A 72,089-nucleotide genomic window follows, 5' to 3' on the forward strand; every position below is an offset into this window, starting at 1 on the left:
CTACGGTTCACGACCTAGGTAGCTCTTTAGCCATCTTACCTACGGTTCACGACCGAGGTAGCTTTTTAGCCATCTTACCTACGGTTCACGACCGAGGTAGTTTTTTAGCCATCTTACCTACGGTTCACGACCGAGGTAGCTCTTTAGCCATCTTACCTACGGTTCACGACCGAGGTAGCTCTTTAGCCATCTTACCTACGGTTCACGACCGAGGTAGCTTTTTAGCCATCTTACCTACGGTTCACGACCGAGGTAGCTCTTTAGCCATCTTACCTACGGTTCACGACCGAGGTAGCTCTTTAGCCATCTTACCTACGGTTCACGACCGAGGTAGCTTTTTAGCCATCTTACCTACGGTTCACGACCGAGGTAGCTTTTTAGCCATCTTACCTACGGTTCACGACCGAGGTAGCTGTTTAGCCATCTTACCTACGGTTCACGACCGAGGTAGCTTTTTAGCCATCTTACCTACGGTTCACGACCGAGGTAGCTCTTTAGCCATCTTACCTACGGTTCACGACCGAGGTAGCTCTTTAGCCATCTTACCTACGGTTCACGACCGAGGTAGCTTTTTAGCCATTTTACCTACGGTTCACGACCGAGGTAGCTTTTTAGCCATCGTACCTACGGTTCACGACCGAGGTAGCTTTTTAGCCATCCTACCTACGGTTCACGATCGAGGTAGCTTTTTAGCCATCTTACCTACGGTCCACGACCGAGGTTGCTTTTGAGCCATTCTTACCCATAGTCAACGTACGCTAGATTCCGAGAGAAAAACATCCACCGACGGCCGATTCAGAGGCAAGGCTGGAAAGAATCGACAAACAACACCGGAGCGCGCAGCGCGAAGGTCAGGTATTCTCCCTCCTACTCTTTACGTGTCTTTTACTTTTTATATGTTTTACATTGCATGTGTGCGTTAGCAAAAAAACGTTTTCAAAACACACACATCACTGTCAAAATAGCAAAGTAAGGGCAACTGTAGACACCGAGTCGGAGGACCTGTGACGAAAACCTGAAAACAAGACGGTGGAAGCGATTGATTCCGGAAGTTTCGAAAAAAAATAATAAAATAAATAAGTTACGGTGGGTCGCTGTTGTTGATTGGATGGCTCGCGAATGCTTAGCGGCATGGTGCGAGTACTTAGCGGCGGCCGGCGCGCGTTCGACGATAGTCGGACACCCGCTCGACGACGCAAAGCGCGCGCTCGACGCCCGTCGGAAACACGCATCCAACCAGGAATAGCACGCGCTCGACGTCCGAGCAATGCACGAGCTTGGCAGCGCGAGGCGCGCGCTTGTTGGCCACGGGGCGTGTGCGCCCGGCAGCGCGGAACACACATTCGGCGGTCACGACGCGTGGACGCCCGACGGCGCGGAACGTGAGCTCGACGGCCGCAGGGGGCGTGCACGCCCGGCGGCGCGAGGCGCGCCCCGGCGGCCGTTGGACGAGCGCCCAACCGCGTCGGGCGGACGCCCAACGGCAGTTGGGCGCTCGCCCAACGCTGTTGGGCGACCGCCCAACAATGTTGGGCGGTAGCCCAACGCAAGGTTGGGCAGCCGCCCAACATGCTTTGGGCGGCCGCCCAACCCCCTTGGGCGACGCCCGATTTTACTCGGGCGTCGCCCATTTGTCCGGGGACCCGTTTGCCTATAAAAGGCACGGATCCCCATGCATTTGAGAAAAAAGAGAGGATTCTTTTGGAGCTTTCTCACTCTAAACATTTTTAGAGAGAGAGAGTCAATTTTTTGGTGAAAATATTTTTTTTCCCCAAAAAATCCAAAATTTTTCAAAGTTAAATTTTTACTAAAAAACACAAAAAAACGGAAAATCACGACTCGTGGAATCAATCGGCTTCAACTGTTAGATACCGAACTTGAGGTATTATCCGAGGACTAGACTCGCTTTATTTTATTTAATTTATTTCTTTCCTTTATTTATTTTTATGTTATAGTTTTTATTTATTTAGTTATTCATTTATTTTAACACGTTTTATTTAATTTTGCCTATTTATTTAATTTTCGTCTCTTGTTGAATAAAATTTGGTTTTGTTTTAAAATAAAAAACCTTGTTTTGATATCCCAATACGAACCGTGATCCGATAAAAAGGTAGTTCGGGTATTAAAAACGTTGTAATTATAAGTTTTAATTTAAAGAAATTTCCAAATAATGTTTTAAAATAAAAACGTCGTTTTAGGAATTTCCGTTATTGACTATGATCCATTTTTGGTAGTTCGGAAATCCAAAACGATTGAATTAGACTTAATTTAAAGCTTTTGAATAAATCTGAAAACAGTTGGAGTAGTTCTGTAATTTTCCGTTTCTGTCAGTAATTGCTGTTTACCGACGGATTTTCCGCCGGTAAATCTGCTGGAATGTAAAAAATGCTGTTTTGGTCCCTCTTTCTCAACTTTTAAGCTTTTAATCCTTGGTACATACATGTATTATTATGTAATATTTGCTTTCAAGTTATTTTTAAATGCTTTATACATATAGTTATTTAATGTGTTTATAAATTATTTTCAATTAATTAGACTTAATAAAGTATATACATATATATATATAGATTTTTCTTCTCATTTCTTTTAAGTTATATTGTGTTTTATTTTAAAATGTTATTTACTTGGATATTTTGAGGTAATTAATTAGTAGATATTTAGAGGATAAATAGATACTATTTTAATGTTTAATGTATATTTGGGGAAAGTCATTTTCTATATATTACAATAGTCATTTGGGGATATAAAGTTTATTTTCTTATTAACAATAAATTTTGTTTATTATTTTACTTGTTTTTAAGTTGGGTAAAAGTATATTATCTTTGGTATCTTTTATTTTCATTATTATATTTATACTTAGCTATATTAGGTGATATTCTTTATTTGGTTTCCTAAATTATGTTTATACCATTATTTTCAAATATATGTATATAATTATGTATATGCTTCTTCCTTATTTTTTTTTGTGACATTTGGGGGACATGATTTTAAATTGGTTTCCAATTGAGAAATTTTGTGTTACTTGGTTTAGGGTTGTAATCGTATTCAAGTAAGGTTCAATCAAGTGAAAAAGGGGAAAATAAATCACAAAAAGAGAGTTTAATTGGTTGGTTTTAAATTAAAGCTTTTCTAGAGGTTCTCAAAGTGTAAATAACGTCTTCCTGACATCTTTAAATCATTTCCAAAACATCACGTTTTAAAACCTTAGTCCGTTCCAACGACGGATTAAGCGAACCTTGTAATTAAAATCGTTTTAATTGTGAATAATTGAGTTTTGAATCGTTTTCTTAAATGATTTGTACAAAATAAAATTGACTTGTATGTTTAACCACATTTTCTTATCAAAGGCTGTTACCTCAACGTTTTCAAACGCTTGAGTCGTTCCAACGACGGTTCGGGTGAATATCATCAAACGGGGTTTTGAAACGTACCTAAATCGTTCCAACGGCGATTAAGGTGCGAACCATGTAAATAAACTCGTTTTTGGGAGTGAGTGTAGCTTAAAGTTAATGTATAAATACGAAGCATAAATCACGTTGTAAACAAATCAATTCTTCCTTCTCCCCCTCTCTCTCTTATATATATTGAACTGATGTAAATGGGTGATTCTTTACTAAAGTGGCTTTTCAATAATATATGCTCAAAACGGTTTTCAAAACGAGAAAGAAAAGGTTTCAAATGAATTTTAAACTTAAAGAAATATACGATTAGTCCGTTATCGCCTAACATGCTGAGTAGGAGGCCGGTGGTTCATAACCGGGCGATGTCGGGGTGCCTAGTAGCCTTTCTCCGGAAAGGAGCTAGCCTTCTCGGCTCGTACCTAAGTTTTCCAAACCCACACCGGTCTCCCGCAAGGGATCGGTGTTCATTTTCCCATTCGTGGGTGGCGACTCTTCCATATCTCCGAGCTCCGGTCCTGCCGAGCAGCTTGATTCCACGATTGGTTGCTTTCGGCGCCAATCACCGCTTACGTCGCCATGAGGTGTCCACCCCCCGGTCCGCCCGGGAGATTAGGCCGCGGCACCTCGTCTAACAGAAATTATAAATATGAAATGTATATAAATGGAATACAACCAAGCCTAGTACATAGGAAGAGTACAATCTAATTAGCACGTAAAAGGGGAGAATCCGCCCTTGAAACTAGCTAACCGGATTCAAAGCCGTCTCCTAGGTCGTGGAGGTGGAACTCTCGAGCTTGGTGATGAATGGTGGAGCGGAACTTCGATGGAATGCCGAAACAACCGAACAAGCTCTCGAGGTGGAGAGTTTAGCTACAAAAACTGAATCTATACTACAACAATAATCAAAACAAGTATAGTTTGCTCTCTAGTATGTAATTATTTCTTGGTTGGTTCAAATGAAGTTCAAGAGCTTCCTATTTATAGACATCAAGCAAGGGCAATGTTGTAATTTCACAAAGTACAAGTATGGAGCAACATTATTTGGTGCAGAAATCCCATGATACGCCCCGCGTAAGGTGGTCTACGCCCCGCGTAAATGCCCATTCCGTCAGAAATCTCCTGCATGTGGACCAATTCCGTGTTTTGTTGTCTCAAGCACGCCCTGCGTAGCTAAGGTACGCCCCGCGTGTTTGAGTCTCTGGAGTTTTATTGCTTGAATTGGAACTTTTACGCCGTGCGTAACTGAAGTACGCCCCGCGTAAAAGAGTCTCTGAGTTTTATCATTGAAGAATCGCCTGGTACGCCTCGCGTGTATGGTTATACGCCCCGCGTATGCTGAGTCAATTCCACATGGTGCCTGCGGATAAGGCAATTATTACTGACAACATGTTTCACGCCCCGCGTAAAGGATGATACGCCCCGCGTATTTGAGTGGATTTTTGCTCCTAGCTCGTACCTGAAATACAAATCTTGCGAGCCGAGTTAGCTTGGCGTTTTTATTTCCTAAACTAATCAAAAGCACGAAAAATTAACTGAAAGTACGAGATTTATTTTTATTTCTTTATTTTATCAAAACACTTTATTTTTGTAATTAAACTTATTTATTTTATCCAAAATCAACCCGTAAATCACGCTAAAAGATAGGGGTAAAATACCCCTATCAGGTATCACTTTTTTCTTTTTTCTGATAAAAAAAATATTATAATATATTAATTTTAATTATATTATTATATTTATCTATAAAAAGATCCCTAAATTCTCTCTAATTCTCCGCATATCTATATATAATATAAAACAGTAGAGTTGAAATGTCACTTTCTCATTTTTTATTAATAAAATATACTCCCTCCATTACATTATATAAGTCATTCTAGGGTATTTCACACAAATTAAGAAATATATTGGTTAACTAAAAAAAATTCTCTCTCATATTACTATTGGGCAATAAGCATTGGAATATTAAAAAACGCATGTACCAATACAAAAAATAATTCTCTCTCATGTTACTATTGGGCAATAAGCATTGGAATCCTAGAATGACTTATATTTAGAGAAAAAACTAATTTGCTAGATGACCTATATAATGGAATGGAGGGAGTAATATATTAATTTTAATTAGATTACTATATTTATCTATAAAAAATATTATTTAAAATAAATATAAAAATAAAATTTAATTTAGATAACACCTTTATGTTATTAATTTTAATTATTAAATTATAACTTCTTTTAATATTTATACATGTCAAGATGAATTCGTATATCGCATGAGCCAAAAACTAGTTATATAGGGTATTACTATATACCGCCCCCAAATTCCGATTCACCGCACCCTTTTGACCATATTGCCCTTGTCATTTTTTTTCTTCCAAAACCTTAAAAACTCTCTCTCCCGAGCATAAATCCCGGATTTTCCAAAAATGGATCCAAGCATTCCCGAAGATAATGATTTCAAACACGAGGTAATATTACGATTATTAAAAACGTAATTTTTTAATTTTGAATTTTTTTTTCGTTGTTTTTTGCCTGAACGGGTGGCGCATACTGCCTGTTCCTTAGGCCGAACGGATGAACTACCCGTTCGGCCTAAGGAACGGGTAGTATGCGCCACACGTTCCACCCATGGAACGGGTGGTATGCGCCACCCGTTCCACCTATGGAACGGGTGGTACGCGCTGCCCGTTCCACCTACGGAACGGGCAGTACGCGATGCCCGTTTCCGCCTATGGTGAAACGGGCAGCCTGCCCGTTCAGGCAAAATTGGGCAGAAATTGCCCCGGACTATTTTTGCAGGGGAGAAATTGCCCCGAAGTATTTTTTTAATTTTAATGTCAATTATGCTAACATATTATGCATTTTTTGTATATTCAAGTACCGATAGAAGATTGGAAATCCAATAACATTGATTATAGTTCGCGTTTCATAACGGACACCATTTTCCCTTCGTGTCAGGATGCTATTGATTGGGCAAAAAAGATAGCTATTCAGAATGGATTTGAGATTGTAATATCTTCGCACAAACATGGGGGAAAACAGAAGCTATTGCGATGTTCACGGGGTGAACGATATAGAGGTGTTGTGAAAATTGATGAAGATCCTACAATTAGAAAAAGTAAAACTAAAACGTGCCGCTGTAAATTTCAGATTAAAGCCTATCAACATGCAGACCTTTCTGGATGGGGGATACAGGCTAAGGTTGGGTTAACTGGAATGCATAACCATACAATGCGTATGTATCCAGAGGGAAGTCGGCAAATGAGCGGACTCAGTATCGCATCTAAACAAATTGTGCGTGATATGACTTCAGCTCAAGCAAAGCCATGTGCTATTTTAGCAGCAGTTAAAGAAAAACACCTAGAGGAAAACTCAGTAATTAAACACATATATAATTACAGGGACAAAATGAGGAGGGACGGGTTTGAAGGTAGAGACCTGGCTAGTCAATTCTACCATATTCCTGTGGAGAACAAATATGTCAATTACACACAAGCTGATTCAGGTGTGATAACGCATGTGTTCATGGCACATCCAGAGTCAGTTGATATGTTCAGGACTTACCACTGGTACATCGGCATTGATTCAACGTACAAAACAAACAAGTACAAAATGCCGTTTGTTGTGATTGTGGGGATGACGCCATGCAATAACAACTTCAAGATAGCTTTAGTTGACGAGAAAAGGATGGAAGCCCTTTACCATGTACAGTTATACCAGAGAAGAATGGCTCGGGCTTTCAATAAAAAAGTCAAGACCAGCCCTATCAAAGAAGGAGATTTGGTGCTGAAACAGATCCGTGTGACGCACACCGACCCAAGGGGGAAGTTTAGGCCTAACTGGGAAGGGTCATTCATCGTGAAGAAGATACTAAGCAAAGGAGCGGTGAAGTTAACTACAATGGACGGCATGGAATTCTCCGAACCTACCAACCTGGATAGGCTTAAGAAATACTTTTCGTAAAAAAAAAAGAAAAAGAAAGAAAAATTCCCGATAGGTTGAAAACCCGCAAAGGGCGACCTATGCAACAATAAGGGAAATCCCAATGGGTGAAAACCCGAAAGGGCACTCATTTAAAAATTCCGGGATAGTAAAAGGAGAGGAGAAAAATCGCCGGGATCCGAAAACCGAAAGGCGGGTCCTGGTAACAATAGTTATGACTTGAGCAATTACAAAAACAATGTATAAGAGACTAAGTATTTCTGTTGTTTGTAAATAAATAAAGGCATGAATATATTTGACGAGAATGATTGGAATCATCATAATCTACTGAATGCATGGTAATATGAATCACGAGTTATACATTTCCTATCCTACTTTTCACAAAAAGCCTACCTACTATCCACCCCACTCCCTATACATCAGCTATACAGCGGGGAAACTCCAATAAAAGCTACAAAGCAATACATAACGAGCCTAATACGGAGGGAAATCCCAATAGTCCTCAAAATCTCTCAAGTGTGATGCCCGCTCCGCAGATAGTGCCTCCTCGGCAGCTCGCGCTCGCTCATCAGCAACTCGTGCTCTCTCATCGGCGACCCGTGCTCTCTCCTCGGTAGCGAGGCGTCCGATCGACTCATCGCGCGCCCTCTCCTCAACAGCAAGGCGACCCTCAGTCTCCCGTCGCATCATCCCTGACCAGTGGTCATTTCTCTCCTGATACACTTGACCGACCCGGGCGTCGGCCTCCCGCACCAACTAGCTCTGCCTCCGCTCGTGGGCATGAAGATCGCTCTAAAGCAAAAGAAAGGAAAAACAGATAAAAATAAGAAGCAGTGTAGGCACGAACATAAATCATACATACATGCATACATTTCACTACACTAAAGTAAAATAATGATACATACCAGGTGATCGGTGCAGCGCAAGCTGAGGCGATCTCGGAGATAACCAGACAGCCCCACGTAATCCGTGCAGGTCTCTCTCGTAGTCAGAGAAGCATCTGAGGGATCAAAGGGGACCCTCGAGGTGAAGATAGGAGGAGCTGTCTCAAATCCCGCATAAGCTGCCCCGGACTCGTCATAACAAATCGTGGCAAAATCTCGCCCATAGTCTGGTAGGGGCACACCTAGGGATGAGCTCTCTAGTCGAGCAGCGCTGGAGGACTCACCGACATAGTAAGGCTGCTCGCACACGGGTGTCTGAGCTCGAGTGCCGTCAAAGAAATCAGATAAATGGGCACTCCTCCAGGATCCCTCCTGCAAAAAAAAAACACACAATAAATACCGCTAACCATCTCATGAATAAAGGGTAAAAAAGCGGAACCACTCACCGGGACCTCCTCCTGACCAAAGACTACCGCAACAGCCTCCCTCGAAAATACATCTGCCACCGGATCCACCTCCATCGCTGCCGCCGGGGCATCCTTCACGCTCAGCAGAGTAGACAAGTAAAGCTCACGGCCCCCGGCGTGAACCCACACCGCTCTACCAACGAACCGACGAGACCAGTCCCGACGAACGATCGATAGGGGCATGGTCTGCACCGCAAACATAGAGACGGGGATCTCACCCGGTGTCCAATGTGCGTCACTAACTCCGGTGATGCCTCAGTCCCCCAAATACCACGCCCGCACGCAGGGGCCGGTGAGCACACACTGCTGCTCCTGGATCATAGATACATACGTATAATCGGGACCGAAGTCGAGGTCGTCCCACCTGAACTTAATCTAAAAAATGCACAAAGAGAAAGTCAGGAAGACTCAAACAAAAATCTAGCACGACTAGGCAAAATCTACCTGTCTGAGGGTCAGCGAGTCTATCCAATCTAGAAGTCGCGGCACCGTCCGTGTCCTCTCGGCACCCAAGTCGAAATCTCTCCACCGGGTCATGAGAGGCGGCCTCGGTACTCTCGGTCGAGGTCGAGACCGGCTGGGAAGGATGTGCCTCTCATACGCACACACCTGCGGTAAAAACAAGGATTAGGAGTGTGAAAGACACAAAGAAGATAAGACAGGCAAGTCAAAAAGGCGTCGCGTACCAGCAAAGCGAAGGTGTAACCACCGAAATCCTTGCGCTTCCGGCAAGTCAGATCCAAAAACTTGTAGAGAAAGGCTAAGCCTGCCCCCGCCCAATCATAGGAAGCCGCCGCATCCAGATCGTTGAGTGCCTGAATGAGACCCGCGTATACCTTCCCGCCTTTCGTGCGGAAAATCGTCTCACTCAGAGTATATACCAAGAAACTACGAACTGCCAAGTCGGTATCGTCAGTCTCGCAAAAATCTCGCCGACTCAAAAGGCTCGCGGTGGAAATAAACTTCGCCGAAGTAGATTTGGCGCATGGGCGAACTCCCGGTCCAATCAAAGCAGCGAGCCTAGCAAGGTCGACCCGCGGTCGCATCATGTCGAAATGAAGGGGAACGGGAGTGCTGCTCCCTCGCAATCCTGTCAACAGTGAAAAATCTCTGGGCGAGATGGTCATCTCCCCGAAAGAAAGGTGGAAAGTGTGGGTCGAGTCAACCCACCGCTCACATAAGGCGCGTAGGCCAAAACGGTCACATACCCCGTTGGTATGGGGCAACACTGCAATGAAAGGCTCAAAGCCCAACTCGCGCACGTGGGCTCTCGCCGCGGCACCCAGCCTAGCATATCACGAGTGAATCTCGGCGGTGGTCCCAGAAATCTCAATAAACTAGAAAGAACAAGACAAGAAAATTTAAATACAGTTCCTAAAGCATGCAATTAATGAGGACGCGTTAAGACTAGGCATTCTTTCATTATTTAACCTAGAGACATCCGGTCAGTTAGGACCAACTTTCTGTAAAAATCTCTCCTTTAGGGTCGTCCATGTAAGGTTTAGTCAATTCTTTAACCCACTCTCGTCTGCATAGACGAGGGGCATAGATTAGGTTTACACTCACATGCATTAGTTAAGTTTGCACTATTCACGTTTTTTTTACTACTCACGTGCATTAGTGAAGTTTTTGCTATTCACGTTTTTACTATTCACGTGCATTAGTTAAGTTTTTACTATTCACGTTTTTTTACTATTTACGTGTATTAGTTAAGTCTTTACTATCCACGTTTTTACTATTCACGTTTTTACTATTCACGCGCACTATTCACGTTTTACTATTCACGTGCATTAGTTAAGTTTTACTATCCACGCTCATGGGTTAAGTTTTCACTATTCACGTGCATTAGTTAAGTTTTTACTATTCACGTACACTATTCACGTTTTTACTATTCACGTGCACTATTCACGTTTTTACTATCCACGTTGTTTTTACTGTTAGCATGCATAAATTCGTAGTGTCGTTATTCACATGCATATAGCGCGCATTCTCACACAGAAATAAACAAGTGTTACTTGTAAGTGAAGAAATTCATGTTTTCTAGCTAAAGTCCTCTAAGGCAATCTAAAGGTTAGCATGCAAATCATGTTCGGATAGGAATGCTAAAGCCTAGAGTTTGAATCAAATAAAAGTGAGAAATTACTTACCTCGTTGCAGCGTGTCCGGCTCAGACGCGTTGTAGGGTCGTGGAAGGGATCCACTCTATCTAGGTTTACGTAAACCTCGTCCATGCCTCTAGTGCCATCCCATTCATCTAAATCCATCCCGAGAATAATCCAAAATCAAAGTCTAGAGAGAGAAAGAAGAGAGAGAAGGTGTGGGGTTTAAATGAAACTCCACCACCTTATATAGTAAGAGGGAATGACATTCCCGTAAATAGTGAAAAAGGTACGATTTGACATAAAGGTAAAAAGTAAATAATTAATTACTAGGTGCACAGACCTCCGATCTGCAGTCCGTTTCAGTCCGCATTTCTCCCAGACAGCAACCAATACTGTCAAGATATGAACTCCAGACGACAGCCAATTTTTACAGAATAGTGACACCAGTCAAAATACAGACAACAGTCAACAGAAAAATAATCATTAGTCTATATCATTCCAGACCAAAACACGTTCCCATTAAACCTCCGAGACACTAGCTCCAGACAATGGTGTTTTAAAAGAATTCAGAACCGTTAGAAAGAACTTTTCTGCCCTTGAGCCATCTTACCTACGGTTCACGACCGAGGTAGCTTTTTAGCCATCTTACCTACGATTCACGACCGAGGTAGCTCTTTAGCCATCTTACCTACGGTTCACGACCGAGGTAGCTCTTTAGCCATCTTACCTACGATTCATGACCGAGGTAGCTCTTTAGCCATCTTACCTACGGTTCACGACCGAGGTAGCTTTTTAGCCATCTTACCTACGGTTCACGACCGAGGTAGCTCTTTAGCCATCTTACCTACGGTTCACGACCGAGGTAGCTTTTTAGCCATCTTACCTATGGTTCACGATCGAGGTAGCTTTTTAGCCATCTTACCTACGGTTCACGACCGAGGTAGCTTTTTAGCCATCTTACCTACGGTTCACGACCGAGGTAGCTTTTTAGCCATCTTACCTACGGTTCACGACCGAGGTAGCTTTTTAGCCATTTTACCTACGGTTCACGACCGAGGTAGCTTTTTAGCCATCTTACCTATGGTCCATGACTGAGGTTGCTTTTGAGCCATTCTTACCCATAGTCAATGTACGCTAGATTCCGAGAAAAGAACATTCATCGACGGCCACTCCAAAGGTGACGATGGAAGGAATCAGAGAACGACACCGGAGCGCGCAGCGCGAAGGTCAGGTATGCTCCCTCCTACTCTTTACGTGTCTTTTACTTTTATATGTTTTACATTGCATGTGTTATGTTAGCAAAAAACGTTTTCAAAACACACACATCACTGTCAAAATAGAAAAGTAGGGGCAACTGTAGACACCGAGTCGGAGGACTTGTGACGAAAACCTGAAAACAAGACGGTTGAAGCGATTGATTCCGAAAGTTTCAAAAATAATAAAATAAATAAGTTACATTCGGTCGCTGTTGTCGATCGGATAGCTCGCGAATGCTTAACGGCACGGTGCGAGTGCTTAGCGGCGGCCGGCGCGCGTTCGACGACAGTCGGACGCCCGCTCGACGACGCAAAGCGCGCACTCGACGTTTGTCGAACGCACGCATCCAACCATGAATGGTCCGCGCTCGGTGTCCGAGCAAGACACGAGCTTGGCGACACGGGACGCGCGCTCGTCGGCCACGAGGCGTGTGCGCCCGGCAGCGCAGAACACGCGTTCGGCGATCACGACGCGTGAACGCCCGACGACGCGGTGCGCGAGCTCGACGGCCGCGGGGCGTGCACGCCCGACGACGTGAGACGCGCCCCAGCGGCCGTTGAGCGAGTGCCCGAAAGTGAATTTTTAGAGAGAGAAAGCTCCAAACATTGTGATTTTCGAAAATAAAAAGTACAGTTCCATAGTAAATGTCGTTCTGAACAACTTTAATTCTTGAATATTTTCATTTTGAGGTCGTTAACGATCGTTAACTGTCATTTTTAGAAGTTAGTTAAAATTGAGTGACCATTGGTGTTAAAAAGTGTAAAATTCAGTGGCCATACCAGGAAGAAATGAAGTTCAGTGGCCATAATGTGAAAATGGATAAAGTTCAGTGGCCATTGGTGTAATTTACCCAACATTTGACATGTTTAAGTTGTTCATAGTTGAAATAGAAAATCAATACAATAGGAAAGTCAATAGACTTCGTAGCAATAGAGGCACAGAATATGGTTCTAGCCTGTTTATTGATTTCTATAAAACACATGGCATTATACATGAAACCACAACACCTTATTCACCAGAAATGAACGGAAAGGTTGAAAGGAAAAATAGGACACTTTCAGAATCTGTAGTAGCTATTATGCTTAGTTCAGGTGCTGCCTCACATTGGTGGGGAGAAATCCTTTTGACTGTTTGCTATGTGCTAAATAGGGTCCCTAAATCCAGGAGCAAAATCTCTCCTTATGAGATCTTGAAAAATAAAACACCTAGTCTATCATATTTTAGAACTTGGGGTTGTTTGGCTTATGTTAGGATTCCTGACCCTAAGAGAGTCAAACTTGCTAGTAGGGCTTATGAATGTGTGTTTATTGGATATGCTGTGAATAGCAAAGCATATAGGTTCTATGATTTGAATGCAAAAGTCATCTTGGAGTCAAATGATGCTGACTTTTATGAAGATAGGTTTCCTTTTAAATTAAGAAATAGTGGGGGTGCATCATCGAGTAGCATACCTGCTACTAGACCTATAGTACAAAAAGAGATTGAGGAATCTGAACCTAGGAGAAGTAAGAGACCTAGACTATCTAAAGACTTTGGTTCTGACTTTTACGCTTTCACAGTAGAAGAGGATCCACTTACTATACAAGAAGCTTTAACCTCATTAGACGCTGATTTATGGCAAGAAGCCATTAATGATGAAATGGACTCACTTGAGTCAAACCAAACTTAGCACTTAGTAGACTTACCACCAGGTTGTAAACCAATAGGTTGTAAATGGATCCTTAAGAAGAAACTGAAACCTGATGGTTCAGTAGATAAGTTTAAGGCCCGCCTTGTAGCTAAAGGATTTAGACAAAGAGAAAATGTTGATTTCTTTGATACTTATTCACCTGTCACTAGGATTACGTCTATACGTATTTTGATTGCTATTGGTTCTGTGCACAATCTAGTGGTGCACCAAATGGATGTTAAAACTGCGTTTTTGAATGGTGAACTAGAAGAAGAGGTTTATATGGATCAACCTGAGGGCTTTGTAGTCTTTGGTCAAGCCTATAAGGTATGTAAGTTAGATAAGTCTTTATATGGGCTAAAACAAGCACCTAAGCAATGGCATGCAAAGTTCGATAACTTGATTATTTCAAATGGCTTTAAGGTGAATGAAAGTGATAAGTGTATCTACTATAAATATGCTGTTAAGTCAATATTGTGTGAAAACTTTGACATGAAAGATCTAGGAGAAGCGAACGTCATTCTTGGCATAAAGATAACTAGGTCTGAAACTGGAATTTCTTTAGATAATCTCACTACGTTGAGAAGATTCTAAAGAAATATAACTCCTTTGATTGTAAACCTGCATGTACACCTTATGACCCTAGTATAAAACTTTTTAAGAACACTGGAGACAGTGTAAGACAATCAGAGTATGCTAGCATAATTGGCATTCTTCGGTATGCCACTGATTGTACTAGACCCGACATCGCGTATGTCGTAGGATTGCTATACAGATTTACCAGTAGACCTAGTGTGGAGCATTAGAATGCTATAGAAAGGGTCATGAGATACCTTAAAAGAACCATGAAACTTGGATTACATTATCAAAGGTTTCCAGCAGTCCTTGAAGGATATAGTGATGCTGACTAGAATACCTTATCAGATGATTCCAAGGCTACCAGTGGCTATATTTTCAATATAGCTGGTGGTGCTGTTTTATGGAAGTCTAAGAAACAGACTATTCTAGCTCAATCAACCATGGAATCAGAACTGATTGAACTAGTTGTGGCTAGTGAAGAAGCAGGTTGGTTGAGAAGTCTGTTAGCTGAGATTCCCCTATGGGAAAAACCAATTCCAGCTGTATTAATCCACTGTGATAGTACCGTGGCTATTGCTAAGAGTCAGAATCGTTATTACAACGATAAGAAACGATAGATACGTCGTAAGCACAACACTGTGAGAGAGCTACTCACTAAAGGAGCTGTTAGAGTGGATCACATACGCTCAGAAGAGAATTTAGCCGATCCTTTGACGAAAGGATTAGCTAGAGAGAAAGTCCATAATACGGCAAAGAGTATGGGACTTATGCCCCTACAATGATGAGTTACACACAATGGTAACCCAACTTATAGACTGGAGATCCCAAGAAATAGGTTCAATGGGTAATAACAACTTGTGTTGTAATATGTGTCAAATCATGCAATTTGAAGCATGAATATCCTGAAGCGACTTGAGGTTGAGATAATAGAAAATCTTAATAAAGTCTATGCTCCATTTGGAGTGAAGTACATAGCTACAGGAGTATTTTTGATAGACTCACCTATATGAATGTGGAAGTGAGGCCGCTTCCTATGAGTTTAGGGCAAAACTCTAGAGCATTCATTAAACCGGGATAGACGTGCATGGCCATAAATGCACGGGCTACTAGAACTACACTCTGAAAAGGTTATGGCGTGATATAAATCAGAGATAGAGTTCAAGACTACGAGTCACTCAAGTAAAATCTGAACTATATTCACTACGCAAAGGTTCAAATCGAAAGATACCTCTGTTTATGTCTGACCTTATGTAACTGCTCAGTAAAATGATTTCAAAAATTATAGTGGGGGATTGTTGGGCTTGGCCCAATTTTAATTTATGAAATAAGCCCACCCAAGTGGTTTTTAGTTTTATCAAGTGAAAAATATCCCACATTACTTTCAAAGCACTTGGTGGAGATGTTTATAATGAAGGTCCTCACATGCTTGGGGTGTGCCCCAAGGGGTACCCACTTTTGTGAAAGGGTGATGACATATCTCTTTGGTTGACCACCACACACACGCGCGCGTGCCGTCCGTCCGACCGAACCGAACCGGGTTGGGTTGGTGTGGTGTGGTGTGGTGTGCATAATATAATTTTTTATTGAAAAAAAATTAATTAATAATAATATTATTTATTTATTTATTAAATTCGTTTTTTATTTTTTTATTAAATTTTAATTGCCTCTGATCCAGTCTTTGAGAACGTTATTCATAACGTCTCTCTTCTTTTGAACGTGTCTTCTCCTAACCCAGTCTTCCTGATTTTCCTCCTTCACCTTCTCCATGAAATCAGAGCTCAACAGCTCTTTTTTCCTGTATAAATAGGTGAGACTGGCATACAGAAAAAGGACAATTGAATTCATTCTTTACCCTTTCAATTACAGAAACTGAGCAAGTTATAGAGTGTATTACAGAAACGATTTTTTGTACGTAGCAATACAAAATCGTATTTAAGAGGGCTGTTTTATCCTGGAGGCGACCAGAGTTCATACTGTTTGCTAATTTCCGGCAGTTCCGCGAACGTCTTAAAGAAAGCGACATTGTCTGCGACTCTGCCCATTTAATTTTTGTTCGGTCTGTTCCCATTTTCTGAGTTCGTGCAGCAACAAAATATAATTTACTTTTTTCCAAAAAATATTAGTATGCTTAAATGAATTGTGTTTATACATTCTAATATCTAATTGGGTCTAATGTTGCAAAATATACACCGTAAGAAACAAAATTAACAAAGGGTTGATTGCAAAGAAAACTAAAATCACAATTTTATGGATTTTTAAGATTTTTGTATCAATCAAAATAACATAATTAAATAAAAAGATGCAAAATTAAATTAAACCTTTGAAAAATTAATTTGGATAAAACTGAACTATATACAGTTTTCAGAATTTCATTAAAATATAGGGTTAATTATAAAAAACTACCCTGTGGTTTCGCCGATTTGCAATGTGGTACCTGTGGTATTTTTTGCTGCAAACACCTCCCATGTGGTTGTCACCGTTAGCAAAATCAAGGCAAATGGATGAAAACTGTTAAAATAATGACGTGGCAGAGGGGTAATTTGGGAAAAACAAATTTTATTTTTTTTAATTATTTTTCTTTCTCCCCTCTTCTCTCCATCTTCTTCATCTTCTTTTTCCATTATTCTTCATCTTCTTCTTCCTCCTCCTCCTCTCTTTTCTTCTTCCTCTTCGTCTCTTTTCTTCTTCTTCTTCCTCCTCTATCTCTTCTTCTTCTTCCTTTTTTTTCTTTTTTCTTTTTCTATTTTTTTAAATTCTAGAAATTTCCAGCTATCTGGAAAATTTCCAAACATTAACATTTGGAATTCCAGACGTTGAAGAACGTCTGGAATTTCCAGACGTTGAAGAACGTCTGGAATTTCCAGACGTGATGATGAATCATGTCTGGAAATTCCAGACGTTCTTCAATATTTGGAATTTTCAAACGTTCATTGCGAATTTCAGATTTTTAAAAAAAAAAAAAGAAGAATAAGAGAGAGAATGAAGAAGGAGGTCAACTAAAAAGTAAAAAAAAAAACAAGTCAAATTTTTTTCCCCGAAAATGCCCCTTTGATTTAACAGAATTTTTACCGTTGCCTTGATTTTGCTAACGGTGACAACCATAGGGAGGTGTTTGCAACAAAAAAATACCACAAGTACTACATCACAAATCGGCGAAATCACAGGGTAGTTTTTTGTAATTAACCCTAAAATATATTATATACAATTTTCAAAATTTCATTACAATATAAGCTTAAAGCCCAATTAGATTTATAATATATACCTTAATAGTTAATTAGATAATTAGATGTATAACCTTTTAAAATTGTCAATTAAATAATTTATGCTTTAAAATGTTAATTACGTCAATAATCTTTTAAAATCTCCAATCATATTTCTGAAGTATGTTGATAACACTAATTAAATCTCTTCCATAATTAAAATAAAATTTGATTCGATTATATTGGGTTTGGTCTACCCTCCAAGTGCACTTTCATGAATGTTAGTTGACTTGTGTTGCGATAGACTCTTTGGGTATACTTTAATGCCAAAATTAGTGGATATCACATAATGAAGAAAGAGAAAGTAGATATTATTAATATGTAGGTTGATTTGAGTGTGAAAATATCATCCTACCCCTCGATTGAGCGGTGGAGAGGTTCCTTCCATTTAAATTTATTGGACTTCTTTTTTATTGTTGAGCTTTTTAGACATGAATTTGACATCTATTTGGACTTGATCTGAAACAAATATTTTGTTGTGAGCGGATTGTAATTGAAAATTTAATGATTTGATTACATAATTAATAAATGTGTGAATAGATCGGGACGAAATGGGGTGATTTCAGAACGTTGGTTTTCAATGAGTAATAAAAGTCATTATTCGGTGTGTTCACTAATATCGGAATAATTGGTACAACAAACATCGCAAGGGGACTATGATACCCTTCAAAGAATGAGTCATGGACAGCCATCTAATTATTCTTGATTTAGAATATCTATCATTTAATCTGTTTAATTTACAATTACTTACTTGAAGTGATTGAATTAATTTGTGGAATGTCTTAGTTTCTTGTAAAAATTGAAAAATTTCTCCCTAGTGACTAATTCAGTCGGTCCTCGAGTTCATCTTTCACTATTTTGTGGCTTTTGTCCGTTGTCAACCATTACGAACAGTGAGGGTGCGAACTTCTGTGTAATGAGCATTCTCAAATAAATATAATGTTGTAATCTCAAACATATTAGGTCTTCATTCCTCTCACGCAAATGGATTCCAGTTATTCCATTCTTCATGGCTCGAGCCATGAGCATTATTTCTCTGTTTACAAGGTCCCCTCATGTCATTAACTTGTTTTCCTTTCTCCTTTTTGTTAGAGCCCCTACGAACCTTGTCTTTTCTTCCTCTACGTAATCAGCAAGACGCTTGCTATCATCACAACGTACAAAACTTTGACCCTGTAGCCATTAATTCTTTCAAAGTTCTAAGCAAATCTGTGAAACACTTCCGCTTCAACGATTGAAAAGTTCATTTTTCTAGGACATCCATGACAATCTCCAAATTTAAAGATATGACAAAAGAGGACATCTAATGAAACCTCGTAAAATCATCTTTAGGAGGCTTGTAACCCTTTTTCGGACATCGTGAAGATCAATACTTACCTCCCAGCTTTCACTGCTCCCACGAATCAAGCTACAATTAGGTCCTTTAAATGTCAGAATGAATCTAAAGATTCTTCTAATAACGCATATACTATTCATGAGCTACACCTAATAGGGTGGTGGGAAAAATCTTACACATCATATCTTATTGAATGTATATGTTCATCATCTTATAGAGATCGTTTGGATTTTCTACGCTGGAACATTGAGACAAACGAAGAGTTTTCCAATGATGTGGAAAAAGAGTGTCGATGATGCGCTACGAGAAGGGAGTGTGGGATGGTATTTGGTAACTCACAATTCCATAACACATTAGAATAATACTTCTTAAGACTTTTCTATCGAAGTATTCTCAGTGTTTTCATTAGGAAGGACGTAATCTATAACTTATTTGTGTTTCTTATGTCAAATGATGTGCTTCCTAGGCAAAACATTGTTGTTGGCACTCTAATCATGGATTTTAGGTATGTCCCATCCCGTTTCTTTATTGTGTCCAAAAAAGAATGTTTAATCATTTGTTAGATGTTGATTCCTATTGTAACTATAATTTAATCTCTGCCATATAGACCTGAGTCAATTGCGTCTTTTACAATGTGGCGAGCAACATTGCATTAGGATATGTCGTAGAGTTTCGAGTTGTATCTCGCTTTTCAGTTGTATTATATTCGAGATCATGTACCTCAAGCTCTTTCTCATTATAGTTTGAGATCATTTTTTTTCTCCCAGCGTGAGATCTAATGCCTTTTTGGGTCATTGTGTTGAGGAATGGACTTCATTTGAGTGGTATCTCTAAACAGTTAGTTGTCCATGCTTTTGAAAAATTTCTCGAGTTGTTCGGACTGAAGATCTAGAGATTGCAAAGTAGGATCGTGCTCACTGCACAATATTGGGTCTAGTTCAATCTTCGAGTTGACTTTTACGAATGCTAGTTGATATCGTTAGATTAGCCCTTAGGTACACTCCGATGCTAAAGTCAATGATCGGTTAGAATATAAAAAAGGAATATCATATAATTAATATAAAAAAAATCAGATAACCCTCATTTATAGAATGCCATTAGCGTGAAAGCGTTGTTTTATCCTAGGCTATACGGTGGCGCCCGCTATTGAGGATGTTGCCTTGCCCAGTATCATTGGATTTTTAAAAGATGGATGAGTCTAACAAGATAATTTGGACTTCTATTTAGATTTGATATTTCATATTTTCAGTTTGGTTTGATAAATATTTTCTGTTATTTTAGGTTTTAAGTTATTTATTCGGTTTTAGTTAAAAAGATTTAGATTAAATTGAATTAAAATTAATATATTATATTAAAATAAAACCCAATTTAAATTATTGGGACCTTGTAATAGATTTTTATGGAATTTTTAATATTTAATATAATTTTCCATTAAGAAATATAAATAGAAAGCACGGATTGAAAAAGTGTTAAATTACCTCTATATAGCAGAAAGGTGAAAAAGGAAGGATGTTACATTTTTATTTTCAAGTTAAATTTATATTTATATTCAATGTGGTCTATCTTAAATTTTAAAAGAAATATATAAAAATAAATCTTGTGGTTTGATCCATTTGTAAAGATACTTTTTTCGGTTTAAAATTTTGCAAATATGAGTCCGTTCTTTATGAATTTTACAATTAAACGATATGTGAATCGATTTTTCATCTAAACAATACTTGTGGTTTAGTTAATTTGCAAACTAGATCTTGAACTTTGGATAATTTGCAAAATCATTCTTTTTAATTGTTCCAAATTGCCCCCTTTCGAGGGAAATAGTCACGATAACAATTTTTAAATGCTTTGAGTTTATAAACTGCAAAAAGCATATACTTTTGTTTGTAAACTTTTAAACTACGATAATTATCTCAGTAAATCAATTAAATTACAAGATTTATTTTTTTTGTAAATAGATAATTATCTCCTTTTTTACTTATAAAAAATATAATATATAATATTTTAGTTTATTATGTTATCATATTTATATATAAAAATATTATTTTATTCGTATTATATCTAGAGTTCTACAGAATTTAGATTTGTTCCTAAAATCTTTATAATTCTCTGCATATCTATCTATATATAATATAAATCAGTAACGATGGAGCTGAGGTGTCAGTTCCTTCTTTTTTTACTGATAAAAATACAATATAATATATAACATATTAATTTTAATTATATTATTTTATCATTCTATAAAAAGATTATTTTATTCGTATTATATCTAAGAGTTCTACAGAATTTATACAAGTCCCCAAAATTTCTCTAATTCTCAACATATCTATATATATATAATATAAAATAATAACAATAGAGCTGATGTATCACTTTCCCTTTTTTACGGATAAAAAAATATAATATAATATAATATATTAAATTATTTAAAGTAAATATAAAAATAAAATAATAAAATTTACACATGTATATCATTAATTTTGATTATTAAATTATAAATATTTTAAATGTTTATATTTATATGCGTAGTTTTAATATATATTATTAGATGGTTAAACACCAAATTAACTTTAAACTATGGATAATATACAAAAATACATCTAATGTTGATTGTCAGAAGCAATTTTATCACTAACATCTAAAATATTAAAATTTTACTCTTAATATTAGTAGTCAAGAGTAATTTTACCATAACGTTATCAAGTTGAGCAATTTTACTTAAACGTTATGAAAACAAAGTATGGAACAGACCAGGACTGAACCTGAAATTAAGGTTTTCTAATTCAGCTCAATCCGGCTCGAGTCTAAAGCATATTTACTATGAGTTGGGCTGGACTTGGACATATGTTTTTATTGAAAAGCCCAATACGGTCCGGCCCAATCCAAAGCCCATTTGTAAACTTTTAAAACATAAGCAGTGTTTTTGCAAATCTGTCACTAAACCCTAGACCTTAGTTTGCCTGAAATAAATATTGAACTATCGTTTTCTTTTTCTTTTCAAAAATTGTCCGAATTCTACCATTTTGTAGATTTTCAAATCACAAACGCATACATAGCTTTGCAATCTCAGTTTTTGACTGTTTGTTTATGGCGGGATCGGGTGGAGCTTCCATGGTGGAAAGCGAGGGAAGTGGAGTTGGAAGCTGCGATTCAGAAAATGGAAATAAAAGAATCAAATCCGGCGAAGAAGAAGAAGAAGAAGACCGCCTTAGTGCCTTGCCGGATTTCCTTATTTTGGATGGAGTTGGCCGCGAATGTAGTGCAATTGAAATTTCATGTCCTAATGTTAAGAGATTGAGAATATCAGGTCTAGTGTGGTTTAAATCTCTTAAGTTAATGAATTTGCCTTCTTCACTCTATGCTACTTTTGATTTCTACTTCGACGATGTGGAGCTTGCAGACGAAATGAGTCACAATGACTGCATAAATTTGCTGCAGACTCTTGCTCAGATTGAGCATGTTGAGAAGCTACAAATTGGGCGTTGGTTGATTCAGGTAAGTTTCATATTAGGAATTCAGTCTCATTGAAAGTTTTTTAAGTTTAATTTCGTTTAACAGATGAATAGTAGCATTTGAAATTTGAATGATTATATAATCGTTACTGATTATTCATTGCGTTGTTTTTGAAGATTCTATCAACCTTGGAGCATGATGACTGCATAGATGACTACGTAGATTACTTGCCAGATTCTGACATCCACCGTATCGTCTCTTTTTTGCCATTAACAAAAGACGCATTTGAGAGGGACCTTTACAAGATGTGTCCGTTTAAATGGACTGATGACCCAATCCTCAACTTTGTTTCCAATGGTATGTATATTAGATAATTCATCAATTTGATTGACAATATACTTATTCTTCGTGATTGCTTGAATACAGAGAAATTTTTTATCGACTCCAAAAATATCCCTTTGATGTACCTGGATCCTAGATTGTCCTTGTGGATTCGCTATGCTGCCATCAAAACTGTAAAGGAGCTCATTTTGGATTGTGATTCTACTAACTTACAATTTAGAAGGGAGTACGTATTGCCGGAATTTGTTTTCAACAATTCTTCATTGGTTAAGATGAAGTTATGTGCATGTTATTTTATACCGGAGGGGAAAGTAAATTGGGAATCTCTTAAGAGTTTGCAGTTGGATCATTCTGAGTTGGGTAATCAAGCGCTTGAGGATGTTTTATCTGGTAGTCCTTTGCTTGAATGCTTAGAATTACGCTGTTGTAGCTTTGAAGGTGCGGTTGTTGTTGCTTCTGAGCATTTGAAAACATTTATTCTAGAAGAATTTGGTAAGGACTGTCCTGCCCTAGAAATTTCATGTCCTAATCTTGAGAGCTTGAAAATATGGGGACAGGTGGGTTCTACATTTCTTAAATTGACGAACTTGCCTTCTTCACTACATGCTACATTGGATTTGTACATCCTAGAATCAGATGATATTAGTCGTGATGACTGCATGAATTTGGTTGAGGAGACCATGAAGCAGATTTTACATGTTAAGGAGGTAGAAATTGCATTGACGAGGCGAGGAGCTATAAATTCGGAATTGGTTCTTAAAGGTAATTGTTTGACAAAAAATTTAAAACTTATTTACATTCTTCAGGATCAGGAATCTGTTACCTACAAACGTAGGGCAACTAACAAAATTGTGGGGCAACTAAATCCGCATGATTTCTTAATATAACTGTCTAAAGATAATATTTTACAACTAAATATGAGAATTAATTCTCATTAAGTTTTAGCTTATTGTAACTGATATATAACTGATTCTCTCAACTCTCACATTTTCTTAATATAACTGTCTGAAGATAATATTTTACAGCTAAATTTGAGAATTCATTCTCATTAGAAGTGTGTTTAAGTTTTAGCTTCTTATAACAGATATTAGAGTTCGAAAAGATGGGTTTACTTGAAGCTCCTAGCTGGTGGATCGGATGGATTTTGTGCTTCAAGTTTGTAAGAAAATGGTATCTTCTCCGCATTACCCATTGTGCAAATTTTAATGAGAATTTTGTGCTTCCCTTATGTTTTACTCATGGAAGTTGGTACTTTAGTGGTGGGGTGCATACTTTTAGCAAGAGTTAGTTGCTAGATAGTTATTGACTTGTTGTTACTCTCAATGAATCTTATCAACTCTGCTCTTATTTTGGTTCCATTTTTTAAGATAGTAATTCACTTGCTTCTTTCTTTGATGATTGTGAGTTTGTGCTTGTTAGAAAATTGAGTAACCATTTAATTCTATGAGTCTCCTCATTAGGTCATTGTGGTGCTTCATCACTTTTTTTGTTTTTGTCTCAAAAGTTGTGCTGGTTTCTTCTTAAACTATCGCATCTCTTGGCTAAATTACTTATCGGATTCTGCTACTCTCCTGAACCTTGGCTGTCCATTGTTCAAAATCACCCATGACGATAGGCTCCTCTTCTTCGTAGAACCTATTTTGAAAGCTTAGTAGCGATTTGTAAGAGATTGCTTAACTCCGTGTATTGGTTTTTAGTGTGTAAAAATTATCCTCCTCTTTATTCAATAAACATCCCCTTTTAAAGATGTACAATGGTTCCTGATCACACAAGTATTCTTCCCCAAATGGGATTCTACCAAAATAGCATTCTAAATGGTAAATACTAAAAATATTCCTAAATAACAAAAAACTCCTAAATAACAAAAAAAACACGTTAATCTTCCTAAATAATAAATAATAAATAATAAAAGACTCCTAAATATTAAAAACTCTTAAATAATAAACTGTACCGTGAAAAGTTGTCCGAGTCAGATGATACAATCAATCGATTTCTGATCTTAGCTGCCCTAATCTTCTCCAAAGTTTGTGAATTGTGTATTAAGCATTGATTAAGAGGAAAAAATTAGGATCACAAGACAAAGTTGACATTAACCTTGTAAGTTGTAACAGATATCAAATCTTATTGGCATTACATCCATTTGGGTCCCCAAACTAAAGCTTCAAAGTCAATTAGGACCTTAAACTATCAAAATCATTAATCTACCTTATCCTAAACTCAGAAACTTTGACTATTTCATAGAGACTCTAATAATCTTTGTGCTGGTTCAAAATGAATTTAGGGAAGAAGGTCTGAAATTGTTCAACCGAATGATTTTCGATGAGCTCTCAATTGGTGATTTTTGTTTAGAATGGGACTCAATTGAACATATAATGCATCATACGAAACAAGACTATCAGCCAATTTAACAGTTCCCATATGAATAGAGACTATGTTGCACGGACACTTCTAATTAATAGTGTTTCTGCATTTCCTGTCGGTGTCCATTTTTGTTTGTAGACTATTTTATAAAAAAATATGTTTTAAAAATAATGTTTCCCGTGTCCGTTTCTGTGTCTATGTCCATGCAACATAGATAGAAGATAAGCATTTAGGAAGGATTTTGTGTGACTTGTGAAGTACTTGGCGCAATGGTTCAACCTGATCTTGAGATAAAGTTAGTGTATCTGTGGTCTGCACATTTGAAACTCATATTAACCTGATCTTCATTTCCATGGTTTTTTTATAGGCCTAATACATCTGTTTCCCCCTGTACTTGGCTCGATACTTCAACTGTCCCACTAAACTGTTAAAAGTTACAAATGACCTCTATTCTCTTCCAATTGCATTCAGTAACTCTTATTCTTCTTGTCTATTTTCCTTGGTATATTCTGTTTTTCGGGGATGAGATTGCTTGTGTCCTTAGTGTATTCTCTTTCTAATGTCGTGTGGTTGCGAATTTGCTGTTAAATAGTCAAAAAGCTAATCAATTAGGCGGATTCTTCACAAGTTTCGAGGTTAGCTGATAATTTTTCTACCTAATAATTTATTTTATAATATATAAACAGAGAAATTAAATCACAAATTCATTTGGGTGTTTAGTTCTGAATAAAATATGATGAACTAGATGTCTAGAAGTGGTAGGAATTAATACTCTAACTGCACATTAAGCTACCATTTTCTGTTTCTTATATAAAGCTAAAAGCTTGTTGGTTCCCTCTTTCTTCAGCTGACATTGTTAAGAAAAATAGAAGAGTGTCATAACTACTAAAACTAGAGAAACATGTTTTTTACTCAACTCAATCCCTTTATACAACATAGTCCCTGAAATAGCTCATAAGGTACTTTTCTTTGAAGTAGCTGAAGAATGTTCTTAGGTACAACATGAAGTGATTTCAAACTTTTTTTTTTTTTTGTAGTTTTCTTGACACAATCTTTGATGAAGAATTCGTTTTGAACCACAGGTTGAATTCCTTCTGAATATAAATGTCCTAGTCTTATTATCTTTATGGGATACAGATAATGTTTTTGGGAAATTGCAGATTTAATCCTAATGTATGAAATGGTGCAAAGATCAATTTTAGCTATACTTTATCGAAAATTTGAAAAGAATGGTTTCACTTTTATTTAACTGTCACATCAAATATTACAAACAAGTTTGTAAATAAATTGAATCAGTTTTGTACATTTTTTATTGGTCATAACTATATCAATATAAACATTTTAGATACTTTGACAATTTTTCGTGTGATTCACTTGTATGTCGCAGATTTAGTTGTTAGCATTTTAACAATTTTTTTTTGGGTAACTGTGAGTGTTTATTTACTCATTTTTCTCCTCATGTTTGCCTTTTCATATTAAAAAAACAAAGTTTTAGGTGTTTGGTTAAGAAACTCATGTTTGCCTTTTATACATGAAAATTGGCTTTTTCCAAAATCAGTGAAAAAGCAGATTTTTCCAACATTAAAAAGCAGGTAAATCAAACGGGTCTTTTCAAATTTTCTATAACATAAGACTAAAATTGATATTGCTTGAAAACGTTAGGGTTAAATTTGGATAATTTTGTATGTTCGGGTCAAATTTGGCCCTTATCCCTATCTTTATTGCTGTTTTTAACATTGTCATTTTACAATTCATATTCGAAACAGAAAACTGTATCATGAAAAGTTGTCCGAGTCAGATGAATGATACAATCGATTTCTGATCTTACCTAACTTAATCTTCTTCGGGCTGTGGGTTTTTACCGTTGGCCCGTTTCCGATGAAACTAGGGTTCCGGGACACTAACCCTAATTCGACGCTTCTCGCTTTTTATTTAAGGCGTTTTTCCCCCCTTTTCCGTATCAAGTGAATTTTGATCCTCTAATGTTTAGAGCTTATTATTATTACATTTTAACAATTAATTAATTAGGTCGACCGGTAAAGATAATCATTAATTAGATCAAACAAAAATAAATAAATAATAATACATTGAAAATTAGGTTAGAACCGCGCGAAAATCACTAAATCGCGTTTTTGAGACCCTAGACGTCCGAATTTGGCCAAACGGGGGTGGGGCCCATAGCTTTGCTGTGGGTTTTGACCGTCGGTCCGTTTCCGATGGGAATGCAACCCCGAAACGCCGAAACCCTAACCCTAATTTGCCGCTTTTCGGCTTTTTCGAACGTTTTTCAGCGTTTCGAGAAAGAGTTGCAAAGCAGTTCTATCTACAAATTATTTTGTCAAGGATGACAAAAAAATTATATTTAGGAGACGAATGATGAAATTTATATTTTAAGGTTGAAAAGCAAGACTTACTGATCACCCCAACTCCAGTATTTCTATGATACCTGGAACCACATAGCCAACCAGAGATCATATGAGATTCTTATTCTTCATGGAGAAAGAGTGAAGGGTAATCGTGATTCATCAAACACAATCAAAAAACATAAAGCACTCCCTGTTCGGTCATTAGATAAATCCATTGGAGCCCTTAGGAAACTCGTCTTCTCAATGACGATGGAATCAGTGCTTCACAGTGGATTCCTGAGACATCAGGAAACAAGGCTCAAATCCCAATACTTCCCAACAAACTATATTTAGAAGTAAAAGGAGATCAAAGTCACAGAAAACTCGTTTATTCATTTAATCCATATCCTCGACAAAAATCAAATTCTTCATATTTTTGGGATACCTGGCAGCACATATCAAACCAGAGAAGTCTTAGAGATTCTTATTGTTCATGCAGAAAGAGTGAATAGGACGGCGCTCCCCGTTCAGGAAGTTAATTAAATCGGTTCTTAGAACATCCATATTCTCACTAGACCATTCTTGACTCATGTTTCATCCCAAATATTAGAATTCCCAGGTTTGAGATTAGCTTCATCCACGAAAGACATAAAGCAAAAAATCTTGAAGATTTGAATCTGCTATATTGCATATATCCTTCCAATAAGCTTCAATTAATAAATCTTAGAAAGAAGAATCAAATACCGTTAGAAGAGCAGAATCCCTAAAATCATCCTAGTACCAAGATCAGGCCACATACACTATGTTGATCTCCTCGCACAAAAAAGTGAAAGAAATCCGAGGCTGAAATCCGAAGCTGAAATAAACAAGCATCGAAATAATCGAAATAAACGAATCGGATACCATAACTTATAGATCTATAAAGATCACAAAATATTAAAAACCAAATTAGCAAACACTGTTCAACCAAGAAGAAGAACTTCATACTCTCGAACTGCTTCACCCCCGAGCAGCCATAACTAGATCACGTATACCTGACATTGGAAGAGAGGGTTCTTGTATTTATAGTTTATCAAAGAGGAAACGGAAGGCTAAGATTAAATTGAGAAAAGGAGGACCTGCGGTGCGGATTAAATACCAAAGGCGGTTTGTGGATGACGCGTTTTCCATGTTAGGTTAGGAAAAGATAACGCTCATGAGTTGGTGTTTCTTTTAGAACCAAATTACACTTATGGGCAGTAAACTTTATACATTTTAACATTATGCCACTGAAGTTTAATTTTTAACAGTATAACCACTGAATTTTACACTTTTTAACATCGGTATCCACTCAATTTTATCTAACTCATTAAATAACCGTTAACGACATCAAAATGAAAATATTCAAGAATTAAAGTTGTTCAGAACAACATTTACCATGAAATCACATTTTTTGTTTTTCAAAATCACATTTTTTGGAGTTTTCTCTCTCCTAACCAAACAACGCCTAGATGACCTCAAAACAAAAAATTTCAAGAATTAAAGTTCTTTAGAATATCACTAACTCTTAGAATTTTTTATTTTGAGACCGTCAACAGTCGTTTTGAGGTGTTGAGTTACTACTGGTGTTAAAAAGTGTAAAGTTCGGTGTACTGTTAAGATTTGAAGTTCAGTGACCAAAATGTATGGAAAGAAAGGATAATTTCTAAGCCTTCCAAATCCACCAAATTGGAGGACTCAAAATTGGATGCAATTTGTTAAAAAGAAACCCTTCAAAACCCCTCCAAACCCTTACCATCCTAATTTTTTTTTGTGTACCAAACATGGATTTGTAGAAACCCTTACTAACCATTCCTCCTCCTAAACAAGGGTTTCTATCAACCCTTACTAACCATTCCCTTACTAACCTCTCTAAATCCTCCCCTAACTCTCACATTCATTAACCTCCAAACTCCCAAACAAATGCTTAATATATAACTAGTTTTTGGCCCATACAATGTACGCATTGATTTTGACATGTATAAATAAAAATTTGTAATTTAAATTTTATCATTTTATTTTTATATTTATTTTAAATAATATTTTTTTATAGATAAATATGATAATATAAATATAATTAATATATTTTATTTTATTAATAAAAAAGGAGGAAATGACAATTTAACTCCACTTTTTTATATTATATATAGATATGTAGAGAATTTAGAGATCTTTTTATAAATAAATATAATAATATAATTAAAATTAACATATTGTATTGTATTTTTTTATCAGTAAAAAATAAAAAATGACACCTTAGCTCCAACATTACTATTTTATTATATATAAATATGCAGGGAATTAAAGAGATTTTAGGAATTAATCTAAATTCCGTAGAAGTTTTAAATATAAAAGGAATAAAATAATATATTTTTATAGGTAAATATAATAATATAATATATTTATATTATATTTTTTTATCAGTAAAAAGGAGGAAGTGACACCTCAGCTCCATCGTACTGTTTATATTATATAGATAGATAGATATACAGAGAGAGATTTTAGAAGAAAATTAAGAGATTAATCTAAATTCTGTAGAACTCTTTGATATAATATGCATAAAATAAGTTTTTTTTTATTATAATGTAACTAAAAATAATTTATTATATATTATATTTTATATTTTTTATTAATAAAAAAGAAGATTTGACAACCCAACTCCATCGTTAATGTTTCATATTATATATAGATTTGAAATAAATAAAAATAAAGTAATTTGAATTTAATATATTAACATGTTAATCAATATAATACTGTATATTGAAAAGAAAAACGTTTTACCATAGCTTATTATATAAGTATAGCTGTAAATTTGTTTTTATTTTGAAAAATAAGAATTTGTAAATTTGTTTTTAGCTGTAAATCAGGCATCATGAGATCCCTGATTTTTTGTTTAGACACATTAATGTCACGCCCTAAATTTTGCCAGCATAATTTTGTGCCTAATGGATGAAGACATGGGCTTAAATAACGCCAAAATGGGCTAAGGATGCAAGCTGGGCCAGATTGGAAGTCAACTGGCACAAATCAGCCCAATCAAACCTCGGTTTGGGCCTATGGGCGAGCATGCGGGCCCGTAGGAAACTGGCCGGCCCAAACAACTGCGGCTGGGCCAGGCACTGTGCAGATTTGTTGGGCTGGGCCGGGAGAAGACATGGAAGCTTCTGGAACGTTGCAATAGAGGAAGGAAAGCGTTGCCTTATCAGGAATCTTCTAGAAGCGTTGCAATTGATGGAGAAACGTTGCCTTTGCTACGGAATTCTCTAGATTCTCCTAGGCATAATATTTTATTTGTGAATTGTATAGAATCTTCTAGGCTGTGAATATTAGCCACACATTGAGGCGGTGCCACAACTATAAATAGGCCACCCCTCTCATTGTAACGAACATATAAAGTGAATACAAAATTTGTTGCATTAGCTAAAGCAATACAAAAGCTTTATTTGCTAAACTCTCTTGTCCCTTTCTTTCTCCCAAACTCACTAAGTCCATCAAGCCTACTTTATCCTTGCCCACTACGTACAATCAAGACTTACCTAGCGACTTTGATAGCGAGCGTTAAGTGCCGCACGGGTTCAAGAGAATAGCCCCGTGACAGGTGGTATCAGAGCCAGATCTGATCAACAGTGAAGGTGTCACAATAGCTCTTCAACAACACGCAGGTGGTATTTGATCAACAAACCCAATCTACATTGAAGTGTTGCATTAGCTCTTCAACCACACGTAGGTGGTATCAGAGCAACGGTTTGAAAACCTAGGTACCAAGGGTGGAAGAAGTGTTGAAGGCGAGCATGGCAAACGATGCGGAGAAGAATGATGTTGCCCAAGAGGTCCAGATCGAGAGCACTAGTGGACGAGGCGATGAAAGGACTCGCAAGCCGTCAAAACGTGAGCAGTCGAAGGTCCCAAACGTTGGTGAATCCCTAGAGCCGCGCATTTCTAGCTTCGAGGCCAATTTGAAGGATTTGAGAGAGTCTTTCGGTGATCTGTCCGATTATGTTGAAAACCTTGCGAAGGACAACGAAGCTATCACCGAAGTGTCTAAAGATATGTACGAGAATCTTCGTGCATTTCTAGTTGAACGAATTTCGGTCCTCGAAGACAATGTGGATAGTGAGATCCATCGAGTCCGAACTGAAGTCGATGAACTCCACCGACAGTTCAGAATCCACCGATGTTCTGCCAATTCCGCTGGAACTAGCACGTCAAATGCTAACGCAATTGTTGGGCAGAACCTGCAAAAGCCCAATACATACAATGGTGTGCGCAATGCTACGACCGTGGAGAATTTCCTATTTAGGCTGGAACAATTCTTCCGAGCAACTTCAGTCTATGATGACGAAGGAAAGATGACCAATGCGTCAACCTTTCTTCGAGACACAGCACAATTATGGTGGAGGAGAAAATGGACCGACGTCGAACGAGGTGAGTGTACTCTAAACACTTGGGATCAGTTTAAATTTGAACTTCGTAAACAGTTTGTCCCAAGGAATGCTAGGGAGGAAGCGAAGACCAAGCTTCGGCGACTTCGCCAAACCGGAAGCATTACGGATTACGTGAAGGAGTACACGACCATCTTGTTGGAGGTGGACGACATTTCCAGCAAGGACGCTTTGTTCTATTTCAAGGATGGATTGAAGGACTGGGCTCGAACAGAACTCAATAGGCACAACGTCACCAACCTTGATGACGCAATTGCCATCGTGGAAAATCTGATTGACCACACCAAGAAGTTCCAGGAAGCGAAGGGTGGAGACGAAGTCGGCTCGAAGAAAAAGTTGTTCGAGAAGAAGGACGACGGGAGCAAGAAGCCTTTGCCCAAGGAGGGCGAGGCGCAACAAGGCAAAAAAGTGCCACCATTGAAGCCTTTGATACCATGTTATCTTTGTGGCGGTTCGCACTGGACACGTGACTGCCCAGAAAAGAAGACCATCACCGCTCTTGTGGCCGAATACAAGGGCAAGGCTGTGGCAGAGGAAGAACTAGCAACCATTGGTGCACTATGAAGACTAGGAGCACTGTCCATGCAGCCTGCTCCCACGAAGAACATCGAGAAAGGACTCTTCTATGTGAGTCTAAAGATCAATGGCAAGTAGCGCGACGCGATGCTTGACACGGGAGCTACACATAATTTCATGGACGTCCAAGAGGCAAAGCGTTTGGGCGTGCCATACAAGACAGAGAGAGGCATGATCAAGGCCGTCAACTCTCATGCCAAAGCAATCGAGGGAGTCACCGAGAAAGTTAAGGTGCAGATTGCCGATTGGCAAGGTGAGCTCGACTTTTCCATTATATCTTTGGATGATTATAAAGTTGTGTTGGGATTAGAATTTTTCTACCAAACACAAGCTTTCCCAGTTCCCCACACTAGCAACCTAGTCATTATCGATGAAAAGCTCCACGTGATCCCCTTAAGGCGTAAGGAGGAAGACATTACAATGCTTTCTGCCTTGCAACTTAAGAGGAGCCACAAGGATAGGGACTGCTTTATTGCTAGTATACAGGAGCTGGCCGATGGTGACAGGCAGACCCAACCAGCAAAAGCGCTTCCGCAATGCGTACGAAAAGTCCTTGATTCTTGCAAGGACATGCCTGCCGAGCTACCAAAGGAACTCCCACTCATGGCTCCCAACCGAATGAACCCTCCGAAGCTGGGGGAGATCAAGCAATCAACTGCAACAGAAGTTTGCAAGGTGTTGCCATCCGAAGACAAGGCGGGACACCAAGCTACCAAACATTCACCCGAGGGTGTGGTAAAGAAGCAGAAGTCCAAGGGTAGAAGGTTGACCGAGGATGCAAACGACAAAGTGCTGCCGTCAGATGATAAGGCCGGGCACGAAGCAGCAAAGACTTCACCCGAGGAGGTGGTGGAGCGGAACAGATCCAAGGTTAGACAGGTAATTAAGGATGCAAGCAGCAAGGGTGAGCAAAGTGCCATCACCCAACCGAAAATTCCAGCGGCAATACGGATGCCTACGGAAAGCCATCATGACCGGAAGCCAAGGAGGCGGAGGTCGAAGAAGAAGACGGTCGCGGAAGGCCACATCTCCGAAATTGTAGGCCCAGGGGTTGGCCGATGTGTTGATGAGTCATTGATGGAACGACGCGTTGCGACCGAGCAACAACCGAAGGAAGCTGCTCACACTGAAGGGGCAGTGACCATACCGAAGGGCCAAGCTAAGAGGAGACGTCCTAGCAAGGCCAAGAAACAATCCAGCGGAAGGTCTGAGGCAAATGCCCAAGCGACTAGGAAAAAGGGTCTAAGGGCAAAACGGTCAATATACTGTTCATCGGGACGGTGCGGGACACGACGGTGGACACCAAGGACGTCGGGCCATTCCTACGTGCAAATGTGCACATGGCAGCTGGGCAGCGAGCCCGTGCCTGCCGGGGGCCAAATTGGCCAAGAGATGGTCCCCCCTATAGTGGTCCTTATACCAACTCGGGTTGCACTATAGGCGGACACTGCCAGGCCCCATACACCACACATTTCCCAAAAAGGTATGCCAAATGCTTTCATATTTGGTACGTGTATCCTTGGGGTCAAGATGGACCTATGATCTTTGGGAAGTGCGGGAAAATTATTAATAGAAAGAAAAATTGCCACGGAAGAAAGTTGCGGGCCCGAGCTGTTGGACCCGCGTGCGTACCAGCAGGCAGAGAGAACCTCGGTTCGTGCGAGACGAGCAGGCAGCAGGCCTAGAGATCGCCAGGAGCTGCGAGACACTGTAGGGAGCTGCGAGGAAGCCAACTGGAACATGTTGCGGCAAATCCCTAACCTCAACCGACACCACAACTATGAAGGCGCAACGAGGGCGTTGCGAAATTTGGTGGGGGAGGGTGTCACGCCCTAAATTTTGCCAGCATAATTTTGTGCCTAAGGGATGAAGACTTGGGATTAAATAAAGCCGAAATGGGCTAAGGATGCAAGATGGGCCAGATTGGAAGTCAACTGGCACAAATCAGCCCAATCAAACCTCGGTTTGGGCCTATGGGCGAGCATGCGGGCCCGTAGGAAACTGGCAGGCCCAAACAGCTGTGGCTGGGCCAGGCACTATGCAGATTTGTTGGGCTGGGCCGGGAGAAGACATGGAAGCTTCTGGAATGTTGCAATAGAGGAAGGAAAGCGTTGCCTTATCCGGAATCTTCTATAAGCGTTGCAATAGATGGAGAAACGTTGCCTTAGCTACGGAATTCTCTAGATTCTCCTAGGCATAATATTTTATTTGTGAATTGTATAGAATCTTCTAGGCTGTGAATATTAGCCAAACATTGAGGCGGTGCCACAATTATAAATAGGCCACCCCTCTCATTTGTAACGAACATATAGAGTGAATACGAAATCTGTTGCATTAGCTAAAGCAATACAAAAGCTTTATTTGCTAAACTCTCTTGTCCCTTTCTTTCTCCCAAACTCACTAAGTCCATCAAGCCTACTTTATCCTTGCCCACCACGTACAATCAAGGCTTACTTAGCGACTTTGATAGCGAGCGTTAAGTGCCACACGGGTTCAAGAGAATAGCCCCGTGACATTAAGCTCGTACTTCTAGTTTATTTTTTTCACATTAAGCCTCTTAGTGACCATGAAAGATAGTTTTGAATATAAAACTCGATTAACAGAGTGTTATTCATTTCACCTATGTTAGAAATTTTTATTTTTAACAGCTCGATATAGTTTTTAGGGCAAAGTACGAAAAAAATGCTCGTGGTTGCCTTGTTTGCGAATAGAGGTCTGTGGTTTAAAAGTTTGCAAATAAGAGCATCTCCAAGAGACTTTTAGTGAGCTCTCTAAAAATAATATAAATAATTGACTCTTAGTGATTTAAGAGTAACTAAGATATATCATCTCCAATAATGCTCCTTATATTCACTCCTTATTTATTATTTTATTATTAAGATTATTATTTTAGACATAATTGATGTTTGGAATGTTTGATATGACAGTTAAATAACAATTAAGCCATCGTTTTCAATTTTTGATGGAGAATTCTTTTTCAACCACGTGTTGAAATAAAGTTGAATTCTAGACCATTGTCATCCCTTGTTACTTTGAAATGACCATTTTGTGGTGGTGTTTGAACATAATCTTTGATGAAGAATTCCTTTTGAACCAGAAGCTGAAATAAGGTTGAATTCTAGACCATTGTCATCCCTTGTTACTTTGAGCTTTTTTTGAAACTGAGTCTAGGTGAACCGAGAATAATCATCTACTATTGTTAAAAAAGATTATAAAGAGAAATAGATGTTGACCTCCATAAGTGTGTCTGTGCACCATTTCATAGATTTCTGATGTAGTAGAATAGAAAAATTATGCTTTCTTTTGTTTTGCTTATGGCTGTAGTTGAGCCGAGCTGAGCCAAGCTTTGGCCTGCTCAATCTCGGCTCGCTATAAAATTAACGAGCTCGAGCTCGAGCCCAAGCTGAGCTTTGGCTTGCTCAAACTCGGCTCAGCTCATTAGAAAATAAACGAGCTCGAGCCGAGCTTGTTTCGAGCCTAAATTCCTCTTTGAACTTTGTTCATTAAGAAAATTATCTAACCATGAATTGTTTGTGAGTAAATCGCTAATTATATTTATGAAGTTTGCTCGCAAATAACTCTTTAAATGTGTACATAAACAAGCCCACAAGCAAAGTTCGTGAATAAATAAACAAGATGCTTACAAATAGTTCGTAAATTTTTCATTTATTATGTTTGTGAACAAACTCATCTAATAACAAATGAAATAATATTAAGTTTGAATATCTGTGAACTAACAAAAACTATATAGTTTTCTACAAAACTAAAATTTATTTATAAATATTCTAATCAAGCATATTCGTGAGCTTTCGAGCCGAGCTTTGGCCTGCTCAAGCTCGGCTCGTTTACTAACCGAGCCAGTAAATCGTGCTCACAAGCGGAACCGAGTCGAGCTGAGTTTTTATCGAATCGACCACCGGACCGCTCATGAGCGGCTCGGTTCATTTACAACTTTTTTTGCTATATGATATCATGCTCTTTACTCAAGAGATTCAATCTATCTGAGGATAAATGTACTAGTCTTGAGTACCAAATATTACCTTTATGGATAAGGACTAAATTTGACAGTAACGTTTTTTAAAAATTTGTAGATATGGTGCAAATTTAACCTTGAAGATGGTGAACTCCATATATGTGTCCATGTGCACCATTTCATAGATTTATGATGTAGTAGAATAGGAAATTATGCTTTCTTTTGTTTGCTAGTCTTGAGTACCAAGTATTATCTCTATAGAATAAGGATCTAATTTGACACTAACTGATAGAGAATATGGTAATAGGCATTAGGGTATTATGGGAATTGAGGGACACGTGGTTGTGGTTTAGGGTCAGATTAGTGAAGAGAGAGAGTGGTAGTTTTTTTTTAATAAAGATGCTCAATCATTTCATTAGATGATAAAATACAAGTACATCATGAAAATAACAAGGGATAAAACTTTACACAAGTACAGGCTAATGCCTAATACAATATCCATAAAGGAAATACAAGGACTACAAAGAGCAAAAATAACCATAAAAGGTACAACTAAAATAGTAAAACGATAAAACTCATACTTCTCACGAATCCAACTCCACATGAAAGCCACTACAAACCAATCATCATCATTTAGTTTCTTCCAACTAACTGGACTACCTGGATCTGAGTCCTTTTTACTGGTGCAACCCCGTAGATCTGTATATCTACGTATAAAATAACACGTTTCCGCTCTTGCTAAATCTGAAGAAAGCGTAAACGACAGAGATATAGCTAACAGATGCGAATTAGATGGAGAAAATCCGAAGAAAGGTATGGGTTTTCAACTGAAAACAAAAACCAACACAAAAAGAAAACACTAACAAGCTAGAAAAACAGAAATACACTATAGATGGGAGGAGGAAGGAGGAAGACAAGCTTCCTTCTCCCTCCTCCGACTAGATCCGGTTGCTTTGTTCTAGTTTAAGGTTGTAAAAATCAAGTTTGGAAAAGGAGAAAACAAGGAAATGGAAGAAAGAAGAAAACAGAGAGCAGAGGAGGAGGAGGTGTGTGGCGGCAAGAATATGTGAGGAGAAGGAGGTGGGCAGAAGACCTAGAGAGAAAGCAGAGATTCTCTCTCTAGGTGGGCGTAATGGGTTTAGTCAGATTATCAAATTGAGAGAGAGTGGTAGTTAGTATATAGGGATAAGGTACCAAAATAGGCGTATGGGTTTGGGGAAGTATCAATTTAGGCTCCACGTATAAAATAGCATCGATAATGGAACGTGACACGTCATTCATATTACTCCATCAAGTTCTATCAATTGTACGTTGAGAGAGAAATAGAACATAACGGAGTAATATGAATGACATGTCGCGTTCCGTTGTCGATGCCTAAATTGCTACCTTTTTTAAATGTTAAGTCTATATTTGTGCTATTTTGTATGTGGAGGCTAAATTGATACTTCCCCAAAAACCATAGGTCTATTTTAATACCTTACCATGTATGTCGTTGAGGGTTGAGTTCAGGCTTAATTCATTATTTATCTTTGTCTTTCGTTTCATTAGCATTGTAAGTTCTTCAATCTAATAGACTATTGTTTGGTAGTTTCAATCTTCTTCTCTGTGTTCGTATTTCGTTTCTATCACTAACGTTTTTGGAAAGGTGGAGATTTAGTCGTAACGTATGAAATGATGCAAATTTAACCTCAATGTTTCCAATTAAGATCAATTTAAATAACACGTTACCAAAAAATTTGAAAAAAAATGGTTTGACTGATATTTAACTTTTACATTAGACATTTCAAACAAGTTTGTTGATAAATTGAAGTAATTTCATATATTTTTTTATTGGTTGGAACTATATCAGTAACACACGGTACACATTTTAGATACTCTAATAGTTTTGTGTGTGGTTAACTTATCTATGACAGACTTAGTTGTTAACCTAACGAGTTTTTCTATAATTGTGTTTTTGAGACAAATCCAAAATACAACCCATTTTATATGCGGGTTCGAACATGTTCGTGCTGTGCTAATTTTCAAATATGTGTATCCAATTCAACTCACGAGAGGCATGTTTGGATGGATTGGGTGGGACAAAAGATTCTTAAACAAGTCTAAATTAATGTAAGTTAACAATACAATTTTGTGCAGTCATAAAGAAAAAGTTAGATGTTCAATCCAATATTTTCTTGTTTGAGTATTCAATCTAGTTTAAGTTCTAATTGAAATGCTCGAGTTTCTTAGTGTTTTTGTAATTATATGTCTTCTTTATAGAGCTCTACAAATTGGGCTTGGCCCAATTTTAATTTATGAAATAAGCCCACCCAAGTGGTTTTTAGTTTTATCAAGTGAAAAACATCCCACATTGCTTTCAAAGCACTTGGTGGAGATGTTTATAATGAAGGTTCTCACATGCTTGGGGTGTGCCCCAATGGGTACCCACTTTTGTGAAAGGGTGAGGACCTATCTCTTTGGTTGACCACCACATGCGCGCGCGCGCCGCCCATCCGACCGACCGATCGAACCGGGTTGGGTTGGTGTGAACAATATTAAATTCGTTTTTTTTATTTTTTATTAAATTTTAATTGCCTCTGATCCAGTCTTTGAGAACGTTATTCATAACGTCTCTCTTCTTCTGAACGTGTCTTTTCCTAACCCAGTCTTCCTGATTTTCCTCCTTCACCTTCTCCATGAAATCATAGCTCAACAGCTCTTTTTTCCTGTATAAATAAGTGATACTGGCATACAGAAAAAGGACAATTGAATTCATTCTTTCCCCTTTCGATTACAGAAACTGAGCAAGTTATAGAGTGTATTACAGAAACGATTTAAGAGGGCTGTTTTATCCTGGAGGCGACCGGAGTTCATACTGTTTGCTAATTTCCGGCAGTTCCGCGAATGTCTTAAAGAAAGCGACATTGTCCGCGACTCTGCCCATTTAATTTTTGTTCGGTCTGTTCCCATTTTCTTAGTTCGTGCAGCAACAATTTTAAGACGATTCAATCACTGCTGATGGCTACCGAACAATCAAATGGGATTGCTGAGATCAACAAACCATTCCAGTTTGAAGGAGCTCATTTCCGAAGATGGAGACAGAAGATGTTGTTCTACCTCACAACAAAGAAGGTAGCTTCTGTTCTGACTTCTGAAAAACCAATTGTTCCTGAAGATGGTGATGAGGCAGATGTTCGTGCTGCTAAAGTTGGACAGAAAATGATTTTCTGTGCAAAAACTATATTCTCAATGGGCTGACAAATGATCTGTATGATTATTACACTGCTGAAGAAAAATCTGCCAAAGAAATTTGGGAAGCACTGCAGAGGAAATATGACACTGAGGAGGCCGGATCGAAAAAGTACGCTGTAAGCCGCTACCTCAAATTTCAAATGACGGATGACAAGTCGGTGGAAATTCAATCTCATGAATTGCAAAAGATAGCACATGAAATCATTTCGGAAGGTATGCCTCTAAATGATCAATTTCAAGTTGCTGTCATTATTGACAAATTGCCTCCTTCGTGGAAAGATTTTAAAAATATTTTGAGGCACAAAACAAAAGAATTTTCGATGGAAAGTTTGATTACTCGCCTCCGAATTGAGGAGGAAGCTCGAAAACAAGATTTAAAAGAGGAAGTGCTTATTGTTTCTAATAGCACTAAAAGGACCACTGCGGTTCTGAAACCCACTCAAAAGAATTTTAAGAATCAGAACCGCAAACCAATCCAAAACCGCAACACCCGAGTTAATTTGAATTGGAACTTTCAAAGGAACCAAAATAGGCCACAACAACAACCACCTAGAAATGATGCTGCTTTCCTATGCTTTAATTGTAGGAAACCAGGTCATATGGCACGTAAGTGCAGGAACAGGCCAAACACTACTCCTAGTGTTAACCTGACTGAAGAGAAACATAATTTTGTTGCTATGATTTCTGAGATCAACCTCATAGGTGGATCAGATGGGTGGTGGGTAGACACTGGTGCTTCTCGCCATGTTTGCTATGATAGAAGTATGTTCAAAACATACAGTGCTGTGACCGAAGATAAGAAAGTGTTATTGGGTGATTCCCATACCACTATTGTTGCTGGAATTGGTAGTGTGGAATTGAACTTCACATCTAGAAAAACCTTAACTTTGAAGGATGTGGTGCATACTCCAGAAATGAGGAAAAATTTGGTTTCGGGCTATCTTCTCAACAAGGCTGGTTTTACTCAGACTATAGGAGCAGATGTATTTACTTTGACTAAGAACAATGTATTTGTAGGAAAAGGTTATGCTACTGAAGGCATGTTTAAGTTGAATGTTGAGATTAATAAAGTGAATGCTTCTGTTTACTCCTTGTGTACTTTTAATGTTTGGCATGCTCGTTTTTGTCATGTTAATAAGCGTATCATTAAAAATATGAGTAACTTAGGATTAATTCCAAAATTGAATTTGAATGAATTTCTTAAATGTGATTATTATAGTCAGGCAAAAATCACAAAAACACCTCATAAATCTGTTGTTAGGGATTCTGAACCTCTAGATTTAATTCATTCAGATATATGTGAATTAGATGGAAAGTTGACTAGAAATGACAAACGGTACTTCATAACCTTTATTGATGATTATTCTGACTTTACTTTTGTTTATCTTATGAAAAATAAAAGTGAAGCGTTTGACGGGTAAATTACACCCATGGCCACTGAGCTTTATCCATTTTCACATTATGGCCACTGAACTTCATTTCTTCCCAGTATGGCCACTGAACTTTACAATTTTTAACACCAGTGGCCACTTAAAGCCTCAAAACGACCTTTGACGGCTAAAAATAAAAAATCCAAAGCGTTAATGATATTCTAAGGAACTTTAATTCTTGAAAATTTTCGTTTTGACGTCATTCAGATGTTGTTTGGTTAGGAGAGAGAAAGTGAATTTTTAGAGAGAGAAAGCTCCAAACATTGTGATTTTTGAAAATAAAAAGTACAGTTCCATAGTAAATGTCGTTCTGAACAACTTTAATTCTTGAATATTTTCATTTTGAGATCGTTAACGATTGTTAACTGTCATTTTTAGAAGTTAGTTAAAATTGAGTGACCATTGGTGTTAAAAAGTGTAAAATTCAGTGGCCATACCAGGAAGAAATGAAGTTCAGTGGCCATAATGTGAAAATGGATAAAGTTCAGTGGCCATTGGTGTAATTTACCCAACATTTGACATGTTTAAGTTGTTCATAGTTGAAATAGAAAATCAATACAATAGGAAAGTCAATAGACTTCGTAGCAATAGAGGCACAGAATATGGTTCTAGCCTGTTTATTGATTTCTATAAAACACATGGCATTATACATGAAACCACAACACCTTATTCACCAGAAATGAACGGAAAGGCTGAAAGGAAAAATAGGACACTTACCGAATCTGTAGTAGCTATTATGCTTAGTTCAGGTGCTGCCTCACATTGGTGGGGAGAAAATCCTTTTGACTGTTTGCTATGTGCTAAATAGGGTCCCTAAATCCAGGAGAAAAATCTCTCCTTATGAGATCTTGAAAAATAAAACACCTAGTCTATCATATTTTAGAACTTGGGGTTGTTTGGCGTATGTTAGGATTCCTGACCCTAAGAGAGTCAAACTTGCTAGTAGGGCTTATGAATGTGTGTTTATTGGATATGCTGTGAATAGCAAAGCATATAGGTTCTATGATTTGAATGCAAAAGTCATCTTGGAGTCAAATGATGCTGACTTTTATGAAGATAGGTTTCCTTTTAAATTAAGAAATAGTGGGGGTGCATCATCGAGTAGCATACCTGCTACTAGACCTATAGTACAAAAAGAGATTGAGGAATCTGAACCTAGGAGAAGTAAGAGACCTAGACTATCTAAAGACTTTGGTTCTGACTTTTACGCTTTCACAGTAGAAGAGGATCCACTTACTATACAAGAAGCTTTAACCTCATTAGACGCTGATTTATGGCAAGAAGCCATTAATGATGAAATGGACTCACTTGAGTCAAACCAAACTTGGCACTTAGTAGACTTACCACCAGGTTGTAAACCAATAGGTTGTAAATGGATCCTTAAGAAGAAACTGAAACCTGATGGTTCAGTAGATAAGTTTAAGGCCCGCCTTGTAGCTAAAGGATTTAGACAAAGAGAAAATGTTGATTTCTTTGATACTTATTCACCTGTCACTAGGATTACGTCTATACGTGTTTTGATTGCTATTGGTTCTGTGCACAATCTAGTGGTGCACCAAATGGATGTTAAAACTGCGTTTTTGAATGGTGAACTAGAAAAAGAGGTTTATATGGATCAACCTGAGGGCTTTGTAGTCTTTGGTCAAGCCTATAAGGTATGTAAGTTAGATAAGTCTTTATATGGGCTAAAACAAGCACCTAAGCAATGGCATGCAAAGTTCGATAACTTGATTATTTCAAATGGCTTTAAGGTGAATGAAAGTGATAAGTGTATCTACTATAAATATGAAAATGGTCTTTGCACCATTATTTGCTTATATGTTGATGAGTTGCTTATTTTTGGATCTAATATTCATGTTGTGAATGCTGTTAAGTCAATATTGTGTGAAAACTTTGACATGAAAGATCTAGGAGAAGCGAACGTCATTCTTGGCATAAAGATAACTAGGTCTGAAACTGGAATTTCTTTAGATAATCTCACTACGTTGAGAAGATTCTAAAGAAATATAACTACTTTGATTGTAAACCTGCATGTACACCTTATGACCCTAGTATAAAACTTTTTAAGAACACTGGAGACAGTGTAAGACAATCAGAGTATGCTAGCATAATTGGCATTCTTCGGTATGCCACTGATTGTACTAGACCCGACATCGCGTATGTCGTAGGATTGCTATACAGATTTACCAGTAGACCTAGTGTGGAGCATTAGAATGCTATAGAAAGGGTCATGAGATACCTTAAAAGAACCATGAAACTTGGATTACATTATCAAAGGTTTCCAGCAGTCCTTGAAGGATATAGTGATGCTGACTAGAATACCTTATCAGATGATTCCAAGGCTACCAGTGGCTATATTTTCAATATAGCTGGTGGAGCTGTTTTATGGAAGTCTAAGAAACAGACTATTCTAGCTCAATCAACCATGGAATCAGAACTGATTGCACTAGTTGTGGCTAGTGAAGAAGCAGGTTAGTTGAGAAGTCTGTTAGCTGAGATTCCCCTATGGGAAAAACCAATTCCAGCTGTATTAATCCACTGCGATAGTACCGTGGCTATTGCTAAGAGTCAGAATCGTTATTACAACGATAAGAAACGATAGATACGTCGTAAGCACAGCACTGTGAGAGAGCTACTCACTAAAGGAGCTATTAGAGTGGATCACATACGCTCAGAAGAGAATTTAGCCGATCCTTTGACGAAAGGATTAGCTAGAGAGAAAGTCCATAATACGGCAAAGAGTATGGGACTTATGCCCCTACAATGATGAGTTACACACAATGGTAACCCAACTTATAGACTGGAGATCCCAAGAAATAGGTTCAATGGGTAATAACAACTTGTGTTGTAATATGTGTCAGATCATGCAATTTGAAGCATGAATATCCTGAAGCGACTTGAGGTTGAGATAATAGAAAATCTTAATGAAGTCTATGCTCCATTTGGAGTGAAGTACATAGCTACAGGAGTATTTTTGATAGACTCACCTATATGAATGTGGAAGTGAGGCCGCTTCCTATGAGTTTAGGGCAAAACTCTAGAGCATTCATTAAACCGGGATAGACGTGCATGGCCATAAACGTACGGGCTACTAGAACTACACTCTGAAAAGGTTATGGCGTGATATAAATCAGAGATAGAGTTCAAGACTACGAGTCACTCAAGTAAAATCTGAACTATATTCACTACGCAAAGGTTCAAATCGAAAGATACCTCTATTTATGTCTGACCTTATATAACTGCTCAGTAAAATGATTTCAAAAATTGTAGTGGGGGATTGTTGGGCTTGGCCCAAGTTTAATTTATGAAATAAGCCCACCCAAGTGGTTTTTAGTTTTATCAAGTGAAAAATATCCCACATTACTTTCAAAGCACTTGGTGGAGATGTTTATAATGAAGGTCCTCACATGCTTGGGGTGTGCCCCAAGGGGTACCCACTTTTATGAAAGGGTGATGACATATCTCTTTGGTTGACCACCACACACGCGCGCGCGCGCCGTCCGTCCGACCGACCGAACCGAACCGAACCGGGTTGGGTGTGGTGTGGTGTGGTGTGCATAATATAATTTTTTATTGAAAAAAAATTAATTAATAATAATATTATTTATTTATTTATTAAATTTGTTTTTTATTTTTTTATTAAATTTTAATTGCCTCTGATCCAGTCTTTGAGAACGTTATTCATAACGTCTCTCTTCTTCTGAACGTGTCTTCTCCTAACCCAGTCTTCCTGATTTTCCTCCTTCACCTTCTCCATGAAATCAGAGCTCAACAGCTCTTTTTTCCTGTATAAATAGGTGAGACTGGCATACAGAAAAATGACAATTGAATTCATTCTTTACCCTTTCAATTACAGAAACTGAGCAAGTTACAGAGTGTATTACAGAAACGATTTTTTATACGTAGCAATACAAAATCGTATTTAAGAAGGCTGTTTTATCCTGGAGGCGACCAGAGTTCATACTGTTTGCTAATTTCCGGCAGTTCCGCGAACGTCTTAAAGAAAGTGACATTGTCTGCGACTCTGCCCATTTAAATTTTGTTCGGTCTGTTCCCATTTTCTGAGTTCGTGCAGCAACAAAATATAATTTACTTTTTTCCAAAAAATATTAGTATGCTTAAATGAATTGTGTTTATACATTCTAATATCTAATTGGGTCTAATGTTGCAAAATATACACCGTAAGAAACAAAATTAACAAAGGGTTGATTGCAAAGAAAACTAAAATCACAATTTTATGGATTTTTAAGATTTTTGTATCAATCAAAATAACATAATTAAATAAAAAGATGCAAAATTAAATTAAACCTTTGAAAAATTAATTTGGATAAAACTGAACTATATACAGTTTTCAGAATTTCATTAAAATATAGGGTTAATTATAAAAAACTACCCTATGTTTTCGCCGATTTGCAATGTGGTACCTGTGGTATTTTTTGCTGCAAACACCTCCCATGTGGTTGTCACCGTTAGAAAAATCAAGGCAAATGGATGAAAACTGTTAAAATAATGACGTGGTAGAGGGGTAATTTGGGAAAAACAAATTTTGTTTTTTTTAATTATTTTTCTTTCTCCCCTCTTCTCTCCATCTTCTTCATCTTCTTTTTCCATTATTCTTCATCTTCTTCTTCCTCATCCTCCTCTCTTTTCTTCTTCCTCTTCGTCTCTTTTCTTCTTCTTCTTCCTCCTCTATCTCTTCTTCTTCCTTTTTTTTCTTTTTTCTTTTTCTATTTTTTTAAATTCTAGAAATTTCCAGCTATCTGGAAAATTTCCAAACATTAACATTTGGAATTCCAGACGTTGAAGAACGTCTGGAATTTCCAGACGTGATGATGAATCATGTCTGGAAATTCCAAACGTTCTTCAATATTTGGAATTTTCAAACGTTCATTGCGAATTTCAGATTTTTTAAAAAAAAAAAGAAGAATAAGAGAGAGAATGAAGAAGGAGGTCAACTAAAAAGTAAAAAAAAAACAAGTCAAATTTTTTTCCCCGAAAATGCCCCTTTGATTTAACAGAATTTTTACCGTTGCCTTGATTTTGCTAACGGTGACAACCATAGGGAGGTGTTTGCAACAAAAAATACCACAAGTACTACATCACAAATCAGCGAAATCACAGGGTAGTTTTTTGTAATTAACCCTAAAATATATTATATACAATTTTCAAAATTTCATTACAATATAAGCTTAAAGCCCAATTAGATTTATAATATATACCTTAATAGTTAATTAGATAATTAGATGTATAACCTTTTAAAATTGTCAATTAAATAATTTATGCTTTAAAATGTTAATTACGTCAATAATCTTTTAAAATCTCCAATCATATTTCTGAAGTATGTTGATAACACTAATTAAATCTCTTCCATAATTAAAATAAAATTTGATTCGATTATATTGGGTTTGGTCTACCCTCCAAGTGCACTTTCATGAATGTTTGTTGACTTGTGTTGCGATAGACTCTTTGGGTATACTTTAATGCCAAAATTAGTGGATATCACATAATGAAGAAAGAGAAAGTAGATATTATTAATATGTAGGTTGATTTGAGTGTGAAAATATCATCCTACCCCTCGATTGAGCGGTGGAGAGGTTCCTTCCATTTAAATTTATTGGACTTCTTTTTTATTGTTGAGCTTTTTAGACATGAATTTGACATCTATTTGGACTTGATCTGAAACAAATATTTTGTTGTGAGCGGATTGTAATTGAAAATTTAATGATTTGATTACATAATTAATAAATGTGTGAATAGATCGGGACGAAATGGGGTGATTTCAGAACGTTGGTTTTCAATGAGTAATAAAAGTCATTATTCGGTGTGTTCACTAATATCGGAATAATTGGTACAACAAACATCGCAAGGGGACTATGATACCCTTCAAAGAATGAGTCATGGACAGTCATCTAATTATTCTTGATTTAGAATATCTATCATTTAATCTGTTTAATTTACAATTACTTACTTGAAGTGATTGAATTAATTTGTGGAATGTCTTAGTTTCTTGTAAAAATTGAAAAATTTCTCCCTAGTGACTAATTCAGTCGGTCCTCGAGTTCATCTTTCACTATTTTGTGGCTTTTGTCCGTTGTCAACCATTACGAACAGTGAGGGTGCGAACTTCTGTGTAATGAGCATTCTCAAATAAATATAATGTTGTAATCTCAAACATATTAGGTCTTCATTCCTCTCACGCAAATGGATTCCAGTTATTCCATTCTTCATGGCTCGAGCCATGAGCATTATTTCTCTGTTTACAAGGTCCTCTCATGTCATTAACTTGTTTTCCTTTCTCCTTTTTGTTAGTCTCCCTACGAACCTTGTCTTTTCTTCCTCTACGTAATCAGCAAGACGCTTGCTATCATCACAACGTACAAAACTCTGACCCTGTAGCCATTAATTCTTCCAAAGTTCTAAGCAAATCTGTGAAACACTTCCGCTTCAACAATTGAAAAGTTCATTTTTCTAGGACATCCATGACAACCTCCAAATTTAAAGATATGACAAAAGAGGACATCTAATGAAACCTCGTAAAATCATCTTTAGGAGGCTTGTAACCCTTTTTCGGACATCGTGAAGATCAATACTTACCTCCGAGCTTTCACTGCTCCCACGAATCAAGCTACAATTAGGTCCTTTAAATGTCAGAATGAATCTAAAGATTCTTCTAATAACGCATATACTATTCATGAGCTACACCTAATAGGGTGGTGGGAAAAATCTTACACATCATATCTTATTGAATGTATATGTTCATCATCTTATAGAGATCGTTTGGATTTTCTACGCTGGAACATTGAAACAAACGAAGAGTTTTCCAATGATGTGGAAAAAGAGTGTCGATGATGCGCTACGAGAAGGGAGTGTGGGATGGTATTTGGTAACTCACAATTCCATAACACATTAGAATAATACTTCTTAAGACTTTTCTATCGAAGTATTCTCAGTGTTTTCATTAGGAAGGACGTAATCTATAACTTATTTGTGTTTCTTATGTCAAATGATGTGCTTCCTAGGCAAAACATTGTTGTTGGCACTCTAATCATGGATTTTAGGTATGTCCCATCCCGTTTCTTTATTGTGTCCAAAAAAGAATGTTTAATCATTTGTTAGATGTTGATTCCTATTGTAACTATAATTGAATCTCTGCCATATAGACCTGAGTCAATTGCGTCTTTTACAATGTGGCGAGCAACATTGCATTAGGATATGTCGTAAAGTTTCGAGTTGTATCTCGCTTTTCAGTTGTATTATATTCGAGATCATGTACCTCAAGCTCTTTCTCATTATAGTTTGAGATCATTTTTTTTCTCCCAGCGTGAGATCTAATGCCTTTTTGGGTCATTGTGTTGAGGAATGGACTTCATTTGAGTGGTATCTCTAAACAGTTAGTTGTCCATGCGTTTGAAAAATTTCTCGAGTTGTTCGGACTGAAGATCTAGAGATTGCAAAGTAGGATCGTGCTCACTGCACAATATTGGGTCTAGTTCAATCTTCGAGTTGACTTTTACAAATGCTAGTTGATATCGTTAGATTAGCCCTTAGGTACACTCCGATGCTAAAGTCAATGATCGGTTAGAATATAAAAAAGGAATATCATATAATTAATATAAAAAAATCAGATAACCCTCATTTATAGAATGCCATTAGCGTGAAAGCGTTGTTTTATCCTAGGCTATACGGTGGCGCCCGCTATTGAGGATGTTGCCTTGCCCAGTATCATTGGATTTTTAAAAGATGGATGAGTCTAACAAGATAATTTGGACTTCTATTTAGATTTGATATTTCATATTTTCAGTTTGGTTTGATAAATATTTTCTGTTATTTTAGGTTTTAAGTTATTTATTCGGTTTTAGTTAAAAAGATTTAGGTTAAATTGAATTAAAATTAATATATTATATTAAAATAAAACCCAATTTAAATTATTGGGACCTTGTAATAGATTTTTATGGAATTTTTAATATTTAATATAATTTTCCATTAAGAAATATAAATAGAAAGCACGGATTGAAAAAGTGTTAAATTACCTCTATATAGCAGAAAGGTGAAAAAGGAAGGATGTTACGTATTTATTTTCAAGTTAAATTTATATTTATATTCAATGTGGTCTATCTTAAATTTTAAAAGAAATATATAAAAATAAATCTTGTGGTTTGATCCATTTGTAAAGATACTTTTTTCGGTTTAAAATTTTGCAAATATGAGTCCGTTCTTTATGAATTTTACAATTAAACGATATGTGAATCGATTTTTCATCTAAACAATACTTGTGGTTTAGTTAATTTGCAAACTAGATCTTGAACTTTGGATAATTTGCAAAATCATTCTTTTTAATTGTTCCAAATTGCCCCCTTTCGAGGGAAAGAGTCACGATAACAATTTTTAAATGCTTTGAGTTTATAAACTGCAAAAAGCATATACTTTTGTTTGTAAACTTTTAAACTACGATAATTATCTCAGTAAATCGATTAAATTACAAGATTTATTTTTTTTGTACTTTTTTGTAATATTTATTTCAGTTTATTTGACAATTAAAAATGAAAATATTATAAATAGGATTAAAATTTAATTGAAAATATAAAATAGTCAAAAAAAATTTATTTCATATGCAGAGGGGATCAAACCACAATCTATAGATGTGGCTGATGTGTCACTTTCTCCTTTTTTACTTATAAAAAATATAATATATAATATTTTAGTTTATTATGTTATCATATTTATATATAAAAATATTATTTTATTCGTATTATATCTAGAGTTCTACAGAATTTAGATTTGTTCCTAAAATCTCTATAATTCTCTGCATATCTATCTATATATAATATAAATCAGTAACGATGGAGCTGAGGTGTCAGTTCCTTCTTTTTTTACTGATAAAAATACAATATAATATATAACATATTAATTTTAATTATATTATTTTATCATTCTATAAAAAGATTATTTTATTCGTATTATATCTAAGAGTTCTACAGAATTTATACAAGTCCCCAAAATTTCTCTAATTCTCAACATATCTATATATATATATATAATATAAAATAATAACAATAGAGCTGATGTATCACTTTCCCTTTTTTACGGATAAAAAAATATAATATAATATAATATATTAAATTATTTAAAGTAAATATAAAAATAAAATAGTAAAATTTACACATGTATATCATTAATTTTGATTATTAAATTATAAATATTTTAAATGTTTATATTTATATGCGTAGTTTTAATATATATTATTAGATGGTTAAACACCAAATTAACTTTAAACTATGGATAATATACAAAAATACATCTAATGTTGATTGTCAGAAGCAATTTTATCACTAACATCTAAAATATTAAAATTTTACTCTTAATATTAGTAGTCAAGAGTAATTTTACCATAACGTTATCAAGTTGAGCAATTTTACTTAAACGTTATGAAAACAAAGTATGGAACAGACCAGGACTGAACCTGAAATTAAGGTTTTCTAATTCAGCTCAATCCGTCTCGAGTCTAAAGCATATTTACTATGAGTTGGGCTGGACTTGGACATATGTTTTTATTGAAAAGCCCAATACGGTCCGGCCCGATCCAAAGCCCATTTGTAAACTTTTAAAACATAAGCAGTGTTTTTGCAAATCTGTCACTAAACCCTAGACCTTAGTTTGCCTGAAATAAATATTGAACTATCGTTTTCTTTTTCTTTTCAAAAATTGTCCGAATTCTACCATTTTGTAGATTTTCAAATCACAAACGCATACATAGCTTTGCAATCTCAGTTTTTGACTGTTTGTTTATGGCGGGATCGGGTGGAGCTTCCATAGTGGAAAGCGAGGGAAGTGGAGTTGGAAGCTGCGATTCAGAAAATGGAAATAAAAGAATCAAATCCGGCGAAGAAGAAGAAGAAGACCGCCTTAGTGCCTTGCCGGATTTCCTTATTCACCGCATCCTATCCTTCCTGCCAGCAACCGATTTAGTCAAGACTTTAGCTCTATCCAAATGGTGGAAGTATCAATGGACTCATGTTCCTGTTCTCAAATTCTTTCCTAATGATGGTATGTCTCACGAAATTTTTTCCAATTTCATTGACAAAACCCTAATTCTCCATGATTGCTCCAATATGGACAAATTCGTCATCGAATTGAAACGTTTCACTAAGCAGTATGAATATCCTAATTTAGATTTGTGGATCCGTTTTGCTGTGAGAAAAAATGTAAAGGAGCTCATTCTCAATTTCAACAACAAGTTCGTCTACTACTCGTTGCCACAATTTCTTTTCAATAATTCTTCGTTGGTTGAATTGAAGTTATGTACATTTAGTTTAACGCCGATTGCGAAAGTAAATTGGGAGTGTGTCAAAACTTTGTATTTATATGATTGTAAAGTGGAAGATAAAGAGTTTGAGAATGTTTTATGTGGTAGTCCTCTCCTTGAATACTTACTATTATGGAACTGTTATTTGTTTCGAGAGCTTGTTATTGCCTCTAAAAGTTTGAAAACTATTATTTTGGATGGAGTTGGCCGCGAATGTAGTGCAATTGAAATTTCATGTCCTAATGTTAAGAGATTGAGAATATCAGGTCTAGTGTGGTTTAAATCTCTTAAGTTAATGAATTTGCCTTCTTCACTCTATGCTACTTTTGATTTCTACTTCGACGATGTGGAGCTTGCAGACGAAATGAGTCACAATGACTGCATAAATTTGCTGCAGACTATTGCTCAGATTGAGCATGTTGAGAAGCTAGAAATTGGGCGTTGGTTGATTCAGGTAAGTTTCATATTAGGAATTCAGTCTCATTGAAAGTTTTTTAAGTTTAATTTCGTTTAACAGATGAATAGTAGCATTTGAAATTTGAATGATTATATAATCGTTACTGATTATTCATTGCGTTGTTTTTGAAGATTCTATCAACCTTGGAGCATGATGACTGCATAGATGACTGCGTAGATTACTTGCCAGATTCTGACATCCACCGTATCGTCTCTTTTTTGCCATTAACAAAAGACGCATTTGAGAGGGACCTTTACAAGATGTGTCCGTTTAAATGGACTGATGACCCAATCCTCAACTTTGTTTCCAATGGTATGTATATTAGATAATTCATCAATTTGATTGACAATATAATTATTCTTCGTGATTGCTTGAATACAGAGAAATTTTTTATCGACTCCAAAAATATCCCTTTGATGTACCTGGATCCTAGATTGTCCTTGTGGATTCGCTTTGCTGCCATCAAAACTGTAAAGGAGCTCATTTTGGATTGTGATTCTACTAACTTACAATTTAGAAGGGAGTACGTATTGCCGGAATTTGTTTTCAACAATTCTTCATTGGTTAAGATGAAGTTATGTGCATGTTATTTTATGCCGGAGGGGAAAGTAAATTGGGAATCTCTTAAGAGTTTGCAGTTGGATCATTCTGAGTTGGGTAATCAAGCGCTTGAGCATGTTTTATCTGGTAGTCCTTTGCTTGAATGCTTAGAATTACGCTGTTGTAGCTTTGAAGGTGCGGTTGTTGTTGCTTCTGAGCATTTGAAAACATTTATTCTAGAAGAATTTGGTAAGGACTGTCCTGCCCTAGAAATTTCATGTCCTAATCTTGAGAGCTTGAAAATATGGGGACAGGTGGGTTCTACATTTCTTAAATTGACGGACTTGCCTTCTTCACTACATGCTACATTGGATTTGTACATCCTAGAATCAGATGATATTAGTCGTGATGACTGCATGAATTTGGTTGAGGAGACCATGAAGCAGATTTTACATGTTAAGGAGGTAGAAATTGCATTGACGAGGCGAGGAGCTATAAATTCGGAATTGGTTCTTAAAGGTAATTGTTTGACAAAAAATTTAATACTTATTTACATTCTTCAGGATCAGGAATCTGTTACCTACAAACGTAGGGCAACTAACAAAATTGTGGGGCAACTAAATCCGCATGATTTCTTAATATAACTGTCTAAAGATAATATTTTACAACTAAATATGAGAATTAATTCTCATTAAGTTTTAGCTTATTGTAACTGATATATAACTGATTCTCTCAACTCTCACATTTTCTTAATATAACTGTCTGAAGATAATATTTTACAGCTAAATTTGAGAATTCATTCTCATTACAAGTGTGTTTAAGTTTTTGCTTCTTGTAACAGATATTAGAGTTCGAAAAGATGGGTTTACTTGAAGCTCCTAGCTGGTGGATCGGATGGATTTTGTGCTTCAAGTTTGTAAGAAAATGGTATCTTCTCCGCATTACCCATTGTGCAAATTTTAATGATAATTTTGTGCTTCCCTTATGTTTTACTCATGGAAGTTGGTACTTTAGTGGTGGGGTGGATGCTTAGGTTATGGTGTCGCATACTTTTAGCAAGAGTTGGTTGCTAGATAGTTATTGACTTGTTGTTACTCTCAATGAATCTTATCAACTCTGCTCTTATTTTGGTTCCATTTTTTAAGATAGTAATTCACTTGCTTCTTTCTTTGATGATTGTGAGTTTGTGCTTGTTAGAAAATTGAGTAACCATTTAATTCTATGAGTCTCCTCATTAGGTCATTGTGGTGCTTCATCACTATTTTTGTTTTTGTCTCAAAAGTTGTGCTGGTTTCTTCTTAAACTATCGCATCTCTTGGCTAAATTACTTATCGGATTCTGCTACTCTCCTGAACCTTGGCTGTCCATTGTTCAAACTCACCCATGACGATAGGCTCCTCTTCTTCGTAGAACCTATTTTGAAAGCTTAGTAGCGATTTGTAAGAGATTGCTTAACTCCGTGTATTGGTTTTTAGTGTGTAAAAATTATCCTCCTCTTTATTCAATAAACATCCCCTTTTAAAGATGTACAATTGTTCCTGATCACACAAGTATTCTTCCCCAAATGGGATTATACCAAAATAGCATTCTAAATGGTAAATACTAAAAATATTCCTAAATAACAAAAAACTCCTAAATAACAAAAAAAACACGTTAATCTTCCTAAATAATAAAAGACTCCTAAATATTAAAAACTCTTAAATAATAAACTGTACCGTGAAAACTAGGGTTCCGGGACACTAACCCTAATTCGACGCTTCTCGCTTTTTATTTAAGGCGTTTTTCCCCCCTTTTCCGTATCAAGTGAATTTTGATCCTCTAATGTTTAGAGCTTATTATTATTACATTTTAACAATTAATTAATTAGGTCGACCGGTAAAGATAATCATTAATTAGATCAAACAAAAATAAATAAATAATAATACATTGAAAATTAGGTTAGAACCGCGCGAAAATCACTAAATCGCGTTTTTGAGACCCTAGACGTCCGAATTTGGCCAAACGGGGGCGGGGCCCACAGCTTTGCTGTGGGTTTTGACCGTCGGTCCGTTTCCGATGGGAATGCAACCTCGAAACGCCGAAACCCTAACCCATGAAATTATTCTTTTTTTATTTTTTTCACCTAATTAATTTTGCACTTTGACCTAAAAAGTTTAAATCTTTTACCTAATTAATTTAGCTTTCCATGTCTAATTAGTTTAATTAATTAAACGTGGACATGTAATAATTAATAACCGCGCTTCTAGACTCGAATTAGGGTTAGGATTTCGGGTTCCTATTTACGATGGAAACGGGCCAACGGGGAGAACCCATATTTATAGATGTGGGCCCCACCCTATTTCGGCCAAATTCCTTCGTCTAGGGCCTCGAAAATGCGATTTATTGATTTTCGTTCGGTTTTAACCTAATTTCCCATGAAATTATTCTTTTTTATTTTTTTCACCTAATTAATTTTGCACTTTGACCTGAAAAGTTTAAATCTTTTACCTAATTAATTTAGCTTACCATGCCTAATTAGTTTAATTAATTGAACGTGGACATGCAATAATTAATAACCGCGCTTCTAGACTCGAATTAGGGTTAGGATTTCGGGTTCCTATTTACGATGGAAACGGGCCAACGGGAAGAACCCACATTTACTAATGTGGGCCCCACCCTATTTCGGCCAAATTCCTTCGTCTAGGGCCTCGAAAATGCGATTTATTGATTTTCGTTCGGTTTTAACCTAATTTCCCATGAAATTATTCTTTTTTTATTTTTTTCACCTAATTAATTTTGCACTTTGACCTGAAAAGTTTAAATCTTTTACCTAATTAATTTAGCTTTCCATGCCTAATTAGTTTAATTAATTAAACGTGGACATGCAATAATAAATAACCGCGCTTTCAGACTCGAATTAGGGTTAGGATTTCGGGTTCCTATTTACGATGGAAACGGGCCAACGGGAAGAACCCACATCCATAGATGTGGGCCCCATCCTATTTCGGCCAAATTTCTTCGTCTATGGCCTCGAAAATGCGATTTATTGATTTTCGTTCGGTTTTAACCTAATTTCCCATGAAATTATTCTTTTTTATTTTTTTCACCTAATTAATTTTGCACTTTCGTTCGGTTCCTATTTTTTCACCTAATTATTCTAGGGTCTTGACAACATAATATCAATTTAGGCTTAACGTTTACAAAATAGCATCAATTTAGGCCTCACGTACAAAATAGCATCAATTTAGGCTTAAGGTTTTTTCGTAAACACTTGTTGTTTGTTTAGGTGTCTAACCAAATACCTAAAACTGTATCTTTTAAAGTGAAAATGCAAACATGAGGAGAAAAATGTGTAATAATGAGTTTTCTTTTGTAGCCCTATAAACTTTTACAGGACAATAAAATTTACAGAAACAACCTGTTTGACACGATTCGTTTGACCCGATTATCTTTTTTTTGTATAATTTATATCATATATAATCACGTGGAATATATAGATGCATATAACATAATTATAACACGATAACTCATTTTGACACCTCTAATTTTTCAGGATATTGATTTTATTTTGAGTCCATAAAATATAAACAGTAACATTGACCTCTGAAACATTAATAATATCTAAAATATTTACTACATTATTAACACCATTATACAAAACTACCAAAGTGCCTAAAATATCTATTTTATTGGTCACACAATTATAAGCAAATTCGTCAAAATGTACGAAACCTTTTCGTTTTATTGATAAACTTATTTGAAATGTTTCATACTGCAATCAAATAACAATCAAACTAGTTTATTCAAATACCATTAGGTAGGGATACAATTGATAATATTTGGAAACATTATGGATAAATTTTTACCATTTGGTAACATTGTAGTTAATTTCACTTATCATAGTACATTTTTTTCATAGATGTGGGAAGAACCCACATCTATAGATGTGGACTCCACCCTATTTCGGCCAAATTCCGTCGTCTAGGGCCTCGAAAATGCGATTTATTGATTTTCGTTCGGTTTTAACCTAATTTCCCATGAAATTATTTTTTTTTATTTTTTTCACCTAATTAATTTTGCACTTTGACCTAAAAAGTTTAAATCTTTTACCTAATTAATTTAGCTTACCATGCCTAATTAGTTTAATTAATTGAACGTGGACATGCAATAATTAATAACCGCGCTTCTAGACTCGAATTAGGGTTAGGATTTCGCGTTCCTATTTACGATGGAAACGGGCCAACGGGAAGAACCCACACCAATTGATGTGGGCCCCACCCTATTTCGGCCAAATTCCTTCGTCTAGGGCCTCGAAAATGCGATTTATTGATTTTCGTTCGGTTTTAACCTAATTTCCCATGAAATTATTCTTTTTTTATTTTTTTTCACCTAATTAATTTTGCACTTTGACCTAAAAAGTGTAAATCTTTTACCTAATTAATTAAGCTTTCCATGCCTAATTAGTTTAATTAATTAAACGTGGACATGTAATAATTAATAACCGCGCTTCTAGACTCGAATTAGGGTTAGGATTTCGGGTTCCTATTTATGATGGAAACGGGCCAACGGGGAGAACCCACATTTATAGATATGGGCCCCACCCTATTTCGGCCAAATTCCTTCGTCTAGGGCCTCGAAAATGCGATTTATTGATTTTCGTTCGGTTTTAACCTAATTTCCCAGGAAATTATTCTTTTTTATTTTTTTCACCTAATTAATTTTGCACTTTCACCTAAAAAGTTTAAATCTTTTACCTATTTAATTTAGCTTTCCAATTCTAATTAGTTTAATTAATTAACCGTTGACATGCAATAATTAATAACCGCGCTTCTAGACTCGAATTAGGGTTAGGATTTCGGGTTCATATTTACGATGGAAACGGGCCAACGGGAAGAACCCACATCCATAGATGTGGGCCTCATCCTATTTCGGCCAAATTTCTTCGTCTAGGGCCTCGAAAATGCGATTTATTGATTTTCGTTCGGTTTTAACCTAATTTCCCATGAAATTATTCTTTTTTATTTTTTTCACCTAATTAATTTTGCACTTTCGTTCGGTTCCTATTTTTTCACCTAATTATTCTAGGGTCTTGACAACATAATATCAATTTAGGCTTAACGTTTACAAAATAGCATCAATTTAGGCCTCACGTACAAAATAGCATCAATTTAGGCTTAAGGTTTTTTCGTAAACACTTGTTGTTTGTTTAGGTGTTTAACCAAATACCTAAAACTGTATCTTTTAAAGTGAAAATGCAAACATGAGGAGAAAAATGTGTAATAATGAGTTTTCTTTTGTAGCCCTATAAACTTTTACAGGACAATAAAATTTACAGAAACAACCTGTTTGACACGACTCGTTTGACCCGATTATCTTTTTTTTGTATAATTTATATCATATATAATCACGTGGAATATATAGATGCATATAACATAATTATAACACGATAACTCATTTTGACACCTCTAATTTTTCAGGATATTGATTTTATTTTGAGTCCATAAAATATAAACAGTAACATTGACCTCTGAAACATTAATAATATCTAAAATATTTACTACATTATTAACACCATTATACAAAACTACCAAAGTGTCTAAAATATCTATTTTATTGGTCACACAATTATAAGCAAATTCGTCAAAATGTACGAAACCTTTTCGTTTTATTGATAAACTTATTTGAAATGTTTCATACTGCAATCAAATAACAATCAAACTAGTTTATTCAAATACCATTAGGTAGGGATACAATTGATAATATTTGGAAACATTATGGATAAATTTTTACCATTTGGTAACATTGTAGTTAATTTCACTTATCATAGTACATTTTTTCATAGATGTGGGAAGAACCCACATCTATAGATGTGGGCTCCACCCTATTTCGGCCAAATTCCGTCGTCTAGGGCCTCGAAAATGCAATTTATTGATTTTCGTTCGGTTTTAACCTAATTTCCCATGAAATTATTATTTTTTTATTTTTTTCACCTAATTAATTTTGCACTTTGACCTAAAAAGTTTAAATCTTTTACCTAATTAATTTAGCTTTCCATGTCTAATTAGTTTAATTAATTAAACGTGGACATGTAATAATTAATAACCGCGCTTCTAGACTCAAATTAGGGTTAGGATTTCGGGTTCCTATTTACGATGGAAACGGGCCAACGGGAAGAACCCACATCAATTGATGTGGGCCCCACCCTATTTCGGCCAAATTCCTTCGTCTAGGGCCTCGAAAATGCGATTTATTGATTTTCGTTCGGTTTTAACCTAATTTCCCATGAAATTATTCTTTTTTTATTTTTTTTCACCTAATTAATTTTGCACTTTGACCTAAAAAGTTTAAATCTTTTACCTAATTAATTAAGCTTTCCATGCCTAATTAGTTTAATTAATCAAACGTGGACATGTAATAATTAATAACCGCGCTTCTAGACTCGAATTAGGGTTAGGATTTCGGGTTCCTATTTACGATGGAAACGAGCCAACGGGGAGAACCCACATTTATAAATGTGGGCCCCACACTATTTCGGCCAAATTCCTTCGTCTAGGGCCTCGAAAATGCGATTTATTGATTTTCGTTCGGTTTTAACCTAATTTCTCAGGAAATTATTCTTTTTTATTTTTTTCACCTAATTAATTTTGCACTTTCACCTAAAAAGTTTAAATCTTTTACCTATTTAATTTAGCTTTCCAATTCTAATTAGCTTAATTAATTAACCGTTGACATGCAATAATTAATAACCGCGCTTCTAGACTCGAATTAGGGTTAGGATTTCGGGTTCCTATTTACGATGGAAACGGGCCAATGGGAAGAACCCACATTTACTAATGTGGGCCCCACCCTATTTCGGCCAAATTCCTTCGTCTAGGGCCTCGAAAATGCGATTTATTGATTTTCGTTCGGTTTTAACCTAATTTCCCATGAATATTCTTTTTTATTTTTTTCACCTAATTAATTTTGCACTTTGACCTGAAAAGTTTAAATCTTTTACCTAATTAATTTAGCTTACCATGCCTAATTAGTTTAATTAATTGAACGTGGACATGTAATAATTAATAACCGCGCTTCTAGACTCGAATTAGGGTTAGGATTTCGGGTTCCTATTTACGATGGAAACGGGCCAACGGGGAGAACCCACATTTAAAAATGTGGGCCCCACCCTATTTCGGCCAAATTCCTTCGTCTAGGGCCTCGAAAATGCGATTTATTAATTTTCGTTCGGTTTTAACCTAATTTCCCATGAATATTCTTTTTTATTTTTTTCACCTAATTAATTTTGCACTTTGACCTGAAAAGTTTAAATCTTTTACCTAATTAATTTAGCTTACCATGCCTAATTAGTTTAATTAATTGAACGTGGACATGCAATAATTAATAACCGCGCTTCTAGACTCGAATTAGGGTTAGGATTTCGGGTTCCTATTTACGATGGAAACGGGCCAACGGGAAGAACCCACATTTACTAATGTGGGCCCCACCCTATTTCGGCCAAATTCCTTCGTCTAGGGCCTCGAAAATGCGATTTATTGATTTTCGTTCGGTTTTAACCTAATTTCCCATGAAATTATTCTTTTTTTATTTTTTTCACCTAATTAATTTTGCACTTTGACCTGAAAAGTTTAAATCTTTTACCTAATTAATTTAGCTTTCCATGCCTAATTAGTTTAATTAATTAAACGTGGACATGCAATAATAAATAACCGCGCTTTCAGACTCGAATTAGGGTTAGGATTTCGGGTTCCTATTTACGATGGAAACGGGCCAACGGGAAGAACCCACATCTATAGATGTGGGCCCCATCCTATTTCGGCCAAATTTCTTCGTCTAGGGCCTCGAAAATGCGATTTATTGATTTTCGTTCGGTTTTAACCTAATTTCCCAGGAAATTATTCTTTTTTATTTTTTTCACCTAATTAATTTTGCACTTTCACCTAAAAAGGCTCCTCTTCTTCGTAGAACCTATTTTGAAAGCTTAGTAGCGATTTGTAAGAGATTGCTTAACTCCGTGTATTGGTTTTTAGTGTGTAAAAATTATCCTCCTCTTTATTCAATAAACATCCCCTTTTAAAGATGTACAATTGTTCCTGATCACACAAGTATTCTTCCCCAAATGGGATTATACCAAAATAGCATTCTAAATGGTAAATACTAAAAATATTCCTAAATAACAAAAAACTCCTAAATAACAAAAAAAACACGTTAATCTTCCTAAATAATAAAAGACTCCTAAATATTAAAAACTCTTAAATAATAAACTGTACCGTGAAAACTAGGGTTCCGGGACACTAACCCTAATTCGACGCTTCTCGCTTTTTATTTAAGGCGTTTTTCCCCCCTTTTCCGTATCAAGTGAATTTTGATCCTCTAATGTTTAGAGCTTATTATTATTACATTTTAACAATTAATTAATTAGGTCGACCGGTAAAGATAATCATTAATTAGATCAAACAAAAATAAATAAATAATAATACATTGAAAATTAGGTTAGAACCGCGCGAAAATCACTAAATCGCGTTTTTGAGACCCTAGACGTCCGAATTTGGCCAAACGGGGGCGGGGCCCACAGCTTTGCTGTGGGTTTTGACCGTCGGTCCGTTTCCGATGGGAATGCAACCTCGAAACGCCGAAACCCTAACCCATGAAATTATTCTTTTTTTATTTTTTTCACCTAATTAATTTTGCACTTTGACCTAAAAAGTTTAAATCTTTTACCTAATTAATTTAGCTTTCCATGTCTAATTAGTTTAATTAATTAAACGTGGACATGTAATAATTAATAACCGCGCTTCTAGACTCGAATTAGGGTTAGGATTTCGGGTTCCTATTTACGATGGAAACGGGCCAACGGGGAGAACCCATATTTATAGATGTGGGCCCCACCCTATTTCGGCCAAATTCCTTCGTCTAGGGCCTCGAAAATGCGATTTATTGATTTTCGTTCGGTTTTAACCTAATTTCCCATGAAATTATTCTTTTTTATTTTTTTCACCTAATTAATTTTGCACTTTGACCTGAAAAGTTTAAATCTTTTACCTAATTAATTTAGCTTACCATGCCTAATTAGTTTAATTAATTGAACGTGGACATGCAATAATTAATAACCGCGCTTCTAGACTCGAATTAGGGTTAGGATTTCGGGTTCCTATTTACGATGGAAACGGGCCAACGGGAAGAACCCACATTTACTAATGTGGGCCCCACCCTATTTCGGCCAAATTCCTTCGTCTAGGGCCTCGAAAATGCGATTTATTGATTTTCGTTCGGTTTTAACCTAATTTCCCATGAAATTATTCTTTTTTTATTTTTTTCACCTAATTAATTTTGCACTTTGACCTGAAAAGTTTAAATCTTTTACCTAATTAATTTAGCTTTCCATGCCTAATTAGTTTAATTAATTAAACGTGGACATGCAATAATAAATAACCGCGCTTTCAGACTCGAATTAGGGTTAGGATTTCGGGTTCCTATTTACGATGGAAACGGGCCAACGGGAAGAACCCACATCCATAGATGTGGGCCCCATCCTATTTCGGCCAAATTTCTTCGTCTATGGCCTCGAAAATGCGATTTATTGATTTTCGTTCGGTTTTAACCTAATTTCCCATGAAATTATTCTTTTTTATTTTTTTCACCTAATTAATTTTGCACTTTCGTTCGGTTCCTATTTTTTCACCTAATTATTCTAGGGTCTTGACAACATAATATCAATTTAGGCTTAACGTTTACAAAATAGCATCAATTTAGGCCTCACGTACAAAATAGCATCAATTTAGGCTTAAGGTTTTTTCGTAAACACTTGTTGTTTGTTTAGGTGTCTAACCAAATACCTAAAACTGTATCTTTTAAAGTGAAAATGCAAACATGAGGAGAAAAATGTGTAATAATGAGTTTTCTTTTGTAGCCCTATAAACTTTTACAGGACAATAAAATTTACAGAAACAACCTGTTTGACACGACTCGTTTGACCCGATTATCTTTTTTTTGTATAATTTATATCATATATAATCACGTGGAATATATAGATGCATATAACATAATTATAACACGATAACTCATTTTGACACCTCTAATTTTTCAGGATATTGATTTTATTTTGAGTCCATAAAATATAAACAGTAACATTGACCTCTGAAACATTAATAATATCTAAAATATTTACTACATTATTAACACCATTATACAAAACTACCAAAGTGCCTAAAATATCTATTTTATTGGTCACACAATTATAAGCAAATTCGTCAAAATGTACGAAACCTTTTCGTTTTATTGATAAACTTATTTGAAATGTTTCATACTGCAATCAAATAACAATCAAACTAGTTTATTCAAATACCATTAGGTAGGGATACAATTGATAATATTTGGAAACATTATGGATAAATTTTTACCATTTGGTAACATTGTAGTTAATTTCACTTATCATAGTACATTTTTTTCATAGATGTGGGAAGAACCCACATCTATAGATGTGGGCTCCACCCTATTTCGGCCAAATTCCGTCGTCTAGGGCCTCGAAAATGCGATTTATTGATTTTCGTTCTGTTTTAACCTAATTTCCCATGAAATTATTTTTTTTTATTTTTTTCACCTAATTAATTTTGCACTTTGACCTAAAAAGTTTAAATCTTTTACCTAATTAATTTAGCTTACCATGCCTAATTAGTTTAATTAATTGAACGTGGACATGCAATAATTAATAACCGCGCTTCTAGACTCGAATTAGGGTTAGGATTTCGGGTTCCTATTTACAATGGAAACGGGCCAACGGGAAGAACCCACATCAATTGATGTGGGCCCCACCCTATTTCGGCCAAATTCCTTCGTCTAGGGCCTCGAAAATGCGATTTATTGATTTTCGTTCGGTTTTAACCTAATTTCCCATGAAATTATTCTTTTTTTATTTTTTTTCACCTAATTAATTTTGCACTTTGACCTAAAAAGTGTAAATCTTTTACCTAATTAATTAAGCTTTCCATGCCTAATTAGTTTAATTAATTAAACGTGGACATGTAATAATTAATAACCGCGCTTCTAGACTCGAATTAGGGTTAGGATTTCGGGTTCCCATTTACGATGGAAACGAGCCAACGGGGAGAACCCACATTTATAAATGTGGGCCCCACACTATTTCGGCCAAATTCCTTCGTCTAGGGCCTCGAAAATGCGATTTATTGATTTTCGTTCGGTTTTAACCTAATTTCTCAGGAAATTATTCTTTTTTTTTTTTCACCTAATTAATTTTGCACTTTCACCTAAAAAGTTTAAATCTTTTACCTATTTAATTTAGCTTTCCAATTCTAATTAGCTTAATTAATTAAACGTTGACATGCAATAATTAATAACCGCGCTTCTAGACTCGAATTAGGGTTAGGATTTCGGGTTCCTATTTACGATGGAAACGGGCCAATGGGAAGAACCCACATTAACTAATGTGGGCCCCACCCTATTTCGGCCAAATTCCTTCGTCTAGGGCCTCGAAAATGCGATTTATTGATTTTCGTTCGGTTTTAACCTAATTTCCCATGAAATTATTTTTTTTATTTTTTTCACCTAATTAATTTTGCACTTTGACCTAAAAAGTTTAAATCTTTTACCTAATTAATTTAGCTTTCCATGCCTAATTAGTTTAATTAATTAAACGTGGACATGTAATAATTAATAACCGCGCTTCTAGACTCGAATTAGGGTTAGGATTTCGGGTTCCTATTTACGATGGAAACGAGCCAACGGGGAGAACCCACATTTACAAATGTGGGCCCCACCCAATTTCGGCCAAATTCCTTCGTCTAGGGCCTCGAAAATGCGATTTATTGATTTTCGTTCGGTTTTAACCTAATTTCCCAGGAAATTATTCTTTTTTATTTTTTCACCTAATTAATTTTGCACTTTCACCTAAAAAGTTTAAATCTTTTACCTATTTAATTTAGCTTTCCAATTCTAATTAGTTTAATTAATTAACCGTTGACATGCAATAATTAATAACCGCGCTTCTAGACTCGAATTAGGGTTAGGATTTCGGGTTCCTATTTACGATGGAAACGGGCCAACGGGAAGAACCCACATTTACTGATGTGGGCCCCACCCTATTTCGGCCAAATTCCTTCGTCTAGGGCCTCGAAAATGCGATTTATTGATTTTCGTTCGGTTTTAACCTAATTTCCCATGAATATTCTTTTTTTATTTTTTTCACCTAATTAATTTTGCACTTTGACCTAAAAAGTTTAAATCTTTTACCTAATTAATTTAGCTTTCCATGTCTAATTAGTTTAATTAATTAAACGTGGACATGTAATAATTAATAACCGCGCTTCTAGACTCGAATTAGGGTTAGGATTTCGGGTTCCTATTTACGATGGAAACGGGCCAACGGGGAGAACCCATATTTATAGATGTGGGCCCCACCCTATTTCGGCCAAATTCCTTCGTCTAGGGCCTCGAAAATGCGATTTATTGATTTTCGTTCGGTTTTAACCTAATTTCCCATGAAATTATTCTTTTTTATTTTTTTCACCTAATTAATTTTGCACTTTGACCTGAAAAGTTTAAATCTTTTACCTAATTAATTTAGCTTACCATGCCTAATTAGTTTAATTAATTGAACGTGGACATGCAATAATTAATAACCGCGCTTCTAGACTCGAATTAGGGTTAGGATTTCGGGTTCCTATTTACGATGGAAACGAGCCAACGGGGAGAACCCACATTTACAAATGTGGGCCCCACCCAATTTCGGCCAAATTCCTTCGTCTAGGGCCTCGAAAATGCGATTTATTGATTTTCGTTCGGTTTTAACCTAATTTCCCAGGAAATTATTCTTTTTTATTTTTTCACCTAATTAATTTTGCACTTTCACCTAAAAAGTTTAAATCTTTTACCTATTTAATTTAGCTTTCCAATTCTAATTAGTTTAATTAATTAACCGTTGACATGCAATAATTAATAACCGCGCTTCTAGACTCGAATTAGGGTTAGGATTTCGGGTTCCTATTTACGATGGAAACGGGCCAACGGGAAGAACCCACATTTACTGATGTGGGCCCCACCCTATTTCGGCCAAATTCCTTCGTCTAGGGCCTCGAAAATGCGATTTATTGATTTTCGTTCGGTTTTAACCTAATTTCCCATGAATATTCTTTTTTTATTTTTTTCACCTAATTAATTTTGCACTTTGACCTAAAAAGTTTAAATCTTTTACCTAATTAATTTAGCTTTCCATGTCTAATTAGTTTAATTAATTAAACGTGGACATGTAATAATTAATAACCGCGCTTCTAGACTCGAATTAGGGTTAGGATTTCGGGTTCCTATTTACGATGGAAACGGGCCAACGGGGAGAACCCATATTTATAGATGTGGGCCCCACCCTATTTCGGCCAAATTCCTTCGTCTAGGGCCTCGAAAATGCGATTTATTGATTTTCGTTCGGTTTTAACCTAATTTCCCATGAAATTATTCTTTTTTATTTTTTTCACCTAATTAATTTTGCACTTTGACCTGAAAAGTTTAAATCTTTTACCTAATTAATTTAGCTTACCATGCCTAATTAGTTTAATTAATTGAACGTGGACATGCAATAATTAATAACCGCGCTTCTAGACTCGAATTAGGGTTAGGATTTCGGGTTCCTATTTACGATGGAAACGAGCCAACGGGGAGAACCCACATTTATAAATGTGGGCCCCACCCTATTTCGGCCAAATTCCTTCGTCTAGGGCCTCGAAAATGCGATTTATTGATTTTCGTTCGGTTTTAACCTAATTTCCCAGGAAATTATTCTTTTTTATTTTTTTCACCTAATTAATTTTGCACTTTCACCTAAAAAGTTTAAATCTTTTACCTATTTAATTTAGCTTTCCAATTCTAATTAGTTTAATTAATTAACCGTTGACATGCAATAATTAATAACCGCGCTTCTAGACTCGAATTAGGGTTAGGATTTCGGGTTCCTATTTACGATGGAAACGGGCCAACGGGAAGAACCCACATCCATAGATGTGGGCCTCATCCTATTTCGGCCAAATTTCTTCATCTATGGCCTCGAAAATGCGATTTATTGATTTTCGTTCGGTTTTAGCCTAATTTCCCATGAAATTATTCTTTTTTATTTTTTTCACCTAATTAATTTTGCACTTTCGTTCGGTTCCTATTTTTTCACCTAATTATTCTAGGGTCTTGACAACATAATATCAATTTAGGCTTAACGTTTACAAAATAGCATCAATTTAGGCCTCACGTACAAAATAGCATCAATTTAGGCTTAAGGTTTTTTCGTAAACACTTGTTGTTTGTTTAGGTGTCTAACCAAATACCTAAAACTGTATCTTTTAAAGTGAAAATGCAAACATGAGGAGAAAAATGTGTAATAATGAGTTTTCTTTTGTAGCCCTATAAACTTTTACAGGACAATAAAATTTACAGAAACAACCTGTTTGACACGACTCGTTTGACCCGATTATCTTTTTTTTGTATAATTTATATCATATATAATCACGTGGAATATATAGATGCATATAACATAATTATAACACGATAACTCATTTTGACACCTCTAATTTTTCAGGATATTGATTTTATTTTGAGTCCATAAAATATAAACAGTAACATTGACCTCTGAAACATTAATAATATCTAAAATATTTACTACATTATTAACACCATTATACAAAACTACCAAAGTGTCTAAAATATCTATTTTATTGGTCACACAATTATAAGCAAATTCGTCAAAATGTACGAAACCTTTTCGTTTTATTGATAAACTTATTTGAAATGTTTCATACTGCAATCAAATAACAATCAAACTAGTTTATTCAAATACCATTAGGTAGGGATACAATTGATAATATTTGGAAACATTATGGATAAATTTTTACCATTTGGTAACATTGTAGTTAATTTCACTTATCATAGTACATTTTTTTCATAGATGTGGAGATGTGGGCTCCACCCTATTTCGGTCAAATTCCGTCGTCTAAGGCCTCGAAAATGCGATTTATTGATTTTCGTTCGGTTTTAACCTAATTTCCCATGAAATTATTTTTTTTTATTTTTTTCACCTAATTAATTTTGCACTTTGACCTAAAAAGTTTAAATCTTTTACCTAATTAATTTAGCTTTCCATGCCTAATTAGTTTAATTAATTAAACGTGGACATGTAATAATTAATAACCACGCTTCTAGACTCGAATTAGGGTTAGGATTTCAGGTTCCTATTTACGATGGAAACGAGCCAACGGGGAGAACCCACATTTTTAAATGTGGGCCCCACCCTATTTCGGCCAAATTCCTTCGTCTAGGGCCTCGAAAATGCGATTTATTGATTTTCGTTCGGTTTTAACCTAATTTCCCAGGAAATTATTCTTTTTTATTTTTTTCACCTAATTAATTTTGCACTTTCACCTAAAAAGTTTAAATCTTTTACCTATTTAATTTAGCTTTCCAATTCTAATTAGTTTAATTAATTAACCGTTGACATGCAATAATTAATAACCGCGCTTCTAGACTCGAATTAGGGTTAGGATTTCGGGTTCCTATTTACGATGGAAACGGGCCAACGGGAAGAACCCACATCCATAGATGTGGGCCTCATCCTATTTCGGCCAAATTTCTTCATCTAGGGCCTCGAAAATGCGATTTATTGATTTTCGTTCGGTTTTAACCTAATTTCCCATGAAATTATTCTTTTTTATTTTTTTCACCTAATTAATTTTGCACTTTCGTTCGATTCCTATTTTTTCACCTAATTATTCTAGGGTCTTGACAACATAATATCAATTTAGGCTTAACGTTTACAAAATAGCATCAATTTAGGCCTCACGTACAAAATAGTATCAATTTAGGCTTAAGGTTTTTTCGTAAACACTTGTTGTTTGTTTAGGTGTCTAACCAAATACCTAAAACTGTATCTTTTAAAGTGAAAATGCAAACATGAGGAGAAAAATGTGTAATAATGAGTTTTCTTTTGTAGCCCTATAAACTTTTACAGGACAATAAAATTTACAGAAACAACCTGTTTGACACGACTCGTTTGACCCGATTATCTTTTTTTTTGTATAATTTATATCATATATAATCACGTGGAATATATAGATGCATATAACATAATTATAACACGATAACTCATTTTGACACCTCTAATTTTTCAGGATATTGATTTTATTTTGAGTCCATAAAATATAAACAGTAACATTGACCTCTGAAACATTAATAATATCTAAAATATTTACTACATTATTAACACCATTATACAAAACTACCAAAGTGTCTAAAATATCTATTTTATTGGTCACACAATTATAAGCAAATTCGTCAAAATGTACGAAACCTTTTCGTTTTATTGATAAACTTATTGGAAATGTTTCATACTGCAATCAAATAACAATCAAACTAGTTTATTCAAATACCATTAGGTAGGGATACAATTGATAATATTTGGAAACATTATGGATAAATTTTTACCATTTGGTAACATTGTAGTTAATTTCACTTATCATAGTACATTTTTTTCATAGATGTGGGAAGAACCCACATCTATAGATGTGGGCTCCACCCTATTTCGGCCAAATTCCGTCGTCTAGGGCCTCGAAAATGCGATTTATTGATTTTCGTTCGGTTTTAACCTAATTTCCCATGAATATTCTTTTTTATTTTTTTCACCTAATTAATTTTGCACTTTGACCTGAAAAGTTTAAATCTTTTACCTAATTAATTTAGCTTACCATGCCTAATTAGTTTAATTAATTGAACGTGGACATGTAATAATTAATAACCGCGCTTCTAGACTCGAATTAGGGTTAGGATTTCGGGTTCCTATTTACGATGGAAACGGGCCAACGGGGAGAACCCACATTTAAAAATGTGGGCCCCACCCTATTTCGGCCAAATTCCTTCGTCTAGGGCCTCGAAAATGCGATTTATTAATTTTCGTTCGGTTTTAACCTAATTTCCCATGAATATTCTTTTTTATTTTTTTCACCTAATTAATTTTGCACTTTGACCTGAAAAGTTTAAATCTTTTACCTAATTAATTTAGCTTACCATGCCTAATTAGTTTAATTAATTGAACGTGGACATGCAATAATTAATAACCGCGCTTCTAGACTCGAATTAGGGTTAGGATTTCGGGTTCCTATTTACGATGGAAACGGGCCAACGGGAAGAACCCACATTTACTAATGTGGGCCCCACCCTATTTCGGCCAAATTCCTTCGTCTAGGGCCTCGAAAATGCGATTTATTGATTTTCGTTCGGTTTTAACCTAATTTCCCATGAAATTATTCTTTTTTTATTTTTTTCACCTAATTAATTTTGCACTTTGACCTGAAAAGTTTAAATCTTTTACCTAATTAATTTAGCTTTCCATGCCTAATTAGTTTAATTAATTAAACGTGGACATGCAATAATAAATAACCGCGCTTTCAGACTCGAATTAGGGTTAGGATTTCGGGTTCCTATTTACGATGGAAACGGGCCAACGGGGAGAACCCACATTTATAAATGTGGGCCCCACCCTATTTCGGCCAAATTCCTTCGTCTAGGGCCTCGAAAATGCGATTTATTTATTTTCGTTCGGTTTTAACCTAATTTCCCAGGAAATTATTCTTTTTTATTTTTTTCACCTAATTAATTTTGCACTTTCACCTAAAAAGTTTAAATCTTTTACCTATTTAATTTAGCTTTCCAATTCTAATTAGTTTAATTAATTAACCGTGACATGCAATAATTAATAACCGCGCTTCTAGACTCGAATTAGGGTTAGGATTTCGGGTTCCTATTTACGATGGAAACGGGCCAACGGGAAGAACCCACATCTATAGATGTGGGCCCCATCCTATTTCGGCCAAATTTCTTCGTCTAGGGCCTTGAAAATGCGATTTATTGATTTTCGTTCGGTTTTAACCTAATTTCCCATGAAATTATTCTTTTTTATTTTTTTCACCTAATTAATTTTGCACTTTCGTTCGGTTCCTATTTTTTCACCTAATTATTCTAGGGGCTTGACAACATAATATCAATTTAGGCTTAACGTTTACAAAATAGCATCAATTTAGGCCTCACGTACAAAATAGCATCAATTTAGGCTTAAGGTTTTTTCGTAAACACTTGTTGTTTGTTTAGGTGTCTAACCAAATACCTAAAACTGTATCTTTTAAAGTGAAAATGCAAACATGAGGAGAAAAATGTGTAATAATGAGTTTTCTTTTGTAGCCCTATAAACTTTTACAGGACAATAAAATTTACAGAAACAACCTGTTTGACACGACTCGTTTGACCCGATTATCTTTTTTTTTTTGTATAATTTATATCATATATAATCACGTGGAATATATAGATGCATATAATATAATTATAACACGATAACTCATTTTGACACCTCTAATTTTTCAGGATATTGATTTTATTTTGAGTCCATAAAATATAAACAGTAACATTGACCTCTGAAACATTAATAATATCTAAAATATTTACTACATTATTAACACCATTATACAAAACTACCAAAGTGTCTAAAATATCTATTTTATTGGTCACACAATTATAAGCAAATTCGTCAAAATGTACGAAACCTTTTCGTTTTATTTGATAAACTTATTTGAAATGTTTCATACTGCAATCAAATAACAATCAAACTAGTTTATTCAAATACCATTAGGTAGGGATACAATTGATAATATTTGGAAACATTATGGATAAATTTTTACCATTTGGTAACATTGTAGTTAATTTCACTTATCATAGTACATTTTTTTCATAGATGTGGGAAGAACCCACATCTATAGATGTGGGCTCCACCCTATTTCGGCCAAATTCCGTCGTCTAGGGCCTCGAAAATGCGATTTATTGATTTTCGTTCGGTTTTAACCTAATTTCCCATGAAATTATTTTTTTTTTATTTTTTTCACCTAATTAATTTTGCACTTTGACCTAAAAAGTTTAAATCTTTTACCTAATTAATTTAGCTTACCATGCCTAATTAGTTTAATTAATTGAACGTGGACATGCAATAATTAATAACCGCGCTTCTAGACTCGAATTAGGGTTAGGATTTCGGGTTCCTATTTACGATGGAAACGGGCCAACGGGGAGAACCCACATTTATAAATGTGGGCCCCACCCTATTTCGGCCAAATTCCTTCGTCTAGGGCCTCGAAAATGCGATTTATTTATTTTCGTTCGGTTTTAACCTAATTTCCCAGGAAATTATTCTTTTTTATTTTTTTCACCTAATTAATTTTGCACTTTCACCTAAAAAGTTTAAATCTTTTACCTATTTAATTTAGCTTTCCAATTCTAATTAGTTTAATTAATTAACCGTTGACATGCAATAATTAATAACCGCGCTTCTAGACTCGAATTAGGGTTAGGATTTCGGGTTCCTATTTACGATGGAAACGGGCCAACGGGAAGAACCCACATCTATAGATGTGGGCCCCATCCTATTTCGGCCAAATTTCTTCGTCTAGGGCCTTGAAAATGCGATTTATTGATTTTCGTTCGGTTTTAACCTAATTTCCCATGAAATTATTCTTTTTTATTTTTTTCACCTAATTAATTTTGCACTTTCGTTCGGTTCCTATTTTTTCACCTAATTATTCTAGGGGCTTGACAACATAATATCAATTTAGGCTTAACGTTTACAAAATAGCATCAATTTAGGCCTCACGTACAAAATAGCATCAATTTAGGCTTAAGGTTTTTTCGTAAACACTTGTTGTTTGTTTAGGTGTCTAACCAAATACCTAAAA

The 72,089-nt window shown here is 36.1% G+C and overlaps 2 protein-coding genes across 4 annotated transcripts; both read left to right on the forward strand.

Annotated features, from left to right (window-relative positions):
- Window positions 1-22,140: 22,140 nt before the first annotated feature.
- LOC136211130 (F-box/LRR-repeat protein At5g02910-like) lies at window positions 22,141-23,948 on the forward strand. The gene is made up of 4 exons (XM_066002675.1): window positions 22,141-22,380; window positions 22,515-22,695; window positions 22,765-23,442; window positions 23,765-23,948. Exons 1-4 carry the CDS (start codon window positions 22,222-22,224, stop codon window positions 23,794-23,796), a joined length of 1,050 nt encoding a protein of 349 aa, XP_065858747.1. The 5' UTR covers window positions 22,141-22,221; the 3' UTR covers window positions 23,797-23,948.
- Window positions 23,949-50,729: 26,781 nt separating this feature from the next.
- Window positions 50,730-53,481, forward strand: LOC136211131 (F-box/LRR-repeat protein At5g02910-like). 3 transcript variants are annotated; one of them, XM_066002677.1, is made up of 5 exons: window positions 50,730-51,100; window positions 51,227-51,813; window positions 51,948-52,128; window positions 52,198-52,875; window positions 53,198-53,481. In XM_066002677.1, exons 1-5 carry the CDS (start codon window positions 50,842-50,844, stop codon window positions 53,227-53,229), a joined length of 1,737 nt encoding a protein of 578 aa, XP_065858749.1. In that variant the 5' UTR covers window positions 50,730-50,841; the 3' UTR covers window positions 53,230-53,481. The 3 variants fall into 3 exon arrangements, with proteins under 3 accessions (XP_065858749.1, XP_065858748.1, XP_065858750.1); XM_066002678.1 differs by having other exon boundaries at window positions 50,738-51,100; window positions 51,719-51,813; XM_066002676.1 differs by having other exon boundaries at window positions 50,731-51,813.
- Window positions 53,482-72,089: the final 18,608 nt, after the last annotated feature.

Source organism: Euphorbia lathyris, chromosome 1 (assembly GCF_963576675.1).
Source record: "Euphorbia lathyris chromosome 1, ddEupLath1.1, whole genome shotgun sequence".
Taxonomy (NCBI): domain Eukaryota; kingdom Viridiplantae; phylum Streptophyta; class Magnoliopsida; order Malpighiales; family Euphorbiaceae; genus Euphorbia; species Euphorbia lathyris.

What these genes read in the sequence shown, in the direction of transcription:
- LOC136211130 (XM_066002675.1), top strand. Translation starts at nt 22,222, where the DNA reads ATGAATTTGCCTTCTTCACTCTATGCTACTTTTGATTTCTACTTCGAC. An exon ending in TTGGGCGTTGGTTGATTCAG is followed by an intron (nt 22,381 to 22,514) that starts GTAAGTTTCATA and finishes TTGTTTTTGAAG; the next exon opens with ATTCTATCAACCTTGGAGCA. An exon ending in CCTCAACTTTGTTTCCAATG is followed by an intron (nt 22,696 to 22,764) that starts GTATGTATATTA and finishes GCTTGAATACAG; the next exon opens with AGAAATTTTTTATCGACTCC.
- LOC136211131 (XM_066002676.1), top strand. Translation starts at nt 50,842, where the DNA reads ATGGCGGGATCGGGTGGAGCTTCCATAGTGGAAAGCGAGGGAAGTGGA. An exon ending in CCTCAACTTTGTTTCCAATG is followed by an intron (nt 52,129 to 52,197) that starts GTATGTATATTA and finishes GCTTGAATACAG; the next exon opens with AGAAATTTTTTATCGACTCC. An exon ending in TTCGGAATTGGTTCTTAAAG is followed by an intron (nt 52,876 to 53,197) that starts GTAATTGTTTGA and finishes TTCTTGTAACAG; the next exon opens with ATATTAGAGTTCGAAAAGAT.